The sequence below is a fragment of the Xenopus tropicalis genome, chromosome 7 (assembly GCF_000004195.4).
Source record: "Xenopus tropicalis strain Nigerian chromosome 7, UCB_Xtro_10.0, whole genome shotgun sequence".
NCBI classification, from domain to species: Eukaryota; Metazoa; Chordata; class Amphibia; order Anura; family Pipidae; genus Xenopus; species Xenopus tropicalis.
This window is the reverse complement of record NC_030683.2, coordinates 5,451,489-5,523,577: the sequence shown is the minus strand read 5'-3', so window position 1 is coordinate 5,523,577 and position 72,089 is coordinate 5,451,489. Positions and strand designations below refer to the sequence as shown.

The 72,089-nt window shown below is 46.9% G+C and overlaps 2 protein-coding genes across 2 annotated transcripts in view; one reads left to right on the top strand and one right to left on the bottom strand.

Moving 5' to 3' along the window:
- pdzd8 (PDZ domain containing 8) overlaps positions 1–30,043 on the top strand; it is a gene marked incomplete in the record, with an annotated part of 31,093 nt that extends 1,050 nt beyond the window's left edge. The window contains 5 exon segments of the mRNA NM_001078826.1: positions 11,111–11,237; positions 11,318–11,329; positions 21,412–21,429; positions 26,538–26,697; positions 27,825–30,043. Coding sequence (NP_001072294.1) covers positions 11,111–11,237; positions 11,318–11,329; positions 21,412–21,429; positions 26,538–26,697; positions 27,825–29,971 — 2,464 coding nt within the window.
- Positions 30,044–40,385: 10,342 nt separating this feature from the next.
- On the bottom strand, positions 40,386–71,622 carry LOC101732756 (solute carrier family 18 member A2). Its single transcript, XM_031906506.1, has 16 exons — positions 71,193–71,622; positions 67,024–67,175; positions 57,094–57,436; positions 53,900–53,958; positions 53,035–53,118; positions 52,608–52,700; positions 52,288–52,377; positions 48,668–48,711; positions 48,514–48,574; positions 48,172–48,267; positions 44,977–45,055; positions 44,655–44,706; positions 43,593–43,656; positions 42,200–42,319; positions 41,919–42,052; positions 40,386–41,620 (listed from the first exon to the last, which is right to left on the bottom strand). Exons 2-16 carry the CDS (start codon positions 67,142–67,144, stop codon positions 41,513–41,515), a joined length of 1,548 nt encoding a protein of 515 aa, XP_031762366.1. The 5' UTR covers positions 67,145–67,175; positions 71,193–71,622; the 3' UTR covers positions 40,386–41,512.
- Positions 71,623–72,089: the final 467 nt, after the last annotated feature.

The window sequence follows — 72,089 nt, the reverse complement described above, 5'->3', positions numbered from 1 at the left end:
TTCAGGTACTGCGGGGGCCCTGGGGTACACCCTGCCCAACTACAAGATCAGGTACTGGGGGGGATCCTTGGGTACACCCTGCCCAACTACAAGATCAGGTACATGGGGGCCCTGGGGGTACACCCTGCCCAACTACAAGATCAGGTACTGGGGGGCCCTGGGGTACACCCTGCCCAACTACAAGATCAGGTACTGGGGGGCCCTGGGTACACCCTGCCCAACTACAAGATCAGGTACTGGGGGGATCCTTGGGTACACCCTGCCCAACTACAAGATCAGGTACTGGGGGGCCCTGGGTACACCCTGCCCAATACAAGGCAGTCTGGGGGCCCTGGGTACACCCTGCCCAACTACAAGATCAGGTACTGGGGGGCCTGGGTACACCCTGCCCAACTACAAGATCAGGTACTGGGGGGCCCTGGGGTACACCCTGCCCCAACTACAAGATCAGGTACTGGGGGGCCCTTGCGGGTACACCCTGCCCAAACTACAAGATCACGGTACTGGGGGGCCCTGGGGTACACCCTGCCCAACTACAAATCAGGTACTGGGGGGCCCTGGGGTACACCCTGCCCAACTACAAGATCAGGTACTGGGGGCCCTGGGGCACCCTGCCAACTACAAGATCAGGTACTGGGGGCCCTGGGGTACACCTGCCCAACTACAAGATCAGGTACTGGGGGGCCCTGGGGTACACCCTGCCCAACTACAAGATCAGGTACTGGGGGGCCCTGGGGCACACCCTGCCCAACTACAAGATCAGGTACTGGGGGGGCCCTGGGGTACACCCTGCCCAACTACAAGATCAGGTACTGGGGGGCCCTGGGGTACACCCTGCCCAACTACAAGATCAGGTACTGGGGGGCCCTGGGGCACACCCTGCCCAACTACAAGATCAGGTACTGGGGGGGATCCTTGGGGTACACCCTGCCCAACTACAAGATCAGGTACTGGGGGGATCCTTGGGGTACACCCTGCCCAACTACAAGATCAGGTACTGGGGGGCCCTGGGGTACACCCTGCCCAACTACAAGATCAGGTACTGGGGGGATCCTTGGGGTACACCCTGCCCAACTACAAGATCAGGTACTGGGGGGCCCTGGGGTACACCCTGCCCAACTACAAGATCAGGTACTGGGGGGATCCTTGGGGTACACCCTGCCCAACTACAAGATCAGGTACTGGGGGGGATCCTTGGGGTACACCCTGCCCAACTACAAGATCAGGTACTGGGGGGGATCCTTGGGGTACACCCTGCCCTGGGAGGTACTTCAGACCCTGTCAGTGTCGGACTCACCTGTTTGTACATGTAGGTAAATGTGCGGCTGATTTTGCTGAACAAACTCCCTGACAGACAGCCTGGCACCCTGGCACATAGCTGGGGCACTAGGTGGATCCAGAATGTGCCAAATTGCACTCCTATCCGGGCCCTGCCAAGCTGAATGATCAGTAGGGTTCCCTGCCCAGTGCCGGCTCCAGTGTAAACAGAACTGGTTGCACCCAGTGACGGACTGAGCATCCCAAACTAGTCGTGTAGCATTGCTTAAATATTTCATTGTGACTTGTCTGCAACCTTCTGTGTGTACCTGTCACTCTGCCCTGCAGAGCAGTCCGAGTACTCCGGGCGTTCCAGAGGGCACTCCGGGCGTTCCAGAGGGCACTCCGGGCGTTCCAGAGGGCACTCCGGGCGTTCCAGAGGGCACTCCGGGCGTTCCAGAGGGCACTCCGGGCGTTCCAGAGGGCACTCCGGGCGTTCCAGAGGGCACTCCGGGCGTTCCAGAGGGCACTCCGGGCGTTCCAGAGGGCACTCCGGGCGTTCCAGAGGGCACTCCGGGCGTTCCAGAGGGCACTCCGGGCGTTCCAGAGAGCACTCCGGGCGTTCCAGAGAGCACTCCGGGCGTTCCAGAGAGCACTCCGGGCGTTCCAGAGAGCACTCCGGGCGTTCCAGAGAGCACTCCGGGCGTTCCAGAGAGCACTCCGGGCGTTCCAGAGAGCACTCCGGGCGTTCCAGAGAGCACTCCGGGCGTTCCAGAGAGCACTCCGGGCGTTCCAGAGAGCACTCCGGGCGTTCCAGAGAGCACTCCGGGCGTTCCAGAGAGCACTCCGGGCGCAGCAGTAAAGTGTGCCTGAGTCTGAGCTTTCAGAAGGAGCCAGCGCTACACATTAGAACTGCTTTCAGCTAACCTATTGTTTCTCCTACTCCCATGTAACTGGAGGAGTCCCAAGCCAGACTTGGATTTCTTACTATCAAAAGGTCTAGTGTGGTAAATACAATACCGTGTCCTCAGCGCTTTGTGATTAATGATATAGAGTCAGTGAAGAAAGTGACGAAAACTCTGTGTGTTCCTGCTGCTCCTCCTCAAGTCACCCCTTTGACTGGGTCCCAAACGCATACAAAGAATTATGGCAGGAGCGCATGCGCTCCTGCCATAATTCTTTGTATTGGATTTCTTACTATTGAGTGCTATTCTGATACCTACTGGGAGCTGCTATCTTGCTCCCTTCCCATTGTTCTGCTGATCGGCTGCTGGGGGTGAGGGGGGGGGTGATATCACTCCAACTTGCAGCGCAGCAGTAAAGTGTGACTGAAGATTATCAGAGCACAGGTCACGTTTGAGTTAACTTTTACTATGATTTACAGAGTAATATTTGAAACAATTAGCACTTGACCTTCATTTTTTATTACTTCTGGTTTTTAGTTATTTCACTGTTTGTTCAGCAGCTATCTGGTTGCTAGGGTCCAAATTCTTTTAGCAACCAGGAAGTGGTTTGAATGAGAGACTGGTATATGAATAGGAGAGGGGCTAAATAGAAAAACAAATGATAAAAGTAACAATAAAACTGGAGCCTCACAGAAAAATCATTTTTTTAGCTGCCGGGGTCAGTGACCCCCATTTCAAAGAGTTCAAAGATGAAGACAAATAGTTCAAAAACTATAAGAAATAAATAATGAAGACCAATTGAAACGTTGCTTATAATAGGCCATTCTATAACGTACTAAAAGGTGAACCACCACACATTTAATGTTTTATTTGCACCATTACTACCCTAACTACCCTTATTACCTGCCCTGTAATCGTGAGGGGTGTAGAGCTGTATAAGCAACTGCTGCCAGTGTTTCAGGCTTACAGATAGGGAGGAGTTCATTGCAGAGGGGGTGTAACAGTGACTAGAACCCTCCATAATAGACTTTTCCAACAAAAGTCCTTTTCATGTCATTGTTCTGCCCCATTTAGTGCAACAAATAAGCTGCCCATAGGCACAACAATAGACATAGTAGGGTCAGCAGTTGCCCCTTTATTCAGCCGCTACTGCCCCCAGGTTTATATTGCCCCTTTAAGATGAGGCAGAGAGGGAGGCCCACGATCTGCCCACAACCTGCCATCACTAATGATGTACAAAAAAGCTTCTTATTGCACCAAATCCAGGATTCATTTCGGCTGATCGGCCTGGACTTTTTGCAGAATCTGCTTCAAAACCCATTTAGTAGTTTGTGCCCGCAGAGTATCAGAACCAGAACCGCATTGGCCGCTGTGTAAAGCCCGGCCCTTTAAGCTTCCCTGTATTGTGCAAGGTCACCGGCAGCCGGGATTAATATTCATCCCCACGCTATAGATACGCATAGATACGGGCCTGGCGTTCTGTTTCATCCCCAGCATTCCCTGGCTCCTCAGTTTAAAGGGGAACTCCACCCAACGACTGTCCTTGGATAAAGAAAGCAAATACAGTTCTGGAAACTTTGTCCCTAATCCTGCTCACTGCTTGTATAACCGGAGCCACAGCAGATGGTTGGTAATAGCAGATAACAAACCGGGGCTATTTTCTGCCGGAGATTAGTGCTGGGACAGAGCTGCCAAATTAAAGGGGAACTACGGCTTCTGAACCAAAATGTGTTAAACACCGAACCCTGATATACTGTAATCTGTTTCTTCAAACAGTAGGAATAAATAACATTTTTATATGCTGAAATCCAGCTGCAAAATTTGCTTCATTTGAAATCCTGGCAGGGGAGGAGGGACTAAAACACTGGTGTTACATATTGTAACAACTTCCCCACAGCTTACAGACAGCATGCAGGAACTACATAACCCACAATGCACTGCACTGGGATGTTCCTTTCCTTATTGACTTCATGTGGGCAGCAGGGGATTGTGGGATTGGGAGGATGCAGGACAGTATTAGCAACCAGAAAATGTATGTTTTAGGCCACTTCCCTGATTTACCTTAGTATACCCCATTATGTCTTCATCTGCGCCCCCCAAACTCTGCCTTTTCTTGGATAAGTCACTTTCTCTTCTCTGCTGGTTCTGACTCCTGATACAACTCCCCAATATCCATTCATTCCTCATTCTCACTGGGTTTATAGTTATGTGTAACTGTCACTGTGTCTGTCCCTTTCCCTTCCCTGCACTGCTGGTTCTGACTCCTGATACAACTCCCCAATATCCATTCATTCCTCATTCTCACTGGGTTTATAGTTATGTGTAACTGTCACTGTGTCTGTCCCTTTCCCTTCCCTGCACTGCTGGTTCTGACTCCTGATACAACTCCCCAATATCCATTCATTCCTCATTCTCACTGGGTTTATAGTTATGTGTAACTGTCACTGTCCCTGTCCCTTTCCCTTCCCTGCACTGCTGGTTCTGACTCCTGATACAACTCCCCAATATCCATTCATTCCTCATTCTCACTGGGTTTATAGTTATGTGTAACTGTCACTGTGTCTGTCCCTTTCCCTTCCCTGCACTGCTGGTTCTGACTCCTGATACAACTCCCCAATATCCATTCATTCCTCATTCTCACTGGGTTTATAGTTATGTGTAACTGTCACTGTGTCTGTCCCTTTCCCTTCCCTGCACTGCTGGTTCTGACTCCTGATACAACTCCCCAATATCCATTCATTCCTCATTCTCACTGGGTTTATAGTTATGTGTAACTGTCACTGTGTCTGTCCCTTTCCCTTCCCTGCACTGCTGGTTCTGACTCCTGATACAACTCCCCAATATCCATTCATCCCTCATTCTCACTGGGTTTATAGTTATGTGTAACTGTCACTGTGTCTGTCCCTTTCCCTTCCCTGCACTGCTGGTTCTGACTCCTGATACAACTCCCCAATATCCATTCATTCCTCATTCTCACTGGGTTTATAGTTATATATATATATATATATGACGCCACTACATATAGATTTTGTTGCAGTCACTCAGGCCTGAGATGATACCAAGATACGAGGCAAGAAAACAAAGAAACGGCCAAATTGCTCAATTCCCAGAAAGCGAATCTGCAGAGGGGGAAGTCGGGTTTCAGTGTCGGATACTTGTGGGTTCAGTCCGGCAGCTCCGAGCGAGATTGAAAATGTGACTAAATTCTTGTATAATCCCAGGGAAGGAGATTGTAATGCAGCGACTTTACTTGCTTTGCTCATTGTTTTTCTAGGCCGGCGCGTAGGCCCAGGAGTTAATTATTAATTCCCTCATACTGGCTGTCTCCCAGGCCTGCACGTTGTTTTAGCAAATACGAAACGACTTATAAACTTTGTAGCCAGTCAGTCTTTTGTAGGATTTAGTGAGGTATTAGCACACACTGACATGGCCAGATCTGTATAACAGCAGTCCTGCCCTGCTTTATGGCTGAGATTCTAGCTATCTGTATAACAGAGCATTCTGTCACAGTGGCACAGATCCTATCTGATCCCCCCCATTGTAAGCAGCAGTCCTGCCCTGCTTTATGGCTAAGATTCTAGCTATCTGTATAACAGAGCATTCTGTCACAGTGGCACAGATCCTATCTGATCCCCCCCCCATTGTAAGCAGCAGTCCTGCCCTGCTTTATGGCTGAGATTCTAGCTATCTGTATAACAGAGCATTCTGTCACAGTGGCACAGATCCTATCTGATCCCCCCATTGTAAGCAGCAGTCCTGCCCTGCTTTATGGCTGAGATTATAGCTATCTGTATAACAGAGCATTCTGTCACAGTGGCACAGATCCTATCTGATCCCCCCCCCCATTGTAAGCAGCAGTCCTGCCCTGCTTTATGGCTGAGATTCTAGCTATCTGTATAACAGAGCATTCTGTCACAGTGGCACAGATCCTATCTGACCCCCCCATTGTAAGCAGCAGTCCTGCCCTGCTTTATGGCTGAGATTCTAGCTATCTGTATAACAGAGCATTCTGTCACAGTGGCACAGATCCTATCTGATCCCCCCATTGTAAGCAGCAGTCCTGCCCTGCTTTATGGCTGAGATTCTAGCTATCTGTATAACAGAGCATTCTGTCACAGTGGCACAGATCCTATCTGATCCCCCCATTGTAAGCAGCAGTTCTGCCCTGCTTTATGGCTGAGATTCTAGCTATCTGTATAACAGAGCATTCTGTCACAGTGGCACAGATCCTATCTGCCCCCCCATTGTAAGCAGCAGTCCTGCCCTGCTTTATGGCTGAGATTCTAGCTATCTGTATAACAGAGCATACTCATGTTTTACAATGAGACCCTCTATGCCCACTGTAGGGGACTCTGGGCAGCTGTTTGGATTAATATCAGTAACATTGCCTCGTCTTCTGATTACCGATTTGATTACTCTGTGACACCCTACTGGGCCGCCCATCTGTAACCCGCTGATCCAAACGCTGCGTTCGTGTATATAATAATCCGGCGTGAATAATTTAGGTGCGTTGCTCCGTTACTTGGCACTGGGGAGTAATAAAGTCTGACAGCTCTTGTTGATTCCCTCCTAATGCACAATCTGGCGCAAACATGGAGGTTTCTGCAAAACAGATGACTTGATTTGGATCATCAGAAGATGAAAGGAAAAGGCAGGGTGCCCAGTGCATGATGGGAGTTGTAGTTCTGAAGCATACCCGTGTATTCATATGGATATACTCCTGACAAAAATAATAAATCTTCCCCCAGCGATGGCAAAATCATGTGTTTAATCTAAGGTGCGCGTCCGGGTCCTGTTTGTGTTGGCACGGCGATAATTAGGAACATGTGACTCCTCCCAGTGACGGTTTTAAGTACCATGAGTCAATAGCAAAATATTTAATGGCTGCACCCGAGCCAAAAAGTATAAATCTGTGCCAAGGGTGCCGCCATAAGCCTCTCTAAAGGCAGGGAGAGATCCTTTGTCCGACAGCTTTTAGGGTAGTGTAGCTTTAAATTAACTTTTAGTATGCTGTAGAGAGCGATATTCTGAGACACTTTGCAGTTGGTCTTCATTTATGAATGATTTAGCTACTTATATGGCAGCTCTCCACTTCAGAATTTTCAAAATCCGGTTGCTAGGGTGCAAGTAACCTTAGCAACCAGGCACTTATTTGGAATTTGCAATACGACCCCCATTTAAAGGCAGAAAAGAGTCGGATATAGGACTGTTCTGCCCCCAATAAGGGGTAATTATATCTTAGTTGGGATCAAGTACAGGTACTGTTTTATTATTACAGAGAAAAGGGAATCATTTAACCATTAAATAAACCCAATAGGGCTGTTCTGCCCCCAATAAGGGGTAATTATATCTTAGTTGGGATCAAGTACAGGTACTGTTTTATTATTACAGAGAAAAGGGAATCATTTAACCATTAAATAAACCCAATAGGACTGTTCTGCCCCCAATAAGGGGTAATTATATCTTAGTTGGGATCAAGTACAGGTACTGTTTTATTATTACAGAGAAAAGGGAATCATTTAACCATTAAATAAACCCAATAGGGCTGTTCTGCCCCAATAAGGGGTAATTATATCTTAGTTGGGATCAATTACAGGTACTGTTTTATTATTACAGAGAAAAGGGAATCATTTAACCATTAAATAAACCCAATAGGGCTGTTCTGCCCCAATAAGGGGTAATTATATCTTAGTTGGGATCAAGTACAGGTACTGTTTTATTATTACAGAGAAAAGGGAATCATTTAACCATTAAATAAACCCAATAGGGCTGTTCTGCCCCAATAAGGGGTAATTATATCTTAGTTGGGATCAAGTACAGGTACTGTTTTATTATTACAGAGAAAAGGGAATCATTTAACCATTAAATAAACCCAATAGGGCTGTTCTGCCCCAATAAGGGGTAATTATATCTTAGTTGGGATCAATTACAGGTACTGTTTTATTATTACAGAGAAAAGGGAATCATTTAACCATTAAATAAACCCAATAGGGCTGTTCTGCCCCAATAAGGGGTAATTATATCTTAGTTGGGATCAAGTACAGGTACTGTTTTATTATTACAGAGAAAAGGGAATCATTTAACCATTAAATAAACCCAATAGGGCTGTTCTGCCCCCAATAAGGGGTAATTATATCTTAGTTGGGATCAAGTACAGGTACTGTTTTATTATTACAGAGAAAAGGGAATCATTTAACCATTAAATAAACCCAATAGGGCTGTTCTGCCCCAATAAGGGGTAATTATATCTTAGTTGGGATCAAGTACAGGTACTGTTTTATTATTACAGAGAAAAGGGAATCATTTAACCATTAAATAAACCCAATAGGACTGTTCTGCCCCCAATAAGGGGTAATTATATCTTAGTTGGGATCAAGTACAGGTACTGTTTTATTATTACCGAGCAAAAAGAAATTATTTTTAAAAATCTGAATTATTTGCGTATAATGGAGTCTATGGGAGATGGCATTTCCGTATTTCGGAACTTTCTGGATAACTAGTTTCCCATACCTGTATTAATAACATTTAATAATTTCAGTGGACCAAAGAAATCCATAGTGTTCCAGTTTGACACTGCTCAGACCTATTTCGGTGCCACCAATCCAAACAGTAGAAAGCTGGATATAGGCTCTGTGTGTGAGAGCTGTAGTTCTGCAGCGCTGCTGGGCCTGTCACAATGACGGATGGGTGCAGGACTCCTGGCAGCCATGGTTTTCTCCATCCAATTATTAATTTATATGGTCTGACTGTAAAGACAAATTGAATTTCTACTTTATTTTACGTATCATTTTTACATATTGGCGAGTTCACTGAGCCTGCAGGGCATTTGTTAGGTAAGTGCCCCCCCCCGGGGCCACACGTGGCTTAGAGACTGTGTGACAGTGACTCTTTGAGAAGATCACAAGCCATGTGCGTATGTAATACCCGGCTAATGCTTTGTACGGGGCTGCGGGGAGTTGCTCTGACCTCTGTGTGGATTATAGAGGCACCGGTCCCCCCCCACCCACCCACGGTGACATCCGACTCATTCACAAAGGGTTGCTATGGGCTGGAAGCTTCTACCAACGGGGGGGTGGTATTTGAGGTTGGTTGACTTTAAACTGATTTAGGGGGCAGTTTTCCTGTGTTATTAGAACCCCCCCCCCCCAGCCCCATTCCCAGTTTTGGGAATCACGGCCCCTGGGCCCCTGAGTCTGGAGGGGGGGCTGGAACCCTAAGGTTGGGGATGGGAGGCAATTAAAAAGATTGCCCAGTCAGCCCAGGTGTGGGGCAAATGTAAGGGTACCATTTGGGGTTAGTTGTATATGGGGGTTCATTACAAACACTTGTAAAGGGAATAAAATCTTAATTAAAGTAGTTTTCCCTTAATATAAATAACAGAAAATTGTGCATTTTTTATTGAAAAAAAATATCCAAATGTTCCTATTTACAGCGCGTATTCCTGCATTAGAACATAACGTTCCTGCCCGATTGTGCTTAGTGCAGGGTAAAACCCATATTGCCAGTAATTGCCAACAAAGTTTTGCTTATGGAGCCAAAAAAACTCCAACGTCAGTTATTCTCCAGATTTGTACGGAGAAATGTAGTATAAAGCGGCTGCATTTGTGACTATGATATTTGCAATTGGTCTTCATTATTTATTTGTATTTGTTTAATTTTTTAACAGCTCTCCGTTTTGGAATTATAGCATCTATCTGGTTGCTATGGCCCAAATTACCTTAGCAACCAGGGAGAGGTTTGAATGGGAGACTGGTATTTGAATAGAGGGGCTCAATAGAAAGATAAGGAATAAAAAGTAACAATAACAATAAAACTGGAGCCTCACAGAGCAATAGAGTTTGGCTGCCGGGGTCAGTGACCCCCATTTGAAAGGCAAATCATTTAAAAACTATACAAAATAATGAAGACCTACTAAAAAGTTGCTTACAATTGGCCATTCTATAACATACTAAATGTTAACCTAAAGGTGGACCTCCCCTTTATTATACTGTACTTACTGTACCAGCCCAGCTGTTCAGCAGCCCTATCACATTAATGACCCAGGCCTTTAAATTTGACCCCAGCAGCCCCCCATCTTGTTGTGTGTCGGTGGCACTGCACATGCTCAGTGGGCTCTGGTCTGCTGGGGAGAAGCTTAGGGGCCGTGGGAAATCATCAAAAATAAGCGGAAATCGAGGTTCATCTGATGCTACAGGGCTGATTGTTTAATCTGATACAGACTACACTGGTTTCGATGCCGCCATGCCGTGGGGTGGCAGATTCTGCACTGGAGATATATATACTCCCATTCCTCCCACAGATGAGATATTTCTCCCACTAAATCCATGCTCTTCCCCGCACAGCCCTTTATCCAATGTGAGTCCCAGGTGTGAGTGGCCCCCCCGGCGGCTGTAAGTACAACAAGGCATGCCTATGGCATTAGATCACCGTGCCAGTGACATCATTCATATGTGACACGGGGGGGTGAGATCAGAGTGTGCTGACATGGCTGGGGGGGGGGGGGGGTAATGTGTTTTCCATTTCATAGTGCAACATTAAAGGGGAAATAAGGGGCCCATTAATAAAGCTCTGCTGTGCGTAATACTGATGGGAACTGTGCCGCTCTCAAAATGGGTGGAGAAAGCAGCTTTTTGGGTACCTTGTGTTAAATATAAAAACAGGAAAAAACTGCACTGGTCCCATTGGGATGGAAAGGTCCTGAGCTGTGTAAAGTAATGAGAAATGCCAGCATAGGGATTCCCCCTGTACTAAACACAATTCAGCAGGAACAGCCCCCTAAGTTTGCTCATAGCCTGTACAGAGAGATACCATAAAACTATGGCACATAGGGATTCTCTGTACAGGCTATGATGGGGGGTGGGTTAGAATCCTTGGGCAGTGTTGTTACTAAGAACTTGACTGTATAGTAACGTATATTTGGGGCTGACCTGTTTGTTCCTTCTCTCTAGGTACAAACCATTCTTCCCAATACAAGTGCAGCCGCCCGAGACGGATTTGGAGGAGCGCTCCCTCTTCTTACAGGACATGGGATTAACCGAGGGGCGCTTGAAGGTCTCTGTGACAGAGTGCAGCAGGTAGGGGGGCTTCATCTTCTTTCTGAACTGGATCATTATAATAACCCAAATCCAGCTATTTCTCCAGGATACATTAGTCCTCTTCTGGTATTTGAATGTGACCAATCAAAGAGAGCTGGACCTCCCAGGGGAGGAGCTTAGCTTTGATGGGGTTGGTTTAAGGTTCCCTGGCAGTGATTGCCGGCCAGTACCGGTTGTGTTTCTCTGTGCTTTGTGATTTCCAAGCTTGGGATGTGGTGTGAGTTGGGTTGTGGGGTGTGTTGGGTTGGGGTCATGCGGCAGTGGTGGGTGGTGGTGGTGGGATTTCTTGGGCTGTGTGATGTTTGGGTGGGGTTGTTGTTGGGTTTGGTGTGGTGGGGGGGGGGGGGTGTGGGTTGGGTATTGAGGGTCGTCTGCGAGTCATCTGTTTCGTTGTTTTCGGCGTGACGGGTGTGCTTTTCTGGTTTCTTTTGGTTTTTGACGGCATATACATTATGTTTTTTTTGTTATTGGTTCAGTTGTTTTGTTTGTTTGAATGCTGGGCACGGGTATGTCCAGGATAGGGGTCTTTCCATTTTTGGCATCTTCGTTACTTCTCCACATCAATCTTTTACCGGTTTTGCCATCCGCCCGTAAGGATAATTTTTTAGTTGGGTCATACAGGTTATGTTCTTATTAAGCGACGGGCATCATTTCATTATACCCATGGTGGTCTGTCAAGGGGTAATTATATCTAGTTGGCACACGTCGGTCACTGTTTGGAGGCTTTCATGAATCTCCGGTCTGCCCATCGGGATTCACACCCCACCCCATTTTAGTTTAGATCAGCGCTGTTTTATCGGACAAGCCTTACTCCGGGTTGCTCGGGTATCTCTTGTTGGCTCCGTTGTTTGGCCCACCGTTTTCCATCTGGGCCTTATTGTTCATGGCGTGGGATGGCTTCCGCGTAATGGCTTTCTGAGGTTATCGGAAAGGATGCACTTCCTGTGGTTATGGTATAGGTGGGGAGTTTTGCACCAAATTTACTATTAACTAAGCTGTCCTCCTAATCCTCATAGCTTTGCCCCTATTGGGTCGGAGCAGCCTACTGCTACTATAAGACCGCTTACTGTTTTATGTTTAGAATGATCTAAAAAACGTTAAAGATTAACAAACGGTCCAACCGCTGGCGAAGTGACAGCGGGGAAATACATTAAGATTATTTTCTCCCCAGGCCCGGTATATTTATAAAGAGGTATGACCCCAACTGGGTATAACTCCCACATGATTCTAATTTCATTGTGCTCGCTCGTCGCTCCGGGGAATGACAAGAGAATTGGTGCTAATTACCCCGGCTCTCTTGCCAATGGATCCGATACACTTTAACTAAAAGCCCCGCTGCGTGCTTGATGGCACATCATTGCCAATGGAATCTGTTCTAGTATCTTTAGGGATTCATATTGATTAATCATTCCTTGTAGAAATTGCGTGACGGAGCTGTCTGTGTCATTTACAGCCATTGAATGCTTATTGGGTGGCAAAAATTCACTCCTATCATGGTATTTATACCCCACAATGATGGGTGTAGAGTGAAGGCGCTAGAACCATAGAGCCATACAGTAGCAGTTCCTTCTTAAGGAGCCCGACGAGAAAGGAATATCAGAAAGCTTATTGCAGACTGCCCAGTTTGGGTTGAGTGAGAGGGTATAAAGACAGAGCATGCTGAGGGATCAGAAGAGGCCTTATCGGTTTAAGGGCTGTGGAAGGTTGGTGGCGGTAGGGAAGACATGTAATTCACAACAAGAAATCCAACTGAGCCCATCCTTTTTGTCATCCACCAGTCGAATTAGGGTATTTATCTGTATGTATTGGGATTGGTGTGTATCGAGGTGGTAAGTGAAGAGGCTGTGGGGAAGAGCATAAAATGTTATTGCTCCATCACTAGCCGCTTGGAACTTGTATCACAATCGTAGGGGGATACTTTATAAAAGTGAGTACTAATTTAGGTTTTCGAAGTTATTGCCTGGGAGCGGTACTGGGACACAGTGGGAAGTATTGTTTAGGACGCCTAAAAGGATATATAGTCACGAGGTGTTGGAGAGATCATACAGGAAAATAAATGTATCATAGGGAAAGATTAAGTGCGGTGGTTTATTTGTGGAATGTCTGGGCGGCCACTGGCTATGGGAGGGCTATATGAATAAAATACTTTGGACCATTCATATTTGACAGGTCGATATGGTTCTAAGATACATGCACCGAGACTAGCAGATTGCATTCTCTTGTTCGGGTGTTATATTATTGTAATGTTAAGGGAAGATTTTGCGGAGAGAGTGGGTTCAGTCATCAAGTAAGGGACAGAGGGTTCTTGGTCTGACTTTCATAGAAATAGACATGGTGAATGTCGGTCTAGGTAATAATATGTTTGTGTTTGTTGCGTAAGTCAGCGATCAGAGGAGTTGGCTAAGAAATGAAGTGGTTATGGGTGAGGAGAGGGAGACTTCTTGATACAAGCAAATATCTGTTTAATGAAGGAATAATAATGTATAGTTTACTGGTAGTAGTAGTTCCATGATATTGATTTTTTGCATTTTGCATACATATGAAGGAACTGTACATACATGGCCATGGTTTGGGGATACTGCGTTACAAGATTATGAAATTCATTAGGATTAGAATGGGAAAGACGGCTAGAAGTATCTATGAAATAATGGCTTCATCAGCAAAATTGTTCGATCTAGGGACGGACATATTTTAGACTGAGATCGGGAGGTGTTAATTTGGAGCAAATTGAGTGGAAGCGAGTGGTTATGTTGATTTTGTAGTTGGGTACATTTCCAAATATACAGTGGGGGGTTACTAGTAGGGAATTTCTAATAAATGGGTGCGTTTAGTGCAATTTCTTGAGTTGTAAAAGATCAAACTAATATTCGTAGTTATGTATGGTAGATAGGAGCAGAGACAGACACCAATATGATTGTTTGATCATCTGTTTCATTCTTGTAGATTGTTGTATTTATAGAATTGATTTTTTGCAAGTTACGAGAACGAGATATGTCTTAACATTTTATTTCTTACTGGGTATGATAAGTGTTGGGTGATTGGGGCTGAAGTTGATCGGCTCTTTTGTGTACAGGAAATGGGAAACATGCATATCAGGTACCGGACAAACCACACTTCAGTGCAAAGGTTACAATATGATGGGTACTCATAGTTCAGGGTCAGAACAAAGCATCATCCTGGCTAGTCGAGAGGATGGTGCCGTAAGAGGTAAGAAATCAGATGTCTACAAGTTACAGATTAGATACGAGAGGTAATAAGTAATGTAGCTGCAAAGTTAGATATAAAAATTTGGGCGGGGAACCAGTCAGGGATCTCATCTCGTAGGCTTGCAAAGGTTAAGATAAGTGGTACGTAGTTAGTACGGAATATCAATGCTGCGGTACATAAAGGTATATGATTAATTCATATGATAAGGAGAGTTGGGCAGTAATTATTAATAAAATGTGAATTAGGGTTAAATCAAAGAAATCAGGAATTCATATACTTGGATGCAAGGTAGAAGAAGACGGAAGGATTTGGTACGAGTATTATGGTTAAGATACTGAAGAGTGGGGAGCAGACGGCTTGAAGGGGACGCTTATTGTAGGTTTATCTAAAGGGAGGGGTGTTATGATACTTAAGCGGTTCTTAGAGATTAAAGAAAAATGGTGAATTTTTGGGGTTGTATATATGGATAAGGAACAACCACAGAACAGGTGATATTATTGAATGCAGGTGTACATGGAGGTGCGGAGTCGCTGCGCATCATTGGGAGTGCAAGGAGATTGGACCTAGGGATGCATGGGATGGCGAATTATCGCATGGGCGTAGGTTGTGGATTAGGGATCTCGTATGTATGGTGGGGGGGAGCAGCGGGGATGATGCGGTTAGCGACGGCGGACTGGTTAAGGGAAATAATGTTTAGTGGAGAGAAATATGAGGTATTTATGGAACTTAATTAGGATATGGTTTTTCGTTAAATGTGGGCTGATGGTGCTGGAGGTATTGTCACTGGCTGTGGGGTGGAGTGTGGACAATGCGTCACTGCTCGTCTCACCAAATAGGGTTATAGATCTCCTGGTTCTATTGGATGAGGTGGTGTTGATGCGCGAATACAATGTTGCTAGTCTGGATTGTGGGTGGAGAGGATTTGTTGGTGAGTGCAAAGCTTCGTCGTGAAACATGTATAGTAGATTGATTTGTAGTCACGCAGGTAAGATTTTTTATTAATGATTTTGTGGTAACGAGAGATAGGGATATGGGGTTACACTATATATATACGTTATGTGTGTATAGGATATGGGTTACCTGTCCTATATTTATCAGTTACGTTGATAGATATGGGGGTACACGTCCTATATAAACAGTTATGTTGTATAGATATGGGGGTCCTGTACCATAATTACAGGTACGTTGAAGGATATGGGGTTACCTGTTGCTAAATTACGTACTGTGTGTAAGGATATGGGGTTACACTGTGGCCTAATATATTATACGTTCTGTGGTAAGGAATGGGGGTTAAACTGTGCTATATATAGACAGTTAATGTGTAAGGATATGGGGTTACACTGTGCCTATATATTATACAGTTACTGTGTGTATAGGATATGGGGTTACGCGTGCTATATATTATACAGTTACTGTGTGTATAGGATATGGGGGTTACACCGTGCCTATATATTATACAGTTACTGTGTGTATAGGATATGGGGGTTACACGTGCCTATATTTATACAGTACTGTGTGTATAGGATATCGGGGTTACACGGTGCCTATATTATAAGTTACTGGTGTAAGGGATATGGGGTTACACTGTCCTTATATTTATACAGTTACTGTGTGCTATAGGGATATGGGGGTTACACTGGCCTAATCGGGTGGGGGGGCCTATATGATTAATACAGTTACTGGTGGTATAGGATATGGGGGTTAACACTGTGCCTATATATGATACAGTTACTGTGGTAATAGGGATATGGTGGTTACCACTGGCCTATAATATATACAGTTACTGTGTGTATAGGATATGGGGGTACACTGTGCACTATATATTATACAGTTACATGTGTGTATAGGATATGGGGGTTACGCCGTGCCTATATATTGATACAGTTTACTGTGGTATAGGATTATGGGGGTTACGCCGTGCCTATATATTATACAGTTACTGTGGTATAGGATATGGGGGGTTACAACGTGCCTATATATTATACAGTTACGTGTGTGTATAGGATATGGGGTACGCCCGTGCCTATATATTATACAGTTACTGTGGTATAGGATATGGGGTTACACTGTGCCTATATATATTAACAGTTACTGTGTGTATGGATATCGGGGGTTACGCTGTTGGCTATATATTATACAGTTACTGTAGTGTATAGGATATGGGGGTTACACTGTGGGCCTATATATTATACAGTACTGTAGTGTGTATAGGATATGGGGGTACGACTGTGCCTATATATTATACAGTTACTGTGTGTATAGGATATGGGGGTTACGCTGTGCCTATATATTATACAGTTACTGTGTGTATAGGATATGGGGTTACGCTGTGCCTATATATTATACAGTTACTGTGTGTATAGGATATGGGGGTTACACTGTGCCTATATATTATACAGTTACTGTGTGTATAGGATATGGGGGTTACACTGTGCCTATATATTATACAGTTACTGTGTGTATAGGATATGGGGTTACACTGTGCCTATATATTATACAGTTACTGTGTGTATAGGATATGGGGGTTACACTGTGCCTATATATTATACAGTTACTGTGTGTATAGGATATGGGGGTTACACTGTGCCTATATATTATACAGTTACTGTGTGTATAGGATATGGGGGTTACACTGTGCCTATATATTATACAGTTACTGTGTGTATAGGATATGGGGGTTACACTGTGCCTATATATTATACAGTTACTGTGTGTATAGGATATGGGGGTTACACTGTGCCTATATATTATACAGTTACTGTGTGTATAGGGTATGGGGTTACGCCGTGCCTATATATTATACAGTTACTGTGTGTATAGGATATGGGGGTTACACTGTGCCTATATATTTATACAGTTACTGTGTGTATAGGATATGGGGGTTACACTGTGCCTATATATTATACAGTTACTGTGTGTATAGGATATGGGGGTTACACTGTGCCTATATATTATACAGTTACTGTGTGTATAGGATATGGGGGTTACACTGTGCCTATATAATATACAGTTGATACTATTTCATACTTTGCACCCTGTTACCCCTCCCTGTTGCCCAGATAATGTTTATAACTGATAATTATCTCAGTTGCCTATAACAATGCAGGCGCCGGGGGGCAAGTTCAGTTTTTGATGTTGGTATAATTGGGTGCCTTTCCTTCCTGTTATTATATTTTATATATCAAAAGGCAATCAATCTCTCTCTATATAATAAATATATATAATTATCGGCTTGGATCGTTAGGAGCGCCGCGTTCCTGCGATGGATTAGGGATTATTTCATACAGTAATACCCAGCCATAGGGAATTGACACAGGCAGCCTGAGGGTAGGGAGTTATGTTTTATCTCTGTTAATAATAATAATAATTTAGTGGGGAAATCATACAGAGAGGGTTTACTTCCCCTTGGAATCTCAGGCTAAATCTAATGGCTAAAATTAGACCTTTAAATGCCGACATCTTGAAGAAAAAAAAAAACCCCTAAACAAATGCTGCTTTGCAAATTATCTGGATAATTAAAGGCCTTTAAAGCACAGATCGTTACGCAGAGAGAGCAGCTGGCAAAGGGCACGGGCCACAGAGCTGACGTTTATTTGCTGTGTTTCTACTCGCTGGCACGGCACCATTGGAAATCAATAGCCTAACACAGTTATTCCGCAGTCTGACAATTCCTTATTCAATTCCGAGGCCCCTCTGTCCGCGGGGGGTTTCTCTCCCCTTTCCCCGGGGCTGAGGCTTTTGTAGGGGAGGATTAAAGGGGAACTTCACCTGAAAATACTTCTGAGAGAGAGAGAAATTCTTATCAACTCCCCAATATCCGTTCATTTTGTGTTTCTACCGGGTGCTTCACATTAAAGTTAACTGTTAGTCAGTTATAGAATACCCTATTCCTAGCAGCTTTGCAATTGGTCTTCATTATTCATTTTTTTATAGTTTTTGAATTATTTGCCGCCTTCTTCTGACTCTTTGCAGCTTTCAAATGGGGGTCACTGACCCCGGCAACCAAAAATCTAACAGTTTTATTGTTATTGTTACTTTTTATTACTTATCTTTCCATTCAGCCCCTTTCCCTATTCATATCCAAGCCACTCCCTGGTTACCAAGGTAACTTGGACCCTAGCAACCAAATAGCTGCTGAAACGCCAAAATAGAGAGCTGCTGAACTGAAACTGAAATAACTAAAAAACTACAAATAATAAAAAATGAAGACCAATTGCAAATTGTCTCAGAATATTACTCTCTACATCATCAAAGGTTAACTCAATGATGGCCATACACGGTAAGATCCAAACGAGGGAATCTTCTACGAATATGCCCCCTAAGGTGGCCGATATTGGGCTAGAGGGCCCAACGCTCGGATTACAATGGCGGGTATAGGTGCCGTTGGCCCGAGGAATGGTTGAACAAGCCGATGCCGCCCCCCCCGTCCGACGGGAAAATCAAACCTACCCAATCGAGATCTGCCCAATTGTAGGCCGGATGTTGGCCCATCGGATTGGGGGAGCCCATAGACGGGCAGATAAGCCGCCCAATCGGCCCGAAGGACACAAATCTGCCCATGTACCTTTAGCACCTATAGAAATAAATAGTCATTTCCTATTATTATTACCCAGCGTGCCTTTTCCCATTATCAGTAGCCGCTGTTATTGCCAGAAAGTCGCCGCTGGGAATAATTGGGTTATTTGAGAATACAATCTCCCTACTCTGGGACGTTGGCCGCTGCTCTGTGTATTTGCCCTGCGCCTGTTCTACTCAATAAACTCCCGGCTCTTATCTTTTTTATTACTAATAAAAGCGACTTCCGGCGTTGAGACGACGCGCCCTGGATAGCTGCCGGATCTCATTGCGCCGCAGATCAATGAGCCGGGTTATTACCCCACAACAAAGGGGATCGTCACAAATGGGAGTGAGATCAAAAAGGGGCAAAACGTCTCCATAACAACCTGCTGCGCGGCCCCCATTCCCAGAGCATAAACAGGCCGTGCGTTCACTTTATATTCCCCGCTTCCCACACCCAGCGCATTGGGGCTTGGGGGGCAGTTGTGTGGGAGGGGGGGGGGTCTCCTGAATGGAATGATAAAGAGAATATTTGTTTGTTTTAAAGGGAAACTCCACCCAAACACAACTTTGCAATATACACCAATGAAATATGCAGCCTTTTCATGATGTAATAATATGGTTTCGGACAGTTCCCCTAAGCCCCGCCCCCTGTTTCCCTACTTATCTGACTACTTTTTGACTCAAATAAAAACAGTAGTCACCTGCCTTCAGCCTACACCCTGCCAATCCCACAATCCCCTGCTGCACAATAAGGAAAGGAACATCCCAGTGCAATGCATTGTGGGTTATGTAGTTCCTGCATGCTGTCTGTAAGCTGTGGGGAAGTTGTTACAATTTGTAACATCAGTGTTTTAGTCCCTCCTCCCCTGCCAGGATTTCAAATGATGCAGAAAGAGAAGAACTGTTTGCAGTTGGATTTCAGCCTATAAATGGGATTTACTCCTACTGTTTGCAGGAACAGGTTACAGTGATAGGTTAAACCAGTAGTTACCCTGCCTGGTAGGTAGGTAGGTAGGTAGGTAGGTGCTGATTAATGTAGAAGCTTCTTTCAACAGACGAATTGGGTTAAATATTGTACATTTTAACTGATGCGAGACTGTAAAGCTCGGCCCCCGGGCGAATCCCATGGAAATAACATGTGAGTGGAAGTGACACGGCCCCACTGCTCCGCTCGCTGCCAGCGACACCTGCCCTATAACCATAAGCAAATTGATCTGACATATGGTATTCTGCCGGGGCCGCCGGGCCAGCACTTCCTTCTGGGCCTTCAGCCTCGTTTAACCCCTTATTCCCTGCCTGATATCTTGCCGGCCTGATGGTAGCGCAGCAAACACGCTCTAATGGGCTTCTCCATTGGGAAATTATACATATGGCAATGTCTCCGGAAATGCAAAGTGACGGATCGACCCTCTCAAGGAATTGTCTGTATTGGGGAATAAAGGGAATGTCCAGCTTAAAATGTTTTGTAATTGTGTATAATGTTTATGAAGTTTTGTAAATCAAATTTGCTATTGAAAGCAGCATCTCTCTGCCAGTTTCTCTCTGCCAGTTTCTCTTTCTCACTTTGGAAACCATGTAACAGAAGGCAGCTGAAGGCAACAGAGCGGGCGTATTCCCCTCTATTTATAGACCCGCCCACCGATGTCACAAAAGGGGCGAGGCGTACGCGCACTTATAAATCAAAGAGGCGGAAGCTGGCGGTGGTTGCAGGCGGAGGAGCTCAACCTGAACCCACCCGCGACCCGAAAAAGTTGTGCCAAGATGGGGCCGGCCCGCACATCCCTACGGAGAAGCTTTATCTGCCCGAGCCACTACAGAGAAGCTTTACCCGCCCGAGCCGTCCCTACGGAGACACTTTACCCACCCCAGACGTCCCTGCGGAGACGCTTTACCCGCCCGAGCCGTCCCTACAGAGAAGCTTTACCCGCCCGAGCCGTCCCTGCGAAGACACTTTACCCGCACAGGCCGTCCCTACGGAGAGGCTTGACCCGCCCAAGCCGTCCCTGCGGAGGCGCTTGACCCGCCCAGGCCGTTCCTGCGGAGAAGCTTGACCCGCCCGAGCCCAGGGCATCCCTATTAGTCTAACTTACCATTATCTGGCACAAAATCATTCTGATGGTGATTGGACAGGTTTAAAAATCTCATCAGAGCAATGACCGTATCGGCTCGTTGGTCCTGTCGGCCTGTATTCCAGCCGCTGGGATCCAATCGGATTAGTCGATATCACCTACCCCTTGGTGCCCAAATCGGGGATCTTTTTAGCCATCTTTACATTTATATTTGAAAGTTATTTTTCCTTTCGTTATACAACAAACTGTTTTTGCTTTGAGATCCCCTTTCACATGAATGGATTAAAAACAGGCCCTGGAAATACAGAAGGGTCCAAAGAGCTGAGCCCCACAAGCCCAATATAAAGCTCGGGTCGGTGGTGGCCCCCAGCAGCCCCTCTGGGGCAGGTAGAGCTGTAGTTTAGCCACTTGGGGAAACGGCAATGGAGTTCTGCCCTTGCTTTCCAACCTATATGTAGGCTACACTAGTATACAGTGGGGCTCATTTATAAACACTGGGCAGTAACCCATGGCATCCAATCAAATGTTTGCTTTCATTGTTCAACCTGCAGCTAGCTAGAAGAAAGCCAATCACTCATTGGTCAATATTGTGCTTTCGCCCAGTGCTTATAAATAAGCCCCAATCAGTAGCCGGCCCCCTTTCCCTGAGCAGCAATAAATACAGGATGATAATAACAATAAGGGTCTAGTCTCTCCTCTGGCCGTCGGGCTGCAGGATCAATACAGATCATTTTGTTTGGAGTGGGACTGTGGCAAAATGGCCCACTGAGCGCTAATAGGAGGCTGAAGGGGAGGGTGTATGTAGGAACACTTGTGCGAGAGCCAGCGCCGGCGCGGTGAACTAAATTGCTCTCTCGGAGCAGAAGGCACGTCGCCAGCCCTGCACATTATCCAGCCCCTCAAACACCGGCTGCGACGTCTCGCCTTTCCCTTTATTTAACCGCCGTAATTACATTTTTTTTTGTTTTTTATTATTCCAAATGTCTCCGTAATTCTTCATAATTGGGCAACGTTTTGTTTTCATCAACACGGGCGCAGCCTCGCGCGGAGGCAATTTGAGTCCTGCCATTTTGCTCAGAAGGGAAAATAGATTGGTTTTGTGCGTCCCTGGATGTGCGGCACGAGGCGCTGACATTTCCTAGAGCCGGGTAATTAGATTCACATCCGGCTCCCGCTGACACTTCAGCCTCCCTTCTCCTCCTCCTCCTCCTCAGACTCTCATTCGCTTTCTTGGAAACCTCATTATGTGCCTTCTGTCAGACAAACCCAAGTCTGGCTTCTGGGCCTGCTTCTTCTCAGCACAATGTAGTTTAAAGGGGAACTTTGACTTCCCAACCAAAATGTGTTAAAGAGCCCCCACACAGAAACCCCTAATATCCCTGTAATCTGTTCCTGCGGAGGCGCCTTACCTGCCCCGAGCCCCCCCCCGCGGAGGCGTGATGTCAATAAGGAAAGGAACATCCCAGTGCAATGCATTGTGGGTTATGTAGTTCCTGTGTGCGCTCTGGAAGCTGTGGAGAAGTTGTTACAATTTGTAACATCAGTGTTTTAGTCCCTCCTCCCCTGCCAGGATTTCAAATGATGCAGAAAGGGAAGAACTGTGTTTGCAGCTGGATTTCAGCATATAAATGGGATTTATTCCTACTGTTTGAAGGAACAGATTGCAGTGATGGGGATATTAGGGGTTTCTGTGTTGTCTGGGGCTCAGTTCAGAGTCCCCACGGAGACGCCTTACCCGCCCGAGTCCCCACGGAGACGCCTTACCCGCCCGAGTCCCCACGGAGACAAAATGTAACAGTAGTCGCCTGTCCTCAGCCGGCATCCTCCCAATCCCACAATCCCCTGCTGCACACGTGATGTCAATAAGGAAAGGAACATCCCAGTGCAATGCATTGTGGGTTATGTAGTTCCTGCATGCTGTCTGTAAGCTGGGGAGAAGTTGTTACAATATGTAACATCAGTGTTTTAGTCCCTGGATTTCAAATGATGCAGAAAGAGAAGAACTGTTTTGCAGCTGGATTTCAGCCTATAAATGGGATTTATTCCTACTGTTGGAAGGAACAGATTACAGGGATAGGGGAGCTCTTTAACACATTGTGGTTCAGAAGCCGGAATTCCCCTTTAAGACGGGACAGTATAGACCCCCAGCTCTTCACACTTGTGATGCAGAATAGAGCCGGCCTGGCAGTGAAGGGGTGGGTTTCTGGCAGGCAGGGGTGGGCTACCACTAGGTATCTCTGTGCCCCAGACCTGTGAGTGCTGAAGAGGCTGCTCTCGGGCCCCCGGCTCTTATTGAGGAATCATTTGGCCAAGGGCGCTCTGATTACATATCAATATAGGGCCTCTCTTCAGCCCCTGCTCATATTGCTCGGTGTAATTGCGCCCGGCGTTTGTCCCCCCGCGTCCGGCAGCAGCCCACAATCAAGCGCTAATTGCCTTCTCGTCTCCCCGGCTCATACAATGTTTTCCTCCTTTTGCTTCTCTTCTATTGATTTGCTCTTCAGTTTGTCTCCTTCTGTCACGAGCACCTTTTGTTCCATGGAATTTATGGCCTTTCCGCTCCCGGGGCCCCTTGGGTGCCAAAGGCTACTGAGGGCAACAGGGTAGTAGCTCACTGCCACTCCCCTTTCTTATATACACCCCCAAAAAGGAGTTGTACATCTTTGAGTTAAACCACATAGAGCATAATATTCTGAGACAATTTGCAATTGGTCTTCATTTTTTATTATTTGTGGTTTCTTAACTATTTCACTTTTTCTGCAGCAGCTCTCCAGTTTGGAATATCAGCAGTTATCTGGTTGCTAGGGTTCAAATTTCCTTGGTAACCAGGGAGTGGTTTCAATGAGAGGCTGGTATATGAATAGGGGAGGGGCTGAATAGAAAGATAAGGAATAAAAAGTAACAATAAACCTGGAGCCTCACAGAGCAATAGGGTTTGGCTGCCGGGGTCAGTGACCCCCATTTGAAAGCTGCAAAGAGTCAGAAGAAGGCAAATAATTAAACTATAATTAAGACCAATTAAAAAGTTGCTTAGAATTGGCCATTCTATAACCTACTAAAGGTTAATGTAAAGGGGAACTACATCTTTACAAAATACTGCCCCAGAATTAATACAGAGCAATGTATCGGACTTGTGTATCAAATCCAAGATGGCGGCCTGGCTTACTGAGCTTATATCTCACAATCATTAGGGAGGAAATGGGGGTGTCCCTGGCCATATTACCCCCTTAGTGATGCCTGTGGGTAGGGCACATCTGGTTGAGACCCCAATATGTAGCTTCTGTTGGATATTCTAGTTACTCCCTAGGAAGCTACTAAGGAGTAGTAATGTCTTTGTAGCCAATACACAACTGTGGGGCTAAGGGAAACTTCCTGCTGGGTCCAGGGGGAGTCTGGGGGGCAGATCTGGGTGTAGTCTGGGGGGCAGATCTGGGGGGGCAATGCCTCAGCAGGTAGATGATGCCACAATGGAGACTGCAGGTTAGACATCCCTGTTAACCAATAGGATTCCTGCTGCTGTCTGGTATCCAAGGGCAGTCACCCCTGGTTGCTGTCCCTTTAGAGACATCCCTGAGAGTCTCTTCAACACGAGGCAGCTGAATGCATTTCTAAATACTATTGTTCCTTCCGTACGGAGTCGGTACCAGCAGTGCAGTCTCTGGTGCTGGGAGGTGCTCGTTATGGCAGCTGCTGCTGTCTGGCTTCTTATTATTCTAATTACAGGAAACGCCTCGTGACTGGCAATTTATCCGCTTATGGCTTCCGGCCCAGTCGCTACTGTGTGTTTAGCCATCACTCACCGCGGCCATTGGCCGGCCAGTCTGTCAGGAGTCGCTTCACCTAAAGCCAATGAAGTAGAATGGAAGCAGCTGGCTGGAAAGCTCCTCTTTGTGTCTCTTAGTAAGAGATATAGTTGGGCTGATAAACGCCGGCAACTTGCTCCCTATTGGCCTGTGTATGGGGCCCGCTTGGCCAGTACTTTGCCAAAAGTCGGGCAGATATTAGGAAGGTTGATTGTTCCTCTCCGGGGCTGCATTGGGATCTAAACCCAGTAGGAATAAATCCCATGTTTATATGCTGAAATCCAGCTGCAAAACAGTTATTCTCTTTCTGCATCATTTGAAATTCTGGCAGGGGAGGAGGGACTAAAACACTGATGTTACAAAATGTAACAACTTCTCCCCACAGCTTCCAGACAGCATGCAAAGTTGCTTGAAATTATGTTTATTTTTCAAAAAACTTAGGTTGTGTTTGATCCAATTAGTTGTTGGTGCCTGTGTGTCGCTATAAATAGTGCTGCCCGGTGCCTGTGGGCACTGCCAGCTCCAATGTATGTGCTGCTGCTTCTCATATGCTTCCATTCTCCTCTGCCTCTGCCCTGTGTTACTCAACCCCTTCCTTCTGCCCCGTCAGCCAATCAGTAATCATTCAGCCGTCACATCTTCCAGCCGGCCTGTCATGGCTACTGTCAGTTCATTGTGTCTGCACAATCCATTGCCCCAAGGCTATTCCCCTGTATGTGTGCGCTGTCACTTTAACCGCTGCTCCGTCCCACTTGTCTTCATATCTTCTCCTACCCAGGCAGTAACAGTATCAGGGGAACTAACCAGCTTCACACAAGTGCAACAAGCAGCTAATGTACCCCCTACTGTAAATGGTAAGGATATTAGCAGTCACTGAGGGGTTCTGTGCCCCCCATATAAAGGCACAAGGCTGCAGGCTGAGTTATACAGGGAACTCTGAGTATCACTCATGTATTATAAGGGATAATGTACCCCCTACTGTAAATGATAAGGATATTAGCAGTCACTGAGGGGTTCTGTGCCCATATAAAGGCACAAGGCTGCAGGCTGAGTTATACAGGGAACTCTGAGTATCACTCATGTATTATAAGGGATAATGTACCCCCTACTGTAAATGATAAGGATATTAGCAGTCACTGAGGGGTTCTGTGCCCCCCATATAAAGGCACAAGGCTGCAGGCTGAGTTATACAGGGAACTCCGAGTATCACTCATGTATTATAAGGGATAATGTACCCCCTACTGTAAATGATAAGGATATTAGCAGTCACTGAGGGGTTCTGTGCCCCCCATATAAAGGCACAAGGCTGCAGGCTGAGTTATACAGGGAACTCTGAGTATCACTCATGTATTATAAGGGATAATGTACCCCCTACTGTAAATGATAAGGATATTAGCAGTCACTGAGGGGTTCTGTGCCCATATAATGTCTGTAGAACCTTTTGGGCTCAGAACCGGCAGTGTGCAGCATTGGTCAGTCACGGCAGGGGGCAATACTGAATGCGTTTCATTGGATTTATATTACAATCACTTAAGTTGTATTCAGCGGTTGTTCTAAAGTTTATTTTTATTGCTATAATATAAAATACTTTTTATATGTTACAATTTCTTATATTAAAAGTGATATATTTTTTTTTAATTGAAGGTGGAGCTGATTAAAGGGAATTCCCCGAGCTTCGGATTAATAATGGTTCAAGCAAGGGACGGAGACACGGGACACGTCTGTGTTGAATCGGTGACCCCAAATTCTCCGGCAGCCTCCGTGGATCTGAAGAAAGGAGATCGCCTTATTGCCATAGGAGGTAGGGAGACATTAGGGTGGCTCAGTAGGCCAATAGCGCGGAGTTTGGGCGGGGCTAGACTTCTTAGGGCAGTTAGTTGACGGCAAGGGGAAGTAGAACCCTACCAATCAGATTATGTTCACGCTAAAAAGAATCAATCAGATCACAGTATGGGATCCCTTATCCTGAAACCCATTATCCAGAAAGCTCCGAAGTACGTAAAGACCGTCTCCCATAGACTCCATTTTAATCAAATAATTCAGAATATTAAAACTGATTTCCTTTTTCTCTGTAATAATAAAACAATACCTGTACTTGATCCCAACTAAGATATAATTACCCCTTATTGGGGGCAGAACAGCCCTATTGGGTTTATTTAATGGTTAAATGATTCCCTTTTCTCTGTAATAATAAAACAGTACCTGTACTTGATCCCAACTAAGATATAATTACCCCTTATTGGGGGCAGAACAGCCCTATTGGGTTTATTTAATGGTTAAATGATTCCCTTTTCTCTGTAATAATAAAACAGTACCTGTACTTGATCCCAACTAAGATATAATTACCCCTTATTGGGGCAGAACAGCCCTATTGGGTTTATTTAATGGTTAAATGATTCCCTTTTCTCTGTAATAATAAAACAGTACCTCTACTTGATCCCAACTAAGATATAATTACCCCTTATTGGGGGCAGAACAGCCCTATTGGGTTTATTTAATGGTTAAATGATTCCCTTTTCTCTGTAATAATAAAACAGTACCTGTACTTGATCCCAACTAAGATATAATTACCCCTTATTGGGGCAGAACAGCCCTATTGGGTTTATTTCATGGTTAAATGATTCCCTTTTCTCTGTAATAATAAAACAGTACCTGTACTTGATCCCAACTAAGATATAATTACCCCTTATTGGGGCAGAACAGCCCTATTGGGTTTATTTAATGTTTCAATGATTTTTTAGTAGACTTAAGGTATGGCGATCCAAATTACGGAAAGACCCCTTATCCGGAATCCCCTTGGTCCCGAGCATTCTGGATAACGGGTCCTATACCTGTATTAAGAAACCTTAGCAATATTTTGTTTTTAATTATTGATAAAATAAAGTTATTAATGTTTATATCCCTCTTCTTTTTCTTGCCCATCTTTAGGCATAAAAGTGACCTCCTCAATTCAAGCTTCGAAGTTAATCAAGCAAGCCGGTGACAGAACCCTGGTGTTCTACGAGAGGCCCGCTGGTCAGAACCAGTCCGCTGGCAGCTTGCCGGAGAACCTTGGGCAGCTGGAAGACCCGGCATTCGCTGCCTCCGCCTTTCCCCAAACCTTTGAAGAGGACTCCGTCAGCTTCATTGTGGATCCAGAGAACAAAGAGTTGGATTCGGAGTTTGAGGACCTCGCCAATGAGGTCAAACCACCCGGAGAGTCCAAAGAGGACTCTGTTTCTGTGACCCAGAGCCCTAAACGCACGGTGGCAACACTTTATACCAAGCCCTTAGGGTCCGTATCCCCTATTCTCAACAGGAAGGCGAATTTGCCAAGTCACCAAACACCTTCGAAGACCCAACCCAAAGTGAATAAAACTGCCCCGCCAGAAACCCAAGACTCCACACCGCAAAACAGGGCTTCTCCTGCCAACAAGCCTCCAGTGCCGCCACGGCCTCAAGTAAAGCTGACTCTAACTTCATGTGAGAATCCGAGTGCTCCAGAGACGGGAGAAGCCACTGTAGAAAAGCCAGAAAGACCACCGCCGCCATCGTTAAATGGAGATAAACAGCCGGAAAAAAGTGCAAAAACCACCGAGACGGTCGATGAAGCACCGGTCCAGAAACCCAGTTCTGTTAAACAGGACGTCGCCAAGGATAAAATATCCGAAAGTTCCTGCAGCACAAAAGACAGCGTGGACGATCCGCACATCTGGGAGTCGAAGGAGATACTGTACAGGAACAAGCAAGGGCGTTGGACAAGGTCCTCCTGTCTATTCGATGTGGAAAATTATCACCGGTATCTGAACGTCGCCCTGTGGTGCAGAGACTCCTTCAAAACGGGGAGCCTCTGCTGCGTGGGGCACATCAGTATCCGACTGGAAGACATTGCCTTAGAGTGCCTGGCCACCGCCTCGCTGGAGTACCTGACCAGTTTTAAGCTCAACCCCACCGAACCTAGAGCCTCCGTCAGTAGAACTGCATTGAGAAACCTGAGCATGCATAAGGGGTTCAACGAAAAATATTGCTACGGGGATGTCACGTTAAACTTCAAATATCTGATGGAGGGCGAGTCCGAGACGTCTAGCATGTTGTCAGAAAGAGAGCGGGACGTCGGCTTCCAGGACGACGGTTCCTCGCTGCAGAAGGAGGAGCTTCCCGTCCCCCCGATGATATTTGCTGAGTCCAAACACAACTTCCAAGACACGCAGTTCCAGAACTCCACCTTGTGCGATTACTGTAAAAGGAAGGTGTGGACCAAGGCCGCTTCCCAGTGTATAAACTGCGGCTACGTGTGTCATAAGAAATGCCAGGAGAAGTGCTTGAACGAAAATCCTTACTGCGTTGCTTCTGATAAAAGGGTCGACCCCGAGTCGAAGTCTTTGGGGAACAGAACTACAGGCATTACCAGGCACATTATAAACACTAGTTCCCGCCTCTTGAACCTACGCCAGGCTCCCAAGCTGCGGCAGCCGGAGCAAGGTTGCGATTTGGTGGAGCCGTCGCCAAAGCACACGCCGAATACTTCAGACAATGAAAGTAGCGACACGGAGACATGTGGGTCAAGTAGTCCATCAAAAAGAGCGTCCGGCGGCAGCGGGAAATTGGCTCGCAGAGACGGCGGCCTGGACGATAGCGTCTTCATTGCGGTGAAGGAGATCGGCCGAGACCTTTACAGAGGCTTGCCGACTGAAGAACGGATACAGAAGCTGGAGTTCATGTTGGATAAACTGCAGAACGAGATCGACCAAGAGCTGGAGCACAATAACTCCCTGGTGAAGGAAGAGAAAGACGCCACCGAGGCGCGACGGAAAGCCCTCCTATCTGCCGCCTTGTCCAAATCCAGCGAGAGGCTTCAGGCCCTGACGTTGCTCATGATTCACTACAGAGCCGGCATCGAGGACATCGAATCCCTGGAAAACTCCTCCCTGGCCCAACCTCGGAAAAACGCTAAATGCGAAGAAGAGGCCGTCGTTGCGGCGGAGGCAGATAACCACGACGAGGATGAGGATGACGTAGGCCAAGCGGAAAGCGAGACTCTCAGCTGCGTATCTCCAGAGGACAAGCTTCCTGCTTCACTTGAACCCGAGCAGTAGGGGGCGCTACGTGTTCTCTGGGGCGTTCTAACCACTCATTATTTGCACTTAATAAAGGCATATCGTGTAGGCCCTCCGGTTGTTCGAAGGTCGAACCATATCGTTTAACCACTTAAAGCGAAATGAATGGGACCTGGACGAGTTTTATACATTTCTCTCGGAGGCAAACGAGACTCCAACCTACCCGCCAACTGGAAAAGAGACTGCTAAATGGGGATTAACGGTTAGCATGTAAATCCACACTGGATATCTACTACCTTCTCTCCTATCCCTTCACCTCCCATTGCCATGAACGTGTGTGTTTTTTAAAGATTTGATTTCATTCTATCACAAGGTTCAGCAACGGCGCCGCCTTAGTGGCCATAGGAGGGTACTTTGCTACATTGGTACTTTGGTACATTGCCCTCTACACCACTGTAACCACGGATAAAATATATTTTATTTATAGACTGCGTTTCAGGGAGGGTTTAATTTCCTTTTAATACTAATCTAAAGAGACCAAAGATTTGTTTCATGGTCATAATTATAAGGTGAATATGAACAATGGCAACAAGGGACGGTGGGTTGAACTCTAACTCCCAGGCCGTTTAAGCTCAGTAACAAGGGACAGATACACTCCATGGGGGAATCCGGTCCTGTTCTTTCCATGGTCGGACAGTTGAAAGGAAATTAGAAACAACGTTAGTTCCCCTTTATTCTATCTCCGACCGCCCCATCTTGCCCACAGAGCTTCCCATTGATATATTCACAGTTACTTTACATTTTAAAGGGGTTGTTCACCTTTACGTTCACTTTTAGAAAGACCTAGACATTGAAAAAACCACAAAAAAAAAAAACAACTGCAAATTTACTCAGTTATTTAGCTTTTTTTGTTCAGCCGCTGTCCAGTTCTCTTGTTGCTATGGCCTTGTTTACCGTAGCAACCGGGCAGTCGTTCGAACAAGAGACTGGAATATAAATAGAAAGGAAAAGGGAATAAAAAGTAACTGCCAGGGTCAGTGACCCCCGTTTGAAAGAGATTCAAAAAGTTGCTAGGAATAGGGTATTAACTTAAATGTGAACCGCCCCTTTAAGATGAATTTCCCCATAATGACCATGGAGTCCATGTTCTGATATGTGGATCTTTATTTGCACAAACCTAGTCCCCCCCCCCCCCCCCCCACGCTAGTGTAGCTACACTTGCCCTTTACTCCCAGTTGGCCACTATGGGACCACTAATGTCGGATGGATTTAACCCTATATCTGTGTGTGCTTCTGTCTTTTAACTGCCAAACTTTTACTGTAGGAAGCAAATGCTTTATTTTCTTTTTCTTTTGATACATTTAAGGATACGGTGATCTTTTGTAATTGCCAGTAACTGCAGGAAAGCCTGACTAAAGGGGAACTTATACCTGTGTATGGGAGCAGGGACCATTTCCCAGTTCTATTCATGGGACAGTATGGAGGAGTATATATAATATATTTACACATATGAGTGGGAGCCCCCATTTTGCCCATTTTGACCACTAGTACAAATGCTGAAGTGCACCGTTGCCGAATAAATGGATCTTTGCCAGGTTTGGCCCAATCAGATTGATCTATTGGATGGTCAGGACCCAATCAGGTTGATCTAATGGATGGTCAGGACCCAATTAGGTTGATCTAATGGATGGTCAGGACCCAATCAGGTTGATCTAATGGATGGTCAGGACCCAATCAGGTTGATCTAATGGATGGTCAGGACCCAATCAGGTTGATCTAATTGATGGTCAGGACCCAACACACCCAATACTGTTCTCTCCTAATACAATTTACAGACCTGCCCAATTTTCAGACTGATATTAGTCTAGCGGGCAGCCCTATAGGTGGCCATACACGGGCCAATTGTAGCTGCTGATATCGGTCCCTTAGACTGATGCGGCAGCTTATCAGCCCGTGTAGGGGCAGGAATGTGGTGCATGCCCGACCGATATCTGGCCTGAAATTGGCCAGATATCGATCGGGCAGGTTAAAAGATTCAGCCGCATCGGGGACCGCATGGGCTCGTTGAAGCGGCCCCTGAACCGACTGCCCCATTGCCGGCAATGTATTAGGAGAGAACCATATTGGGTGTGTTGGGTCCTGACCATCCATTAGATCAACCTGATTGGGTCCTGACCATCCATTAGATCAACCTGATTGGGTCCTGACCATCCATTAGATCAACCTGATTGGGTCCTGACCATCCATTAGATCAACCTGATTGGCGGTCTTCGCCAAGCGAGCGGATCTTCACGTGTATGGCCACCTTAAGTGCCCCATAAACAGGCAGATACATTGATGAATATTATTAGCCCCTGTATGGGGCAGCTTTACTCTAACAGGAATTTGTTATAGAGGAGTTTGAATTAGTCCTGTTTATTGGCCTTGTACTGAGTATGGGTGTATATTGGCTGCACCACCCGGGGTGGCTAAAGGTAGGGGTAGATAGCTGCCACGCCCTACTGCCCCCCAAGCAGGGGAACCAATGACGAGGGAAGCAACTTAACATCTACGCGTTCAACTGTTCATTTCTTCCCTTCTCAGTTGACCTTAAGATCCTTCTAATAAAGCTCGGCCATAGCTTCAGTCAAATGGTCAATATTGTGGCCATTAAACATTTAACCTCTACGCGCTGACCACTTGATTGGATATCGTCCAGCCCCATTGCATCCCGATTGGTCATTGGCAACAATTGTTTCCTTGATGTGGGAGGTCATTCCCCAGACAGGAAGTGACCACACCCCTCCTAAAGGGATCCGTGCTGCCATTTTTAGAACTGGCACCCATTCTCCTGCACCCCACCAGTCCTGTCGATGGCAGAGCCGACTGTTTAAGAAGGTTTAGACACGGATTTGGCCAATGTAAATGCTGATAAAGAATCCACTGCGGTTGAGTAGATGTAGGAATGGAATGTTATTGTCATGGTGCCAGGGCTACGTGGGCATTGTGGTTGCATGGATGATTAAGATCAATGGCCGTTCTCTTCCATCTTGTGCCATAGTAGCCGGCGGGGCTGTTATTTTGCTTGGCAGATCAGGTTATGGTTATGGCCAACACAAGAGTCCGCCATGTTGTATTTCAAGCCAATGACATTGAATATATTGATCACAATGTGGCTCATTGGTCGTTTATCAGTTGCTATAGTTCCTATCATTGCAAAAAGACACGCGTTTTGGGTAAATAAGTGGGAATCGTGGGCTAAATGGTGTTTAAATCCCCCTTGGGTTGGACTCCGTTGTGTGGAAGAGTCATCACTGTGATACTGAGGGGAGCACGTGTCTCGGTACCTTCTCTCCATCCAGCAGCAAAAAACCCCCAATGCCGGCGATGGTTTCGGTTTTATATCCAGAAAGATATGTCAGGGGGGGTCACAAGCAAAGACGCCAGCTGTCTCTATAACAAGCATTGTCTTCCAAGCTCTAAACCAGCCGGCTGTGCCCCCAACCTGCTAGCAACCAAAGGCGGAACAAGATGGCGCCTACTGTGGAGGCAAACTGGGCGGCGGCTGGCGATTGGGCAGGCTCCTCCCTTCCCTTCTATGTATTTATTTTCCTCCATGTTTGTTCCCACAGGCTGGCTCTGACTCTCATCCGCAGTTAATACGATGCTGCTAACGTATCACTTGTCTCTTTTTGTTTTGTACAGAATAAATGTAGTGCAATATTTTTTATATACTGTAGGGATAAATTAACGCTTTACGTGTGTTCATGGATTAACCTTTTGTGGGAAGCGGGCAGTTGGGTATCAGAGGGCTGCCAAACTGGAGCTGATTAATATCATTCCTAATGTAACCTTTCTTGTATATAGCTTTAATAAAGAGCATTGCAGGACGGACTGGGTGCTCCTTTGTGTACGGTGAGCTTTCTCCATGCACGGAACTGCCCAATATCTTAAAATATATATATATATATATATATTTATTTTCATTATGATATTTTCATTATAACCCACCTTTTCCCCCATTTTTTGATGGATCCGGCTTCGGCCGGATCCATTGAGCAGGAACGGCTTCGGCCGGATCCATTGAGCAGGAGCGGCTTCGGCCGGATCCATTGAGCAGGAACGGCTTCGGCCGGATCCATTGAGCAGGAACGGCTTCGGCCGGATCCATTGAGCAGGAACGGCTTCGGCCGGATCCATTGAGCAGGAACGGCTTCGGCCGGATCCATTGAGCAGGAACGGCTTCGGCCGGATCCATTGAGCAGGAACGGCTTCGGCCGGATCCATAGAGAAGTTCGGCCGGGCCCACTGAGAAGGAACGGCTTCGGCCGGGCCCACTGAGAAGGAACGGCTTCGGCCGGGCCCACTGAGAAGGAACGGCTTCGGCCGGGCCCACTGAGAAGGAACGGCTTCGGCCGGGCCCACTGAGAAGGAACGGCTTCGGCCGGGCCCACTGAGAAGGAACGGCTTCGGCCGGGCCCACTGAGAAGGAATGACTATGTATTTTACAGAGAAAGGCGAGAGAGTGTATTTTATAGACCTATTTCATTGGCCCATCAAGTAGAGGTGCACCAAATCCACCATTTTGAGATTCGGCCAAGGTCTTGGTCGCATCCCAAACTGAATCGTGCATTGTGTGCATCCCGACCATAGAGGCTGTGTATGTGAGATGAGATTGGAGATGAGCCCCCCCGGATGACTATGGCAGCAGAATGCATTGGGCAGTAATTGGGCATTATCTCCCTACGGCAAGTGGCAAAGGATTCCAAGATGGCAGGACCCGCGGGGAACCCTACAGCCAGGAGGAAAAGATTGGGGGCAACCGATGAGCTGTCACCCCTCTTCTACCGCTTTATAGAGAAGATAGTTTGCTGCCATCAGAAATCAAGGGCCCCTCCCATCAGTACAAAGGACCCACAGACATAAAAAGTATCCAGTACCCCCTAACATTATGCTGGCCAGGGCCCCCTATACTCTGTGCCCCCCTAATGCAATGCTGGCCAGGGTTCCTCATAGACAGTGCCCTCCTAACACTATGCTGGCCAGGGCCCCCATACTTAGTGCCCCCCTAACGCAAAGCTGGCCAAGGTTCCCCATAGACAGTGCCCAACTAACACTATGCTGGCCAGAGTTCCCCATAGACAGTGCCCCCCTAATGATATGCTGGCCAGGGCCCCCATACACAGTACCCCCCTAACGCTATGCTGGCCAGGGCCCCTATACACAGTGTCCCCAATTGCCCCTATACACAGTGCCCCCCTAACGCTATGCTGGCCAGGGCCCCCATACACAGTACCCCCCTAACACTATGCTGGCCAGGGCCCCCATACACAGTACCCCCTAATGCTATGCTGGCCAGGGCCCCCATACACAGTACCCCCCTAACGCTATGCTGGCCAGGGCCCCTATACACAGTGTCCCCAATTGCCCCTATACACAGTGCCCCCCTAACGCTATGCTGGCCAGGGCCCCCATACACAGTACCCCCCTAACGCTATGCTGGCCAGGGCCCCCATACACAGTACCCCCTAATGCTATGCTGGCCAGGGCCCCCATACACAGTACCCCCCTAACGCTATGCTGGCCAGGGCCCCCATACACAGTACCCCCTTAACGCTATGCTGGCCAGGGCCCCCATACACAGTGTCCCCAATTACCCCTATACACAGTGCCCCCATTCTCCAGGCCCAGGATGACTGTGCCCCCCCTGATGGTGGCCCTGATTCTCATCTCCGGGACTAGTGTAAGGGAACCGGCACATCTCTCTCGGGGGCCAGTGCCCAATGTAGGCAAATGGGACCGGCTCGGCTACTAAGGTAAGCAGTGTAGCAAGTGCAGTTTTGTTGCAGATGTATCGTTAGGGTATTGTTAATACTATTCCTTTACTAAACTGGAGGTTGCATAAATGTGAAAATGTAAAGGTAACGTTAAACTCCGGGATCAACAGCTTTGCTGGAGTTGCTATGGTGGCAACAAGCACCCGGGATTGGCTCCTAAAGGGATTGGACGCCAGGATCTGTAAGGTGAGTGCTGAGATGCACAAAGGATCCGGCCAGGAGTAACTCAAGGCTGTGGCTCATTCTCATGTCTGGTTAGGGGGGTGCAACATTTCTCTGGCGCCCCTGTAGGGCACGGAACTCTTAAAGGAACAGTAACTAAAAAAAAAAGAAAGTAATGTACTGTTGCCCTGCACCGGTACAGCTGGGGTGTTTGCTACAGAAACCCTACTATAGTTTATATAAATACCCCGCTGTGTAGCCCCGGGGGCAGCCATTCCTGCACCGGTACAGCTGGGGTGTTTGCTACAGAAACCCTACTATAGTTTATATAAATACCCCGCTGTGTAGCCCCGGGGGCAGCCATTCCTGCACCGGTACAGCTGGGGTGTTTGCTACAGAAACCCTACTATAGTTTATATAAATACCCCGCTGTGTAGCCCCGGGGGCAGCCATTCCTGCACTGGTACAGCTGGGGTGTTTGCTACAGAAACCCTACTATAGTTTATATAAATACCCTGCTGTGTAGCCCCGGGGGCAGCCATTCCTGCACTGGTACAGCTGGGGTGTTTGCTACAGAAACCCTACTATAGTTTATATAAATACCCCGCTGTGTAGCCCCGGGGGCAGCCATTCCTGCACTGGTACAGCTGGGGTGTTTGCTACAGAAACCCTACTATAGTTTATATAAATACCCCGCTGTGTAGCCCCGGGGGCAGCCGTTCCTGCACTGGTACAGCTGGGGTGTTTGCTACAGAAACCCTACTATAGTTTATATAAATACCCCGCTGTGTAGCCCCGGGGGCAGCCATTCCTGCACTGGTACAGCTGGGGTGTTTGCTACAGAAACCCTACTATAGTTTATATAATACCCTGCTGTGTAGCCCCGGGGGCAGCCGTTCCGCACCGGTACAGCTGGGGTGTTTGCTACAGAAACCCTACTATAGTTTATATAAATACCCTGCTGTGTAGCCCCGGGGGCAGCCATTCCTGCACTGGTACAGCTGGGGTGTTTGCTACAGAAACACTACTATAGTTTATATAAATACCCCCGCTGTGTAGCCCCGGGGGCAGCCATTCCTGCACTGGTACAGCTGGGGTGTTTTGCTACAGAAACCCTACTATAGTTTATATAAATACCCTGCTGTGTAGCCCCGGGGGCAGCCATTCCTGCACTGGTACAGCTGGGGTGTTTGCTACAGAAACCACTACTATAGTTTTATATAAATACCTCCGCTGTGTAGCCCCGGGGGCAGCCATTCCTGCACTGGTACAGCTGGGGTGTTTGCTACAGAAACCCTACTATAGTTTATATAAATACCCCGCTGTGTAGCCCCGGGGGCAGCCATTCCTGCACCGGTACAGCTGGGGTGTTTGCTACAGAAACACTTACTATAGTTTATATAAATACCCCGCTGTGTAGCCCCGGGGGCAGCCATTCCTGCACTGGTACAGCTGGGGTGTTTGCTACAGAAACCCTACTATAGTTTATATAATATCCCCGCTGTGTAGCCCCGGGGGCAGCCATTCTGCACTGGTACAGCTGGGGTGTTTGCTACAGAAACCCTACTATAGTTTATATAAATACCCCGCTGTGTAGCCCCGGGGCAGCCTTCCTGCACTGGTACAGCTGGGGTGTTTGCTACAGAACCCTACTATAGTTTATATAAATACCCCGCTGTGTAGCCCGGGGGCAGCCATTACCGTACAGCTCCGTTGTACGTTTGTTTATAATACAGGTTATTTTGTGGGCGTGTTTCGTGCTACAGAGCACCTACTAAGCTTATTATACATCCCCGCTGATGTAGACCCCGGTGGGCGCAGCCATTCCCGTGCACTGGTACAGCTGGGGTGTTTGCTTGCTCCCATATGGGAGTAAGATTAATTCCCTGCTTTTGTGGTTGGGCTGCACGCCGTTCCCCCGGCCCAATCTATTTGCTCAGCTGGATTTGTTTGGCGACACAACCCCCGCCGTTCCTGCTGAATCCAGACAAGCACCTGCCAGCAGCAAAACCAACATCTCTCAAATAAAATCACTTATTTATAGGATCCGATTGGTTCCGCGGTGATGTCACGGCGCCAGGTTTAGCCTTTTCCTATTTCCCACGGACTCACAAACTGTCTCTGTACAGAACTCACTCAGCGCCTTTTTTGAATGAATCTACTGAGTCGTCTCTCTACCCGCTCCGTCTCTCTACTCGCCCCGTCTCTCTTCCCGCTCCGTCTCTCTACCCGCTCCATCTCTCTACCCGCTCCATCTCTCTACCCGCTCCACCTCTCTACCCGCTCCATCATCTCTCTACCGCCCGCTCTCCCCCATCATCTCTCTACCCGCTCCGCCTCTCTACCCGCTCCATCATCTCTCTACCCACTCCATCTCTCTACCCGCTCCGTCTCTCTACCCGCTCCGTCTCTCTACCCGCTCCGTCTCTCTACCCGCTCCATCTCTCTACCCGCTCCATCATCTCTCTACCCGCTCCGTCTCTCTACCCGCTCCGTCTCTCTACCCGCTCCATCATCTCTGTACCCGCTCCGTCTCTCTACCCGCTCCGTCTCTCTACCCGCTCCGTCATCTCTCTACCCTCTCCATCATCTCTCTGCCCGCTCCGTCTCTCTACCTGCTCCATCATCTCTCTGCCCGCTCCGTCTCTCTACCCACTCTGTCCCTCTACCTGCTCCATCATCTCTCTACCCGCTCCACCTCTCTTCCTGCTCCGTCTCTTTACCTGCTCCACCTCTCTACCCGCTGCATCATCTCTCTACCCGCTCCATCTCTCTTCCTACATGTTCCACCTCTCTTCCTGCTCCACCTCTCTACCCGCTGCATCATCTCTCTACCCGCTCCATCTCTCTTCCTACATGTTCCACCTCTCTTCCTGCTCCACCTCTCTACCCGCTGCATCATCTCTCTACCCGCTCCATCTCTCTTCCTACATGTTCCACCTCTCTTCCTGCTCCACCTCTCTACCCGCTACACCTCTCTACCTCCTCCACCTCTCTACCTACCTGTTCCACCTCTCTTCCTGTTCCGTCTCTCTACCCGCTCCACCTCTCTAACCGCTCCATCATCTCTCTACCCACACCGTGTCTCTACCCGCTCCATCACCTCTCTACCCGCTCCACCTCTCTATAACCGATCCACCTCTCTTCCTGCTCCGTCTCTCTTCCTGCTCCGTCTCTCTACCTGCTCCACCTCTCTTCCTGCTCTGTCTCTCTACCCGCTCCATCATCTCTCTACCCGCTCCATCATCTCTCTACCCGCTCCATCATGTCTCTACCCGCTCCACCTCCCTACCCGCTCCGTCTCTCTTCCTGCTCCGTCTCTCTACCCGCTCCGTCTCTCTACCCGCTCCTCCTCTCTACCCGCTCCTCCTCTCTACCTGCTTCTCCTCTCTACCCGCTCCGCCTCTCTACCCGCTCCATCATCTCTCTATCCGCTCCGCCTCTCTACCCGCTCCATCATCTCTCTACCCACTCCATCTCTCTACCCGCTCCGTCTCTCTACCCGCTCCATCATCTCTCTACCCGCTCCATCATCTCTCTACCCGCTCCGTCTCTCTACCCACTCCGTCTCTCTACCCGCTCCATCATCTCTGTACCCGCTCCGTCTCTCTACCCGCTCCGTCTCTCTACCCGCTCCGTCATCTCTCTACCCTCTCCATCATCTCTCTGCCCGCTCCGTCTCTCTACCTGCTCCATCATCTCTCTCCCCGCTCCACCTCTCTTCCTGCTCCGTCTCTTTACCTGCTCCACCTCTCTACCCGCTGCATCATCTCTCTACCCGCTCCATCTCTCTTCCTACCTGTTCCACCTCTCTTCCTGCTCCACCTCTCTACCCGCTACACCTCTCTACCTCCTCCACCTCTCTACCTACCTGTTCCACCTCTCTTCCTGCTCCGTCTCTCTACCCGCTCCACCTCTCTAACCGCTCCATCATCTCTCTACCCACACCGTGTCTCTACCCGCTCCATCACCTCTCTACCCGCTCCACCTCTCTATAACCGATCCACCTCTCTTCCTGCTCCGTCTCTCTTCCTGCTCCGTCTCTCTTCCTGCTCCGTCTCTCTACCTGCTCCACCTCTCTTCCTGCTCTGTCTCTCTACCCGCTCCATCATCTCTCTACCCGCTCCATCATCTCTCTACCCGCTCCATCATCTCTCTACCCGCTCCATCATGTCTCTACCCGCTCCATCATGTCTCTACCCGCTCCATCATGTCTCTACCCGCTCCTCCTCTCTACCTGCTTCTCCTCTCTACCTGCTCCTCCTCTCTACCTGCTTCTCCTCTCTACCCGCTCCACCTCTCTACCCGCTCCACCCCGCTACCCGCTCCACCTCTCTGAGAACCTGGAAGATCAAGGGAAAGGCAACGTCGGCAGTTGAACCTCTCTAGACACCTTAGGAGAACCATGAAGGACAGAAGAGCCCACCAATAACGTTGAAACGGAAAAATAAAAAGATTGAGTTTTTATGCATTTATACACATTTACAGTACAGATACAGTAGTTAAAAATATATTATGTAATAAAATTAAATACATAAAATAAAGTTTTTCAACAATATTTATAGCTATGTAAATAACAGCTATATAAAAGCTCCTTGATAAGGCGGTTGGCAATGTGGGTTTGATTATATGTGGGGATCCAATCCTCTCTATTGATACAGGCTGCCTAGGAACCAATGGGCCACCATTTTACTTTTGGTTTGAAAGCAGCAGTTGATATTTGCGGTTCTGCGCTCTCCTATTCGGGGATAGGCAAAGCTCCGCCATTTTGTGTGTAATGGACCCATTTCATTAAATGAACAAAAAAAATGTAAATTATAGTCTTCCCAATGCACAAAGCTCACCGATTGGTCTACAGGTTAGTGACCTGGCCCAAATGCTAATATCCCCTTTACTTTCCCCAGATGGACAATGTACAATGTATTTACCATGGTTTCATAGAGTTATGGTATATAGAGGCTTAGGGGGCTGTTCCTGCTGAATTGGGCTTAGGACAGGTGGTAGCTATGGGGGTTGCTAAGGAAGGTGTAGTCTACACTTGCTGCTTAATATCTCCATTAGACAATATCAAAAGGAAAATAAAGGTGTATATCAAGCCAGTTACCATAGGATAGTGGTGACCATCATGGCCAAAATACATGTTCCTTATGAAATTGTTAATATACTATAGGGACCAGTAAGAAAACAGTATTATTAATTTTATATGTAGGTAAAGACTATATAAGCTGTGGCCCTGGGATTATTGTTGGGCTATAACCCCCTTGGGGTGGGGCAATCAGCTTGAAGGCCTTTGGACCTTCCCAATGTAGAGCTTCTCTAGTGTGTAATTCTGCTAAGTTGGGTTTTAGGGCCATTTTGAGTGAGTTCTCTGCCCTTGGCAGCCATAAATGCTCTACTCAAGTCATCATTGTGTATTTTAGTCTGCCCGCTGGGCATGCAAACATGAAAAGCTGCAATAAAGTGGGGAGCAACGGAATCCTTTGGCTTATTTACTGTCATTGTAAGATGGGCGAGATCAGTAAAGTAAAGATCTGTCTTTGCATGGTGGGAAAAAACGATGTGCATTGTACAACCGGCAATGTAGGGCACAACTTGGGGTGCTCTATTCGTCGCTTTCCGACTCCTCCTCCTCTCCTGTGTAGTAGGGCTGCCCGCTGTTCTGAGTGTACATTTTGGTTTTTATGGGGCAATTGTGATCCATGAGGATTGCCTGAAGAAAGAAAAAGGATCATTCGATATAATGTATTGAAGCACCTTCCATAGAATGCAATTGTCTTTCTATATATCTGATTTTATATAACCGACTCCGACACTGAGCATGTAGCAAGACAGACTGCTGAGAGATACGGGAGGCAAAGAACTTTTCCATATGAATAGGAGCAAACACATCAGCCCAGTAGGCCCTGCTTATCTTGCCCATCATATATTCTGCCCCACTATATAACTATTTCTATATAAAAATGGCAGCGTCCATTTTCTAGAAATCTGCATTTAGTTCCATTTCTTACCATTTTTTCTTCCCTCGCTGGCGGGCTCCGTAGGAACAGACACAAAGGAGCAAATAAAACATCCACTACTCCAATAATGGTCATTAACCAGGGGAAGCCAATGGATTTAGCTATGGCGCCTCCAGCCGACGGACCTACATTTAGAAAGAAAGAAGAATTCAGGAAAAGGGACCGTTATCCTGTTATATATTCTGTCAATATCTCTTGGGCATTGGTCAAATGCCCAATATATTCCACTAAAGCCCCCAGTGAGGTGATTGATTCTAGTCTGAAGTCCTTACCAAAGGCAAAGCCCATACAGAAGGCCACGTCGGCGATAGCATAGACACTTCCATACACCGAAACATGCCGGAGATCCACTAAATAACCCATAATCGGCATCATGGAAGAGTCCACCATACCTGCACGGAAATCAGAATAGGTCACATTGTATGTTTCACCTTATTGTAAACTGGTAGCTGAAGCCGTAACCCAATGGTCTTTAGGCTTCTTGAATTCAAGCTCCCCTAGCCTTTGGGGTACGCATTTCAGGTTGCCCTTTGCTCACCCCAGATCTCATAACAACCAGCCTTCAGATTGGAAACCGCCATCTATATACAGTAGGCCTCTACTGTGGCCAGCTAGCCCTAGCTAGGTGATTGGCCGGCCCATTGGGGTGACACAGAAGGGGTTAACTTTGGAGGCAATGATTACTGTCTGGTACTTCCCTTTAGGTATAATGTACAGTTGAATTAAATGCTTTGCCTCTATCTATTAATTACCCTTTTATCTATAGTCTTAACTGGGCAAATCCAATAGTCTGTGTACCAGGGGCATTTACTGCTTCTACATTTTGTTTTACTGTAGCCCCCCAATGCTATACACACAGAATATGTAGCCCCCAATGCTATACACACAGAATATGTAGCCCCCAATGCTATACACACAGAATATGTAGCCCCCAATGCTATACACACAGAATATGTAGCCCCTAATGCTATACACACAGAATATGTAGCCCCCAATGCTATACACACAGAATATGTAGCCCCCAATGCTATACACACAGAATATGTAGCCCCCAATGCTATACACACAGAATATGTAGCCCCCAATGCTATACACACAGAATATGTAGCCCCCAATGCTATACACACAGATATGTAGCCCCTAATGCTATACACACAGAATATGTAGCCCCCAATGCTATACACACAGAATATGTAGCCCCTAATGCTATACACACAGAATATGTAGCCCCCAATGCTATACACACAGAATATGTAGCCCCTAATGCTATACACACAGAATATGTAGCCCCCAATGCTATACACACAGAATATGTAGCCCCAATGCTATACACACAGATATGTAGCCCCTAATGCTATACACACAGAATATGTAGCCCCCAATGCTATACACCACAGAATATGTAGCCCCCAATGCTATACACACAGAATATGTAGCCCCCCAATGCTATACACACAGAATATGTAGCCCCCAATGCTATACACACAGAATATGTAGCCCCCAATGCTATACACACAGAATATGTAGCCCCCAATGCTATACACACAGAATATGTAGCCCCCAATGCTATACACACAGAATATGTAGACCCCCCCATATACATGTCATCTTTCCTAAGGGCAAGTCAATGTGGGGGGCTTCTATCTAAGGGCAAGTAAAACTTACCAATGGCAAATCCAACGCCAAAGGTTGGTGCTATTAAGCCGTAGATATTTCTGGCAAAAGGAACCTGAGCAACGGAGAAAAGAATTTTAATGGCGAGGAAACAACAAAGCAGAAAGGGATCCGGGTTGGATCAGACAAACTTGGACTTATATATGGCATGAAATATTGAAAATATCATTAATTTGTGTCCTGTTTTCCCGTTTCCATATTCTCCTACTGTTTCCCCTTAACCTGACTACATGGTTACAACTGAGAAGCAGCAGGAGTTTCCCATTCAAGTCAATGGCAGATTGATGGGCAGCTATAAAGTGCGGGCAAATACGTGCCGTAACCTTCAGCTGCCGCTGCATTTCTGTGTATCGTAGCCAATCAGAATTCCCAAAGGATTAATATAGATTGCCTTCAGTATTGAACACATCAAGGTAAATCCCCATAGCTTTACAATACATTTTTCCATAGTACAGGTATGGGATCCCTTATCCGGAAACCCAGAAGGTTCCGAATTACAGCCCTATTGGGTTTATTTAATGGTTAAATGATTCCCTTTTCTCTGTAATAATAAAACAGTACCTGTACTTGATCCCAACTAAGATATAATTACCCCTTATTGGGGCAGAACAGCCCTATTGGGTTTATTTAATGGTTAAATGATTCCCTTTTCTCTGTAATAATAAAACAGTACCTGTACTTGATCCCAACTAAGATATAATTACCCCTTATTGGGGCAGAACAGCCCTATTGGGTTTATTTAATGGTTAAATGATTCCCTTTTCTCTGTAATAATAAAACAGTACCTGTACTTGATCCCAACTAAGATATAATTACCCCTTATTGGGGCAGAACAGCCCTATTGGGTTTATTTAATGGTTAAATGATTTTTAGCAGACTTAAGTTATGGAGATCCAAATTATGGAAAGATCCCTTATCCGGAAAACCCCAGGTCCCGAGCATTCTGGATAACAGGTCCCATACCTGTATTCTCAAACATTTTCCTCCCCCCCGCAGGACATAATGGGCTCTGCTGAAGGATCATACCATGTTTGCCCGACTGTATATACTTACACATATGATGCTTATTCCCACCACAATCATCCCAATGAATGCACACAGCCACCTGGGAAAGAGAATATACAGATATATATGGGGGGCACTGACGCAAAGCATTAGGGCAAATACAGCTTCATAGATCCCCAAGTTTCTGGGCATAAGGGCAATTAATCGCCACGTCTGTCTTTGGTGCAAATATTCAGGTTTAAAAGGAACTGGAGAGGGCTGAAATGGATTTAATTGCACCATGAATAAGTGACAGCCGATGGCTCTGTCCCCCCCCCCCCCCCCCAGCCTCGGATATTGATCAGATTACAAAAGCAATATACAGCCCTACCTTCCCATCTTGTGAGCGAGGGGCCCAAAGACATTGGTTCCGATGAGATAGGAGATACTGGCCGGGAGAAAGGCAACACCTGTGTAATGAAGGAGCATTGGGCTTATCAGTACAGGGACAATACCAGCCATAATGCAAGGAGATATGAGGCTTAATATCCGCCGGTGGGTTATCTGCCACTCCATCCAGCAGCCACCGAGCCCTAATGAAGGGGGATATTAGAGAAAACTCTAGCCGTGCCTATTGCTGATTCTTATCTGGGCTTTACTTGCCCTTTAATCACTTTATTTGTCTGTTCTTTGTGGGCAGTAAAAGGAAATTGTTACCCGTTCCCTGAACAGAAGGACAGAAGTTATTAGAGGTTTCCTTGGAATTTCTGTTCCCACTGACCCTCCCCATTCTCCTTTGCTCCCCCCTCGGGCTCTGCCCCCCACCCCAGGCTCCCCTCATACCCCTTTTCTTATTTTCACCTTATTATCCACCCCCCCATTCTACTTATTCCTCCTCCTATAGTGTCAGCCATTGCCTTTTCCCTTATTGCCCCCCTTATTGCACTACCGACGGGCCTGCCCGATATGTGGCCTAAATTGGGCAGATCTCGATCGGGCAGGTTAGAAAATCTAGTCGGATCAGGGGCCGCATCGGCTCGTTGATGCGGTCCCCGAACCGCCTTTGCCTAAACCTGTTGTTATAATTCGATTGTTTGGCCCCAGGGCCAAATGACTGAATTAGCCTGGATTCTCCCAATATCGCCCACCCATAGGTGGGGGATATCGGGAGAAGATCCATTCGAGTGGATCTGAAGGTGTATGGGGACCTTAACACTGGCCTTTGGATTGATGCCACGTGGGGTGTGGCTATGGCATAAGGGGTGGGGAAAGGAGGATGGGGCCAGTGAGTGGTCGGAGTAATGGGCGCACTGGGCGGGGTTATATGAGGGGCAGCCGTGGGCCCATAGTTACAATGAGGGATCAGCAGGGAAGAGGGCAGGAGGGTAATTACAGAGGGAGTAGAACCTGCGGTTGCAGGGGGGGCCCAGGAATGTAGGGGCCCCAGTAAAGCCCTAATTATAGGGCAATTTCAATATATCTTGGTAGAATTGTTCAGCCAATATTTTGGGGCCCTACACTGAATTTGCTGTGGGGCTCAGTAAAATTAAGTGACGCCACTGGGAGAGGGTCAGGGAAGGGATATTATATTTATATTATCTATATTATCTATAGGGATATTTTATTTATAGGCCATTACAAATTTACTGGCAATGTACCAGTACAAGTTTGCACTACCAGTGCCGGGCCCAGCTGGGGATTTACCGACTAGTAGTGATTAGCGAACCTGGGCCGGAGCGCAACTTTTTTGACGCGCAAAACATTTTGTTGACATAACGCGCCTGTTGAAAGGACCCGAGCAAGTAAATTCCCAATCAGACCACAAGCACTAAATCTGGGCCCATGAATGGCATCCGGGGATTCAGCTCATAGTTTGGCTACGGGTACTTTTGGCTACGGGTACGTTTGGCTATGGGTACTTTTGGCTACGGGTACGTTTGGCTATGGGTACTTTTGGCTACGGGTACATTTGGCTACGGGTACGTTTGGCTACGGGTACTTTTGGCTACGGGTACGTTTGGCTATGGGTACTTTTGGCTACGGGTACGTTTGGCTATGGGTACTTTTGGCTACGGGTACGTTTGGCTACGGGTACGTTTGGCTACCGGTACTTTTGGCTACGGGTATGTTTGGCTATGGGTATGTTTGGCTACGGGTACGTTTGGCTATGGGTACTTTTGGCTACGGGTACGTTTGGCTATGGGTACTTTTGGCTACGGGTACGTTTGGCTACCGGTACTTTTGGCTACGGGTATGTTTGGCTATGGGTATGTTTGGCTACGGGTACGTTTGGCTACGGGTATGTAACACCAAAGCGAGGGGGAGCAGCGTGGCCCCAATAGCTTCTCATGAACCATACGGCACATTAGCTGCTGTTACTATTGGGCACTGCCGCTTTCCCTTGCTCTGGATCAGGGTAGCCGGCTGGCCAGTAAGTGACTGGGGTAGCCATTAAATCCCCAGCTAAGCCCGGCACCAGTATATTTACCTTCAATGCACTTGGGTGCAAGTTTCACTATCATGGCTAGGGTTGCCATTAAATTGCTAATAGACTATTACTTCCTCCCTTCCCTGACCCTCTCCGCTGCTGATCAACATTTATAACTATGGGCCGAAATTTGCTCCGCCTATAACCCCACCCAGTCTGCCCCATTTTCTAGCCCCGCATCCCAAAAAGGTGGGAACCCGACTTTGGATTCATGTTCCTTAGACAAAGTTTAAATGACAGGCATTATATATATATGTATAAATGAATAGTCCCATGTGTGGAGAAATTGGTACTTGCCATAATATAGCAGGTAACAGATGCACTCCAGGACTTCATGATACAGTGAAGACAAAATTAAATTAAATAAGGACCAAAGTCCTGGAGTGCGTCTGTTACCTGTGATATATATATATCTCATAGGCTCCTCAGTGCGTTGCTGCTCTCTAATACCCAAGGCAGAATAAATACCGTATGACAGACGATATAGCCCAGTCCCCCCTGTCACTTTGTGTCACCCCTGCATGTCACACTATTAATAATAGTTGATTCTGTGAAGCATCAGGACAGTTTAATTGGCACTTTGGTTAATGCCCTGAGGCCGCGAGCTCATCTCTCCGTGACGCCGCTAAGGGTTGGGCTCTAGGGGAGAACATGGAACAAAGGAGCAGAACAGAAATCCACGCTCTAATTTAGTGAAAATGTCCCAGTTTCAGGAATAAGAAGCCTTAGACCAAATGGTCAGTCAACGAGGGGAAAGGAATTAATGGCTGAAATCCTTCCCATTGTGTCCCTGTTAATATCCTTATTGTCCAACAGTGGATATAAAGGGGCTCGGGGGCTTCTGAAATATTTATTTTGGTCTCCAAAGGCTGCTTTATCAAGATCAAGAGAAAAGCACCGGTTTCCTCAGCATTATAACAGATCAGTAGCCATGGCAACCATCCCATGATAGTCATTAGTTATGGTAATTAGTCTTCCATAAGGAGTTTAAACGGTGGTATCTATAGAAGCCTGGTTGCCATGACTAAGACTAGGGACCTACGGTTACTAAGCACCTTACATTGGGGGGGTATTAATATCCAAGACGCCATTTCTTACCAAGCTGCCATTTTCGGGAGCACATTGTCTCCATCATCCAGATGGGCAGAGCCGGCTCTAGCATGGCGATGGCCATATTGGCGAAACAGATGGACCCTAAAATGAAGAATAAACAGTAACAGAACATATAGATCTTGATTGAAATAGGTTCCCTAGGGCAGATGTGCCGGGGGGCCCTATTGGCCCTTACTAAGCCTGTGAGTATAGAATGTCCCACTATGGAATTTCCCTGATTATTGCCCAGCAGGGGGCGCACCCCAGAACATCTTACTTTGCCTTATTCAGTTTGTACTATGGTTTCCTCATCCACCATGTTGTTCTATAGGGTGGGTATCACCTTACCTGCTGCAATGAGGATGTAGGGGTCCCTAATTAGGGTTAGGAGAGGGGTTCCCGTCTGACTCTGCAAAAGTAAAGAGTTGGGGGTTTATTTTAGCCAAAGATAGAAGCAGTTTTGTTTGGCCCAAACCCAATAACGGGGAGAGCGGGTACTTACCTCAGGCTGAACCCGAGACGGCTGCAGGACAAACAGTTGCAGGGCTAGAGGAGGAGGAGGAAGAAGAAGAAGAAGATGATGATATGAGGTCTCGTGCATGTAGAAATATCCAGTTATGTGTTAGGATTCACCTGATTAGTAGGCCATGAAAAGGGTCCTTGTGGTGTCCCTAATGGGACAAATGTGCAGGTTCTGTATTTATACACTCCCCCCATGGCAGATTGGGTTACAAACTGATCCCTACAGCTGCCTCTCCTGCCTCTGCACAGAGCACTGGGTGAACCAAGCGTCTCAACTACAGCCAGCAATGTCAGCAGTGCCTGTGTGTCCTAATAACCCTAACCCGAACCCTAACCTTAACCCTTACCTTTACCCTTACCCTAACCCTAACCCTTACCTTTACCCTAACCCTTACCTTTACCCTAACCCTTACCCTTACCTTAACCCTAACCCTTACTTTTACCCTTACCCTTACCTTAACCCTAACCCTTACTTTTACCCTTACCCTTACCTTAACCCTAACCCTTACTTTTACCCTTACCTTTACCCTAACCCTAACCCTTACCCTAACCCTTACCTTTACCCTAACCCTTACCCTTACCTTAACCCTAACCCTTACTTTTACCCTTACCCTTACCTTAACCCTAACCCTTACTTTTACCCTTACCTTTACCCTAACCCTAACCCTTACCCTAACCCTTACCCTAACCCTTACCTTAACCCTAACCCTTACTTTTACCCTTACCTTTACCCTAACCCTTACCTTTACCCTAACCCTTACCTTTACCCTAACCCTAACCCTTACCCTAACCCTTACCTTTACCCTTACCCTAACTCTAACCCTAACCTTTACCCTAACCCTTACCTTTACCCTAACCCTAACCCTTACCCTAACCCTTACCTTAACCCTAACCCTTACCTTTACCCTAACCCTAACCCTTACCCTAACCCTTACCTTAACCCTAACCCTTACCTTTACCCTAACCCTTACCTTAACCCTAACCCTTACCTTTACCCTAACCCTAACCCTTACCCTATCCCTTACCTTAACCCTAACCCTTACCTTTACCCTAACCCCTACCCTTTACCTAACCCTAACCCTTACCCTAACCCTTACCTTTACCCCTAACCCTTACCTTTACCCTAACCCTAACCCTTACCCTAACCTTACCTTAACCCCTAACCCTTACCTTTACCCTAACCCTTACCTTTACCCCTAACCCTACCCTTACCCTAACCTTACCTTAACCCTTACCCTTACCTTTACCCTAACCTTACCTTTACCCTAACCTACCCTTACCCTAACCCTTACCTTAACCCTAACCTTACTTTTACCCTTACCCTAACTCTAACCCTAACCTAACCCTTACCTTTACCCTAACCCTAAACCCTTACCCTACCCTACCCTTACCCCTAACCCTTACCTACCTTTACCCTAACCCTAACCCTTACCCTAACCCTTACCCTTAACCCTAACCCTTACCTTACCCTAACCCTTACCTTTACCCTAACTCTAACCTTTACCCTAACCCTAACCTTACCAACCCTTACCTACCTTACCCTAACCCTTACCCTAACCCTAACCCTTACCCTTACCCTTAACCCTTACCTTAACCCCCCTAACCCTTACCTTTACCTAACCCTTTACCCTAACCCTTACCTTACCTAACCCTTACCTTTACCCTAACCCTTACCTTTACCCTAACCCTAACTTACCTTACCTTACCCTAACCCTTACCTTTACCCTAACCCTTACCTTTACCCTAACCCTAACCCTTACCCTAACCCTTACCTTACCCTAACCCTTACCTTTACCCTAACCCTACTTATTAACCTAACCCTTACCTTTACACTAACCCTAACCCTTACCCTAACCTTTACCCTAACCCTTACCTTTACCCTAACCCTTACCCTTTACCTTACCCTAACCCTTTACCTTTACCCTAACCCTTACCTTTACCCTTACCCTTACCCTAACCCTAACCCTAACCCTACCCTAACCCTTACCCTAACCCTTACCTTACCCTAACCCTTAGAACCCTTACCCTAAACCCTAACCCTTACCTTTTACCCTTACCCTAACCCTTACCCTAACCCTAACCCTAACCCTTACCCTAACTTACCCTCCTTACCCTAACCTTACCCTAACCCTTACCCTAACCTTACCCTAACCCTTACCCTAATTCTTACCCTAACCCTAACCCTTACCCTAAGCCTTACCCTAACCCTTACCCTAACCCTTACCTAACCCTTACCCTAACCCTAACCCTAATTCTTACCCTTACCCTAACCCTTACCCTAACCCTTACCCTAACCTTACCCTAATTCTTACCCTTACCCTAAACCCTTACCCTAACCCTTACCCTAATTCTTACCCTTTACCCTAACCCTTACCTAACCCTTACCCTAACCCTTACCCTAACCCTAATTCTTACCCTTACCCTAACCCTTACCCTAACCCTTACCCTAACCCTTACCCTAACCCTAATTCTTACCTACCCTAACCCTAACCCTAATTCTTACCCTTACCCTAACCCCTTACCCTAACCCTTACCCTTACCCTAACCCTTACCCCCTTACCCTAATTCTTACCCTTAACCCTTACCCTAAGCCTTACCCTAACCCTTACCCTAACCCTAAACCTTACCCTAACCCTTACCCTAACCCTAAACCTTACCCTAACCCTAACCCTTACCCTAACCCTTACCCTAATTCTTACCCTAACCCTTACCCTAACCTTACCCTAAGCCTTACCCTAACCCTTACCCTAACCCTAACCTTACCCTTACCCTAACCCTTACCCTAACCCTTACCCTAACCCTTACCCTAAACCCTAAACCTTACCCTAACCCTTACCCTAACCCTAACCCTAACCCTAACCCCTACTACCCTACCCTAACCCTTACCCTAACCCTAACCCTAACCTTACCCTAACCCTTACCCTAACCCTAACCCTACCCTTACCCTAAGCCTTACCCTAACCCTTACCCTAACCCTATACCCTTACCCTAACCCTTACCCTAAGCCTTACCCTAACCCTTACCCTCAACCCTAACCCTACCCTTACCCTAACCCTTACCCTAATTCTTACCCTAACCCTTACCCTAACCCTTACCCTAAGCCTTACCCTAACCCTACCCTAACCCTAACCCTAACCCTTACCCTAACCCTTACCCTAATTTCTTACCCTAAACCTTACCCTAACCCTTACCCTAACCCTTACCCTAACCCTTACCCTAACCCTTACCCTAATTCTTACCCTAACCCTTACCCTAACCCTTACCCTAAGCCTTACCCTAACCCTTACCCTAACCCTAACCCTAACCCTTACCCTAACCCTTACCCTAAACCTTACCCTAAACCTTACCCTAACCCTTACCCTAACCCTAAACCTTACCCTAACCCTTACCCTAAACCTTACCCTAAACCTTACCCTAACCCTAAACCTTACCCTAAACCTTACCCTAAACCTTACCCTAACCCTTACCCTTACCCTAACCCTTACCCTAACCCTAATCTTAATCCACTGACCCACTCTATCACTAAGCAGCAGAACTAAACAGGGAGTAGAGGCATTTAGCCTTCATTTCATGATCAGTATGAGAGGTTCCGACACTGACCTCCATCGAACAGAACCAGCACAGCCAGTACCAGGAAAGGAGCCGTCTTCCCCACAAACTCATATAGGATACTGCCGAACGGGGGTCCGACTGAGGGGCAAAGGTACCAGTTATTAGTTTGTATGGGAGAAATACATTGTTACTTACTGACTGGGCAATTTAAATGGATTCTAATCACTATCACTTTTGGGAATACCGGTAAAATCACTGATAATGTACCCCCTACTGTAAATGATAAGGATATTAGAAGTATTTACAGATTACAGATTGCTCCTGGAAGGAAATACAAACATATAGTAACATTTGAGTAACATACTAACCTAACACCCCCATAGCCAGTCCTCCCAATGCGATGCCCATGGCGTTACCCCGCTCTTCGTCGTCCGTATACACGCTGGCCAACATGCCCATACCTACAGGGGGGGCAGAGAGAGAGAGAGAGATGGGGGCTCTGTAAACTTTGGGCTTAGAAAGCAAATCTCAGCTCCTTCTGTATCCGACTGCCCCTAATCCCTGTACTACTGGCTGAGCCGCGCCGGCCTGACCTTTATAAATACACCGGCAAATATTGTACAAACAACTGATATAAAACTGCAGTTTATTAAAATATGAACCTGGATTTTAATACAAACAGTCAGGGCTGGGGGTCATTCGCCACCGCGCTCAGTGACATTATACAGTGCAACCAGCCGTGGGTATTTATTATTTATTATAACGGGTCAGTATTGGCCGAGCCCGGGGGCCTACCTGCTACGGATGAACAGGACGAGCCAATTCCTTGGAGGGATCTCGCTATGAAGAGCAAAGCGTAACTCCCAGAGAAGGCAAACACTGAAAGAGACAGATACACAATCCCATTACTCTTGTGTCAAATGTATAAACAGCTTTTTGTATGTTAAAGAATGACCAATTCTAAGCAACTTTTCAATTGGTCTTTATTATTTATTTCTTTTAGTTTTTTTTATCTATTTGCTTTCTTATTCTGACTCTTTGCAGCTTTCCAATGGGGGTCACTGACCCCGGCAGCCAAACCCTATTGCTCTGTGAGGCTCCAGTTTTATTGTTACTTTTTATTCCTTATCTTTCTATTCAGCCCCTCCCCTATTCATATATCAGTCTCTCATCCAAACCACTCCCTGGTTGCTAAAGTAACTTGGACCCTAGCAACCAAATAGCTGCTGATACTGTAAACTGGAGAGCTGCTAACAAAAAGTGAAATAACTAAAGAAATACAAATAATAAAAACTGAAGACCAATTGCAACTTGGTTTTAATTTTTTATTTGCAGTTTTTCAGTGATTTAGCTTTTGGTTCAGCAGCTCTTCCCTTTGCTATTAAAGCAGCTATCTGGTTGCTAGGCTCTGGTTTACCTTAGCAACCAGGCAGTGTCTTGACTGAGAGACTGGAATATGAATAGGGGAGGGGCTGAATAGAGAGATAAGGAATAAAAAGTAACAATAACAATAAAACTGGAGCCTCACAGAGCAATAGGGTTTGGCTGCCGGGGTCAGTGACCCCCATTTGAAAGCTGCAAAGAGTCGGAAGAAGAAGGCAAATAATTCAAAAACTACTTTGGGCTTTTAAAACAAAATGTCAGAGCTTGGGATACTTACTGATTGTAGAGACAAACATAATGCAGAATCCGGCAAACATTGGGATCTGGTATCCGATCCTGCACAGAAATATACGGAACGTTAGTATGGATTCTGGGTAACCTGTGGGTCTAACACTCAGAGGGGCGGTCCAGGGGCGGGGCTTGCAGAAGGGTGGGGAGGCTATGGCACCGGCTGCACTAGTCAAGGTCAACCTAACCCAATGGGGTGTCCAACCTGTTGCTGTAAGTACTGTCATTGGGGTGCGTGGGTTCCACTTAGTGTAAGTTATATAGTGAATAAAGTACCCCCTATTGTAACATATAGGGATATTATAAGTCCCCGAGGAGTTCCTTATAATATATAGTGAATAAAGTACCCCCTATTGTAACATATAGGGATATTATAAGCCCCCGAGGAGTTCCTTATAATATATAGTGAATAAAGTGCCCCCTATTGTAACATATAGGGATATTATAAGCCCCCGAGGAGTTCCTTATAATATATAGTGAATAAAGTACCCCCTATTGTAACATATAGGGATATTATAAGCCCCCGAGGAGTTCCTTATAATATATAGTGAATAAAGTGCCCCCTATTGTAACATATAGGGATATTATAAGCCCCCGAGGAGTTCCTTATAATATATAGTGAATAAAGTGCCCCCTATTGTAACATATAGGGATATTATAAGCCCCCGAGGAGTTCCTTATAATATATAGTGAATAAAGTGCCCCCTATTGTAACATATAGGGATATTATAACCCCCCGAGGGGTTCCTTATAATATATAGTGAATAAAGTACCCCCTATTGTAAAATAGTGGGGTATTAGAAGTCACAGAGTGCTTTATTTATTATAATATACACGTTTGAGTGAGTCATGTGACAGAAAAGACATCACTAAGCTCCGATTATAACTGATGACATCACTAAGCCCCGTTTATAGTTTTAATATACAGTTTGGTCCCATAGTGAAATGACCCAACTGTATATTATAGGTGGGTTACTGATAGTATTCACCCCCGTACGTCTACTTGGCCCATTAAGTGGGGGGAGGTGGAACCAATTGCTGGGACATAATGTTTCCCTGAGGAAGTGAGAGATCTTTAAGTTGGCTGCCGGGGTCAGTGACCCCCATTTTGAAAGCTGGAAAGAGACAGAGGAAAATAATTAAAAATGAAGACCAATTGCAAAGTTGCTTACAACTAGCTCTTTATCCGCAGGCCCAGGCTTGGGGGGGGGGGCTACACTCTAGGGGCAACATGGCGTCTGTGCTGTATTGGGGGGATCACTCTCACCCACCAGTTCCATTCACAATCAGTACTGGGGACAGTTGGGGGTGGGGGGCAGTGTGAGCAGGAAAATGCTAGCAGGAGGGTGGGCAGCAAGTGGGGGAGTCGATTTGTAAGTTTGGGGGGGTTAATGGACACAAGTAGTGATAAGTGAATTTTTTCACTAGGCATGGGGGGCACCCCTAAATCTGCACAGACCTAGACCTATGAGCAGCCTTCTCTGCTACCTGCTCTTGTGCCCCCCAACTCACAACGCCCCCCCCCCATTAACTTGCAACCCACCCACCCACAATTCCCTGCTCACACCATCAGTCCCCTGTCCTACCTGGGCACAGCCAGAGGGGGCGACGGCTTGGGGGGAGTGAGGGCAGGGTTTCTGTGTGCCTCTTGAATATTTTTGGGGGGCAGGTACCAAGCCACTGCCAATACTAATTTTAGTTTGTGGGGTACAACAATCCTTATAGTATAGCAACAGCAGCTGGAGGGCCGCAGGTAAAGGGTGCTTTCCTAATATTTAATAGGTGATGTCACCTATATATTATATATATATTTAACCTTTATACAGGTATGGGATCCATTATCTGGAAACCTGTTATCCAGAAAGCTCCGAATTATGGAACCCCTGTCTCCCATAGACTCCATTTTAATCAAATAATTCAGAATTTTAAAAATGATTCCCTTTTCTCTGTAATAATAAAACGGTACCTGTACTTGATCCCAACTAAGATATAATTACCCCTTATTGGGGCAGAACAGCCCTATTGGGTTTATTTAATGGTTAAATGATTCCCTTTTCTCTGTAATAATAAAACAGTACCTGTACTTGATCCCAACTAAGATATAATTACCCCTTATTGGGGGCAGAACAGCCCTATTGGGTTTATTTAATGGTTAAATGATTCCCTTTTCTCTGTAATAATAAAACAGTACCTGTACTTGATCCCAACTAAGATATAATTACCCCTTATTGGGGCAGAACAGCCCTATTGGGTTTATTTAATGGTTAAATGATTCCCTTTTCTCTGTAATAATAAAACAGTACCTGTACTTGATCCCAACTAAGATATAATTACCCCTTATTGGGGGCAGAACAGCCCTATTGGGTTTATTTAATGGTTAAATGATTCCCTTTTCTCTGTAATAATAAAACAGTACCTGTACTTGATCCCAACTAAGATATAATTACCCCTTATTGGGGCAGAACAGCCCTATTGGGTTTATTTAATGGTTAAATGATTCCCTTTTCTCTGTAATAATAAAACAGTACCTGTACTTGATCCCAACTAAGATATAATTACCCCTTATTGGGGCAGAACAGCCCTATTGGGTTTATTTCATGGTTAAATGATTCCCTTTTCTCTGTAATAATAAAACAGTACCTGTACTTGATCCCAACTAAGATATAATTACCCCTTATTGGGGGCAGAACAGCCCTATTGGGTTTATTTCATGGTTAAATGATTCCCTTTTCTCTGTAATAATAAAACAGTACCTGTACTTGATCCCAACTAAGATATAATTACCCCTTATTGGGGCAGAACAGCCCTATTGGGTTTATTTAATGGTTAAATGATTCCCTTTTCTCTGTAATAATAAAACAGTACCTGTACTTGATCCCAACTAAGATATAATTACCCCTTATTGGGGGCAGAACAACCCTATTGGGTTTATTTAATGGTTAAATGATTCCCTTTTCTCTGTAATAATAAAACAGTACCTGTACTTGATCCCAACTAAGATATAATTACCCCTTATTTCATAAACGATGTCACTGCTGTAGGATTGTACTGATGTAACGAGCCCCCTATTATATAAATACAGGGATACTGGGAGTGATTATGGGGCTTATTACACAATGAACCCAATGAGAGACAATGGGACCCAGTAATGAGAGGCTGATGACACCCATAGAGGTGACGCACCTGTTAGTCATGGGCCCAATGAATGGGTTGGTCAGCAGCTGCACCGTCGCCTTTGACGCAAACAATAAACCAACTTTGACATTTTCATTCAGTAAACTGGAATCTGCCCTGGGGCAGTCGGCGGGGGGCGCAGTGGGGGGAGAGGGGCTGGGAGACGATGTTGGGGTCACGGCCGACCGCGGCTGATGGGTGCTCCTCGTGGAGTTGGTGATGGTCACCGTAGTGTTGTCGTAGTAAGAGAAGATGCTGTGGGACCCACCGGGGGCCGTGGAGGGGTGGGCCTCATCCTGGCTGCTGTTTCCTTCGTGCGTCATTGTGTACAAATAACTGGGGATTATGGGAACTGCGGACATAAAAGCAAAGCAAATATTAAAGGGGTTCCGGGGACTGATGGGAATGATGAATATTCTCTGTAACCTGTCGGGGATAATGTACCCCCTACTGTAAACGATAAGGATATGAGCAGTCACTGAGGGGTTCTGTGCCCATATAAAGGCACAAGGCTGCAGGCTGAGTTATACAGGGAACTCTGAGTATCACTCATGTATTATAAGGGATAATGTACCCCCTACTGTAAATGATAAGGATATTAGCAGTCACTGAGGGGCTCTGTGCCCATATAAAGGCACAAGGCTGCAGGCTGAGTTATACAGGGAACTCTGAGTATCACTCATGTATTATAAGGGATAATGTACCCCCTACTGTAAATGATAAGGATATTAGCAGTCACTGAGGGGTTCTGTGCCCCCCATATAAAGGCACAAGGCTGCAGGCTGAGTTATACAGGGAACTCTGAGTATCACTCATGTATTATAAGGGATAATGTACCCCCTACTGTAAATGATAAGGATATTAGCAGTCACTGAGGGGTTCTGTGCCCCCCATATAAAGGCACAAGGCTGCAGGCTGAGTTATACAGGGAACTCTGAGTATCACTCATGTATTATAAGGGATAATGTACCCCCTACTGTAAATGATAAGGATATTAGCAGTCACTGAGGGGTTCTGTGCCCATATAAAGGCACAAGGCTGCAGGCTGAGTTATACAGGGAACTCTGAGTATCACTCATGTATTATAGGGATAATGTACCCCCTACTGTAAATGATAAGGATATTAGCAGTCACTGAGGGGTTCTGTGCCCCCCATATAAAGGCACAAGGCTGCAGGCTGAGTTATACAGGGAACTCTGAGTATCACTCATGTATTATAAGGGATAATGTACCCCCTACTGTAAATGATAAGGATATTAACAGCCGGGAGCAAGACAACCTTACTAAATGTTTCTATATTCAGTAGCTGCCATGTAACTAATAAGCCCAGCTGCTCAGACAGTAGAAAGAGAATATAGGACTAGTTATTACCAGTAAGAAGTAGTTTATACGGGGAGTCCCTTATATGAAGGTATGTTTGCCTTGACTAATTCATCTTTGCTTTATACCCTGTAAGAATTCCAATTTTTCACTTTCTGAGAATTTTGACACCTAAATTGGAAGCATTCTGGGCTGCAGAACTACAATTCCCAGCAGCCCACATTAGCCAGCAACTCTAAAGGGGATACAAGAGAGGCCCAGATCTGAGGGGTCTGATTTAGGGCAAATTTAGGGCAGAAAGGGGACAAACGAGGGGGAAAAATAGAGAGAAAAGAACTTATATAGACATGCAAAGGGTATACGGGTATGAGACATTTCAGTATATATATATACACCAGTATATATATATATCAGGGGCAACCAACCCACGGTCCTCCTGCAACTCCTTTTTTCATTCAAAAACAGCCAGAGGGCTGCAAGTCTAACGCTCCTCATTTACTGAGTGGAACTCCCGCCCTGTACCTACTACTCCCTCGGCATGGCTGCGACACCCTTGTCCTGATGAAGTGAATGAATGGAAATAGACAGGCAGAAAGCGCCATATATGGTTCCAGTCAAAACTTTTTCCATATTGTTTCACCTAATCCCCCTTCCCAGTTATTTCAGAGAATCTCAGATAATACATTTAAGGGAGATGAGATGTAATAAAAGGCACTAAGTTTGCCCAGGAGCAGTAACCCATAGCAACCAATCAGCAGGTAGCATTAACTGGTCACCTGTATAAAAGCAATCATCTTATTGGTTGCTATGGGTTCCTGGGCAAACTTAGTGCCTTTCATTACATATGGGGGTTAGTGTCAGAATGGGTCGCTAAGGGCCCCCCCAGAAAACGTTAGGCAGGGCCACTCTCCTTCTCCAGCCTCAATGGTGGCCCCTCAGTCATTGGCAGGTACCCCCCATTCTCATTTGTGAATTTTTGTTTGCAGTTCCCATTTAACTGCGACGGGCACAGCAGGGTCAAATTTAACCATTTAGGGGGAAACATGCAAAAAATTTATAGATGACCCCCAGTGTGTTTGTAGCAAACGCAGCAATTGGTTGGGAAGGGGTTGGGGGGGCCCTGGGCCAATGCATAGTTTCAAGCATCAGCCAGGCTGTAGTTACCCCCATTATTGTTATTGCCCCTGCAGGGTGCACAGTAGGGGGTAAGTAACCACAATAGTAGCTGTGTTGGTAGATGGGTAGTGTCCCCTATAGAGAGGTATTTGCCCAACTACTCCCAGCCCAACTGGTGTGTATCCGTTGTGTAAGTGGGGGGGTACCTACAGTATATAGTAAAAGCAATATTTTTACCCAATCACGACACAGTGAACATGAACATACACACTAACCCCTGCCCATAGTAACGACCCATCATGCCTTTAATCCACAAGTCTGCCCAAATGTAGGTGACTGGGTACGGGCAGTGCCAATGAGGCTGGGCACCCTAGGCAACCCGGCCAGCAGCCTCCTTGCCCAGCCCCCCAGTGAGTTAAAGCATCAGCAATGGCACCACGGGAGTTGCCCATCTCTATCTTAGAAGGATGCAGGGAGTTGTAACATAGTAACATAGTAAGTTAGGTTGAAAAAAGACACGTTCAACCATAATGCCTATTTATAACCTGCCTAACTGCCAGTTGATCCAGAGGAAGGCAAACAACCCCAGAATCTCAGGATCAGCAGCTGTCGGCTAATGCCCGAGCCAGAGAATAGGGAGGCCCAGACCCCGATCTAGTGACCCCGTTACCTACTGAGGCGAATGGGCGCTGCCAGGAGAATGCAATTTATATTCTAAAATTAATTGCATTTGATCTGATTGGTTTAGAGCACAGACAGAGAGTAATGCATTGTGTCACTAATGCGATGTGCGTGGCATCTCCCACGTAGCCGCTGCGGCTAATCCACCAGATGTAACAGCCCCGGGGCACAAAGGGATGGAGCAAAGGCTTAATATCTTCCCCTTCACCCCGGCACCATCTTCCTGCAATTAGCCGTCAAGTGGCCAATTCTCAGAGCCGAGTCCTTATGGGGATAATAATAATCAGTATTTCTGCAGCTGGATAATCCTATTGGCTAAATAACAATTTATTGCAGCTGTAATGGTCTCGGCGCCTCGCTCTGGCTCTCACAAGTAAATGGTTCATTTTATATTAATATCACAGGGTCTGTGCGGAATGTGGGAATGGGCAGAGGAGCTGACACTCTATAGACACCCTTGGGCCATTGTCTATGGCGATGCACAATGAGGAAGAGTGGGACCCCCAAATCAGCATTGCACCCCCTTTTTGATGGCTGCCTGGGAGCTGAAATTAGAGCCAAACTAGGTCTAGGGAGATAATGTATGTGCCCCTCTCTGTTGCTCCATGTGCAAGTGCCTCTTCTACCTACCCCTAGTTCCAGCCCTTGTTCTAGACCCACCCACTGCTTGAGTTACAGCCCCTCTGCCCCTCCCTGTAAGTTGCCATAAGTGTTCTAGCCCCACCTACTGCTTGAGTTACAGACTCCCTGCCCCTCCCCCTGTAAGCTTCCATTAGAATGTTCTAGCCCCACCTACTGCTTGAGTTACAGACTCCCTGCCCCTCCCCCTGTAAGCTTCCATTAGAATGTTCTAGCCCCACCTACTGCTTGAGTTAAAGACTTCCTGCCCCTCCTTCGTAAGCTTCCATCATAGTGTTCTAGCCCCACCCACTGCTTGAGTTACAGACTCCCTGCCCCTCCCCTATAAGCTTTTATAAGAGTGTTGTAGCCCCACCCACTGCTTGAGTTACAGACTCCCTGCCCCTCCCCCTATAAGCTTCTATAAGAGTGTTCTAGCCCCACCCACTGCTTGAGTTACAGACTCCCTGCTCCTCCCCCTATAAGCTTCTATAAGAGTGTTGTAGCCCCACCCACTGCTTGAGTTACAGACTCCCTGCTCCTCCCCCTGTGAGTTCTCATTAGAGTGTTCTAGTCCCACCTGCAACTTGACTCAATGCTCCTCCCCTTTAAAGCTGCCATCTGAGTGTTCTAGCCCCACCCACTGCTTGAGTTACAGACTTCCTGGCCCTCCCCCTATAAGCTTCTATAAGAGTGTTCTAGCCCCACCCACTGCTTGAGTCACAGACTTGCTGTAGTGCCACCCATGGTTCTCACCCACTTGCTACAAACAGAAACAGAAAATTCATTTTGTGGGGTTGGGGGAAACCTGCTCTATGTCTCTATGCAACCGGTCCAACCAACTACTTTGGGTACAGACTCCCTGCCCCCACTACCACCATCAATCATGGGGAAAGTATCTCCTCCTTTTCTACCTGTTCCATTCATCTCTATATTTGGGTCACAGCAAGCCCTAAACTCCCCCAGGTACCCCCCTCCCCTGCCCTCGGCAAACAAACCCCCCTCATTCACATGACAGGATCCTTTCATAATCCATGTGGCATCTCCCATGTGAATACCGGGTGCTGAGAGAAGGGCGACACAGAATGGGGCCCACACGTCACAGGGAACAAATAGGAAAAAACAGAATATTAATGGTGTCACTGTTAGGTAACATATTCCTTTATGTATTACAGTTCTGTATCACTGCCCCGGCACAGTAACCCCAGTCACTGACTGCATCACACACAATATATCTCTATAGGTGAACTTATCCTTTACCTTATGGCCCTCAGTTGTAACAACTCATATATCAGCTGTCCTCAAAAAGTTATACATGAAATTGGCACTGTATTTATCCTGCTGTGGGTTCTGGGGTATTATACATGGAATTGGCACTGTATTTATCCTGCTGTGGGTTCTGGGGTATTATACATGGAATTGGCACTGTATTTATCCTGCTGTGGGTTCTGGGGTATTGTACATGGAATTGGCACTGTATTTATCTACTGTGGGTTCTGGGGTATTATACATGGAATTGGCACTGTATTTATCCTGCTGTGGGTTCTGGGGTATTATACATGGAATTGGCACTGTATTTATCCTGCTGTGGGTTCTGGGGTATTATACATGGAATTGGCAACTGGTATTTAATCCTGCTGTGGGTTCTGGGGTAATTATACATGGAATTTGGCCACTGTATTTATCCCGCTGTGGGTTCTGGGGTAATTGTACATGGAATTGGCACTGTATTTATCTACTGTGGGTTCTGGGGTTATTATACATGGAATTGGGCACTGTATTTATCCTGCTGTGGGTTTCTGGGGTATTATACATGGAATTGGCACTGTATTTATCCTGCTGTGGGTTCTGGGGTATTATACATGGAATTGGCGCTGTATTTATCCTGCTGTGGGTTCTGGGTATTATACTGGAATTGGCACTGTATTTATCTGCTGTGGGTTTCTGGGGTATTATACATGGAATTGGCACTGTATTTATCTGCTGTGGGTTCTGGGGTATTATACATGGAATTGGCGCTGTATTTATCCTGCTGTGGGTTCTGGGGTATTATACATTGGAATTGGGCACTGTATTTATCTGCTGTGGGTTCTGGGGTATTATACATGGAATTGGCACTGTATTTATCCCGCTGTGGGTTCTGGGTATTGTACATGGAATTGGCACTGTATTTATCTACTGTGGGTTTCTGGGGTATTATACATGGAATTGGCACTGTATTTATCCTGCTGTGGGTTCTGGGGTATTATACATGGAATTGGCACTGTATTTATCCTGCTGTGGGTTCTGGGGTATTATACATGGAATTGGCACTGTATTTATCCTGCTGTGGGTTCTGGGGTATTATACATGGAATTGGCACTGTATTTATCCCGCTGTGGGTTCTGGGGTATTGTACATGGAATTGGCACTGTATTTATCTACTGTGGGTTCTGGGGTATTATACATGGAATTGGCACTGTATTTATCCTGCTGTGGGTTCTGGGGTATTATACATGGAATTGGCACTGTATTTATCCTGCTGTGGGTTCTGGGGTATTATACATGGAATTGGCGCTGTATTTATCCTGCTGTGGGTTCTGGGGTATTATACATGGAATTGGCACTGTATTTATCTGCTGTGGGTTCTGGGGTATTATACATGGAATTGGCACTGTATTTATCCTGCTGTGGGTTCTGGGGGTATTATACATGGAATTGGCACTGTATTTATCTGCTGTGGGTTCTGGGGTATTATACATGGAATTGGCACTGTATTTATCTGCTGTGGGTTCTGGGGTATTATACATGGAATTGGCACTGTATTTATCCCGCTGTGGGTTCTGGGGTATTATACATGGAATTGGCACTGTATTTATCTGCTGTGGGTTCTGGGGTATTATACATGGAATTGGCACTGTATTTATCTGCTGTGGGTTCTGGGGTATTATACATGGAATTGGATCTGTATTTATCTGCTGTGTGTTCTGGGGTATTATACATGGAATTGGCACTGTATTTATCCTGCTGTGGGTTCTGGGGTATTATACATGGAATTGGCACTGTATTTATCTGCTGTGGGTTCTGGGGTATTATACATGGAATTGGCACTGTATTTATCTGCTGTGGGTTCTGGGGTATTATACATGGAATTGGCACTGTATTTATCCTGCTGTGGGTTCTGGGGTATTATACATGGAATTGGCACTGTATTTATCCCGCTGTGGGTTCTGGGGTATTATACATGGAATTGGCACTGTATTTATCCCGCTGTGGGTTCTGGGGTATTATACATGGAATTGGCACTGTATTTATCCTGCTGTGGGTTCTGGGGTATTATACATGGAATTGGCACTGTACTTATCCCGCTGTGGGTTCTGGGGTATTATACATGGAATTGGCACTGTACTTATCCCGCTGTGGGTTCTGGGGTATTATACATGGAATTGGCTCTGTATTTATCCAGCTGTGGGTTCTGGGGTATTATACATGGAATTGGCACTGTATTTATCCCGCTGTGGGTTCTGGGGTATTATACATGGAATTGGCCCTGTATTTATCCTGCTGTGGGTTCTGGGGTATTATACATGGAATTGGCTCTGTATTTATCCTGCTGTGGGTTCTGGGGTATTATACATGGAATTGGCACTATATTTATCCTGCTGAGAGTTCTGGGGTATTATACATGGAATTGGCTCTTTATTTATCCAGCTGTGGGTTCTGGGGTATTATACATGGAATTGGCCCTGTATTTATCCTGCTGTGGGTTCTGGGGTATTATACATGGAATTGGCACTGTATTTATCCTGCTGTGGGTTCTGGGGTATTATACATGGAATTGGCACTGTATTTATCCTGCTGAGAGTTCTGGGGTATTATACATGGAATTGGCTCTGTATTTATCCAGCTGTGGGTTCTGGGGTATTATACATGGAATTGGCACTGTATTTATCCAGCTGTGGGTTCTGGGGTATTATACATGGAATTGTCTCTGTATTTATCCTGCTGAGAGTTCTGGGGTATTATACATGGAATTGGCTCTGTATTTATCCTGCTGTGGGTTCTGGGGTATTATACATGGAATTGGCACTGTATTTATCCTGCTGTGGGTTCTGGGGTATTATACATGGAATTGGCACTGTATTTTTCCTGCTGTGGGTTCTGGGGTATTATACATGGAATTGGCCCTGTATTTATCCGCTGTGGGTTCTGGGGTATTATACATGGAATTGGCACTGTATTTATCCTGCTGTGGGTTCTGGGGTATTATACATGGAATTGGCACTGTATTTATCCTGCTGTGGGTTCTGGGGTATTATACATGGAATTGGCACTGTATTTATCCTGCTGTGGGTTCTGGGGTATTATACATGGAATTGGCACTGTATTTATCCCGCTGTGGGTTCTGGGGTATTATACATGGAATTGGCACTGTATTTATCCTGCTGTGGGTTCTGGGGTATTATACATGGAATTGGCACTGTATTTATCCTGCTGTGGGTTCTGGGGTATTATACATGGAATTGGTACTGTATGTATCCTGCTGTGGGTTCTGGGGTATTATACATGGAATTGGCACTGTATTTATCCTGCTGTGGGTTCTGGGGTATTATACATGGAATTGGCACTGTATTTATCCTGCTGTGGGTTCTGGGGTATTATACATGGAATTGGTACTATATTTATCCTGCTGAATATATTGCTAAATAAGGCCTGTAATTGGCTTTTTGGAAGCCCTGTATGGATTGGGGCCCTGCAGGAGTCTCTGCTTGGGGTAAAACTGTGTCTCTGAGCTTCCAAAACTTGTCTCCAAGCCAGAGATTCAGACATGGGCACCTACTACTACTGCACCCATTGGGGTGTTGAGCAACATGTTACCCCCGAGCCACTGGTATCTGTTTGTTGCCCGGCAGTGGGACTGTTCGTTAGCACAGGAACCATGAAAACCCAGGAGATAGCAGATAAAAGTCCATAGAAATATTCAAATACTCGGCTTTCATGAAAGCTCCATGACGCGACTGAAATATACACATCACTATCATGTGTTAAATAAAGTGCAAACAGGGACAGTTATTTCATTGGTAGTAAACCTTCACCCTTCCTCATCTCTGCCACGTTCCTTATAGTATTTAATATAAATATCCCGTGTCAGGAAACTCCTCACTCACTGGGCAATAAAATTGTAATAAAAAATGTAAATACACTTTGTCCCTTCCCGGTGGCTTAATCCGGCAGCTCGAACCCTCACAGAACGTAATGAGCCGGAAAAAAAGCAAAAAGCGCGTGAATCCTAATTGTGAATCAGGGCGATGGCGGGTATTTATGGAAGTGTGGAATTACGTCCCGGATGTAATTTGCCTCTATTTGAATTGAAAGTATAGTCTTCCTCACTCCCCCGGCCCCTTAATCCATTGAGCAAAGCCCCCTGCTCGGGTCTATAGAGTGGGATGCTGTTTGTTTAGAGCTGGGATGGAAACCCGGGGAGACCTTTGTTGTATTATTGCTCCGGTGTATAATAAATTTGCGTCTCCCATTCAATTATTCATGACCAACTGCAACACTTGCCCCCCCCCACCCACCTTTTGCCGTTATATCTTCCCGACATCTCTCTTTTCTAATAACCCAGGAGCAAAGGCAGTGATTAAAGGCAGGTCGTTCCCTTCCCAACGAGAAAGAGATAAATACGAAGAAAAGGCAAAGCGTCGACTATTTTCCCATCAATTTCTCCCATTGATTTCATACGCGGCAAACAAAATAATTGTCTGCAAAACAAACACGGAGAGGAAACTACTCTCCCCCCCAACGGCTCAACTCTTTCCCCGCGGGGGCCATCAATTTATTTCAAGAATCTGTAATTAAATGTCCTATTAAAGGACAAGTCAACCCAAAAAAAAACAAAAAAAATTGCCCAATAAAAGAAAACATAATTCTAAGCAACATTCATGGTTTATGAGTTATTTGTATTGATGTTTTCTTTTATAAGGCAAAAAATTATTTTTGGGGTTAACTTGTCCTTTACTAAGATGAATTTAACCCCAGACAGAAGGAAAAACACAGTAACAAGGGTTTCCTATCCCCATAGTCCTTATTTCCAATACTGAGTCGATACATATTGAATATATATATATATATACAGGGACATCGATTACAAAGAATACAAAGATTGAATTCGGTTGGATGCAAAACAGACCCGGCCAATCGAAATGATCCCATAGCTACACTTACCTACTACAGTGAGAAGCATGTTGTCCAATAGCAGAGCTATAAATACGATCAGAAGTATTAATTTACGGGATTGTCTGCCCTCTCTGAGCCACCGCAGCAGGGTAAATTCTGTCATAGACATTGTGATGATCCGGAGTCACTTCTGTAACGATCTGAGGGGAAATAATATCCATTAGAATTCACTTAAATATGTACCAACGGCTTAGTCTGTACTGTATCCCACAGCCCCAGTCCCTTCCCAGAGGCTATTATCCCCCCACTGCTACTATAGGCACCATCTCTCCCTACTATACCTGTTATCCCACAGCCCCAGTCCCTTCCCAGAGGCTATTATCCCCCCACTGCTACTATAGGCACCATTCCTCCCTACTATACCTGCTATCCCACAGCCCCAGTCCCTTCCCAGAGGCTATTATCCCCCCACTGCTACTATAGGCACCATCTCTCCCTACTATAACCTGCTATCCCACAGCCCCAGTCCCTTCCCAGAGGCTATTATCCCCCCACTGCTACTATAGGCAGCCATCTCTCCCTACTATACCTGCTATCCCACAGCCCCAGTCCCTTCCAGAGGCTATTATCCCCCCACTGCTACTATAGGCACCATCTCTCCCTACTATACCTGCTATCCCACAGCCCCAGTCCCTTCCCAGAGGCTATTATCCCCCACTGCTACTATAGGCACCATCTCTCCCTACTATACCTGCTATCCCACAGCCCCAGTCCCTTCCCAGAGGCTATTATCCCCCCACTGCTACTATAGGCAACCATCTCTCCTACTATACCTGCTATCCCAAGCCCAGTCCCTTCCCAGAGGCTATTATCCCCCCACTGCTACTATAGGCACCATCTCTCCCTACTATACCTGCTATCCCACAGCCCCAGTCCCTTCCCAGAGCTATTATCCCCCACTGCTACTATAGGCACCATCTCTCCCTACTATACCTGCTATCCCACAGCCCCAGTCCCTTCCCAGAGGCTATTATCCCCCCACTGCTACTATAGGCACCATCTCTCCCTACTATACCTGCTATCCCACAGCCCCAGTCCCTTCCCAGAGGCTATTATCCCCCCACTGCTACTATAGGCACCATCTCTCCCTACTATACCTGCTATCCCACAGCCCCAGTCCCTTCCCAGAGGCTATTATCCCCCACTGCTACTATAGGCACCATCTCTCCCTACTATACCTGCTATCCCACAGCCCCAGTCCCTTCCCAGAGGCTATTATCCCCCACTGCTACTATAGGCACCATCTCTCCTACTATACCTGCTATCCCACAGCCCCAGTCCCTTCCCAGAGGCTATTATCCCCCCACTGCTACTATAGGCACCATCTCTTCCTACTATACCTGCTATCCCCACAGCCCCAGTCCCTTCCCAGAGGCTATTATTCCCCCCACTGCTACTATAGGCACCATCTCTCCCTACTATACCTGCTATCCCACAGCCCCAGTCCCTTCCCAGAGGCTATTATCCCCCACTGCTACTATAGGCACCATCTCTCCCTACTATACCTGCTATCCCCACAGCCCCAGTCCCTTCCCAGAGGCTATTATCCCCCCACTGCTACTATAGGCACCATCTCTCCCTACTATACCTGCTATCCCACAGCCCCAGTCCCTTCCCAGAGGCTATTATCCCCCCACTGCTACTATAGGCACCATCTCTCCCTACTATACCTGCTATCCCCACAGCCCCAGTCCCTTCCCAGAGGCTATTATCCCACTGCTACTATAGGCACCATCTCTCCCTACTATACCTGCTATCCCACAGCCCCAGTCCCTTCCCAGAGGCTATTATCCCCACTGCTACTATAGGCACCATCTCTCCCTACTATACCTGCTATCCCACAGCCCCAGTCCCTTCCCAGAGGCTATTATCCCCCCACTGCTACTATAGGCACCATCTCTCCCTACTATACCTGCTATCCCACAGCCCCAGTCCCTTCCCAGAGGCTATATCCCCCCCAACTGCTACTATAGGCACCATCTCTCCCTACTATACCTGCTATCCCACAGCCCCAGTCCCTTCCCAGAGGCTATTATCCCACTGCTACTATAGGCACCATCTCTCCCTACTATACCTGCTATCCCACAGCCCCAGTCCCTTCCCAGAGGCTATTATCCCCCCCACTGCTACTATAGGCACCATCTCTCCCTACTATACCTGCTATCCCACAGCCCCAGTCCCTTCCCAGAGGCTATTATCCCACTGCTACTATAGGCACCATCTCTCCCTACTATACCTGCTATCCCACAGCCCCAGTCCCTTCCCAGAGGGAGTATGGGATACAGGGCAGTTACCTCCCTTAAATACAGCTGTAGGTTTATGGGAGCGCAGTGTAGTAATGAGACTGACACTATGGATACACTGAGTAGCAGCCCATAGAACGTACATATAATGTTTAATAACCAGAGGTAAGTGCTGCTGGGAATGGGGGTTCGGGGTCTGTTCCGCTCACGTGCCGAGTTCTATACAGATAATCCCTATAGAGATGAGCGTTGGAGGTGCCGTTATTATAGATATTGTGCAGTTTAAGGCAAATTAGGTTATTCGCTGCCCGGGGGGGGGGGGTTTGCGCGTCGGAGAGATTTTACATTTTATCTTGATTTATCTGATTTTGGAGAGGAATATGAATATATAAGATTATTTTAGATAACATGGAAATTATGAAAATATGACAAAATCTGATTATAACAAAGTGCAGATTTGCTTCTGTTGAACCAATTAAATGATTCGTATCATGGGGTTTGGGAGAAGGTTTTTTTTCCATTAAAGAAACCAAATTAAAGCAAAGTAATGAACTAAATGCTACTAATCTCTCCTTATGTCTATAAAGGAATTAAAAGTAACATTTTAATTAGTAGCAGATTAGGATCAGCAGCAATAGAGTGGGTTGATAGGAAGTCTATAGTAATGGTCAGACTGAGGGGGTGCACCAGGTGGGTGGGGGGGGCATGGGGTGCACCAGGTGTGTGGGGGGGGGCATGGGGTGTACCTGGTGTGGGGGGGCATGGGGTGCGCCTGGTGTGTGGGGGCATGGGGTGCGCCTGGTGTGTGGGGGGGGCATGGGGTGTAACCTGGTGTGGGGGGGGCATGGGTGCGCCTGGTGTGGTGGGGGCATGGGGTGCACCTGGTGTGTGTGGGGGGCATGGGGTGTACCTGGTGTGTGTGGGGGGCATGGGGTGTACCTGGTGTGTGTGGGGGGCATGGGGTGCACCTGGTGTGCTGGGGGGGGCATGGGGTTACCTGGTGTGGGGGGGGCATGGGGTGCGCCTGTGTGTGGGGGCATGGGGTGCACCTGGTGTGTGTGGGGGGCATGGGGTGCGCCTGGTGTGTGGGGGGGGCATGGGGTGTACCTGGTGTGGGGGGCATGGGGTGCGCCTGTGTGTGGGGGCATGGGGGTGCACCTGGTGTGTGTGGGGGGCATGGGGTGTACCTGGTGTGTGTGGGGGGCATGGGGTGTACCTGGTGTGTGGGGGGCATGGGGTGCACCTGGTGTGTTGTGGGGGGCATGGGGTGTTACCTGGTGTGTGGGGGGGCATGGGGTGCACCTGGGTGTGTGGGGGGGCATGGGGTGCACCTGGTGTGTGTGGGGGGCATGGGGTGCACCTGGTGTGGGGGGGGGCATGGGGTGCGCCTGGTGTGGGGGGCATGGGTTGCACCTGGTGTGTGTGGGGGGCATGGGTATACCTGGTGTGGGGGGGCATGGGGTGCGCCTGGTGTAGGGGGGGCATGGGGGTGGGGCTGGTGTGGGGGGGGCATGGGGTGCACCTGGTGTTGGGGGGGCATGGGGTGCACCTGGTGTAGGGGGGGCATGGGGTGCACCTGGTGTGGGGGGCATGGGGTGCACCTGGTGTGGGGGGGTATGGGGTGTACCTGGTGTAGGGGGGGTATGAAGTGTACCAGGTGTAGGGGGGGTATGGAGTGTACCAGGTGGGTGGGGGGCATGGGGTGCACCAGGTGTAGGGGGGGCATGGAGTGTACCAGGTGTGGGGGGGGCATGGGGTGCACCTGATGTGGGGGGGGGGGGTATGGGGTGCACCTGGTGTGTGGGGGGGGCATGGGGTGTACCTGGTGTGTGGGGGGACATGGGATGCACTAAGTGTAGGGGGGGCATGGGGTGTACCTGGTGTGGGGGGGTTATAGTGAATGGGCAAACTCACCTGGTATCCTGGAGCTCCAGCTGTGGCAGGGTTGGGTGCAGCTGGGTGCAGTTGGGTGCAGCTGGGTGAAGCTGGTGCAGTTGGGTGCAGCTGGGTGCAGTTGGGTACAGTTGGGTGCAGTTGGGTGATATGGGTGCAGCTGTTGCAGGGTTGGGTGCAGCTGGGTACAGTTCGGTACAGTTGGGTGCAGCTGTTGCAGGGTTGGGTGCAGTTGAGTGCAGTTAGGTACAGTTGGGTGCAGCTGTTGCAGGGTTGGGTGCAGTTGGGTGCAGTTAGGTACAGTTGGGTGCAGCTGTTGCAGGGTTGGGTGCAGTTGGGTGCAGCTGGGTGCAGCTGTTGCAGGGTTGGGTGCAGTTGGGTGCAGCTGGGTGCTGCGGATGGGAGAGCTGGATCCTCTCGGTGCTGCTCACAGACTGACAGGGGGAGAGACAGAGGGACAGGCAGAGAGGAGAGTCAGGAGGGGAGGGTTGCACTGAGCCCCCTCTTACCCTGCTCCTGCCTGACGTCACTCCACATCCTTATCAGTTAACCCCCTGGCTGGAGGCACATCTCTGTCTGCTGATTCCCAGGCTGCTAATGAGCAGTTAGGGGAGGGGAAAGGGTGCGAAGGATGTAACTCTGGGGCAGGTACCTGAGGGTGGGGGGCACACAGAGGGTAGGTATTTACAGAGAGATGATAGGGGGTATGATTGTATCAGGTGGGTGCTGATATAGGTGGGGGCACATAGTTATAAGGGGTGGGTGCTGATATAGATGGGGCACATAATAAAAGGGGTGGGTGCTGATATGGATAAGCAGGATGCCTTCTGAAGAAATAACAGATTGCTAGCTCTAAAGGCGCCCCCCTCACTGCAGTTTGATAGGACAAGTTGAAGTTTGTTCTTCCACCACAGAGAA

What these genes read in the sequence shown, in the direction of transcription:
- LOC101732756 (XM_031906506.1), bottom strand. Translation starts at nt 67,144, where the DNA reads ATGTCTATGACAGAATTTACCCTGCTGCGGTGGCTCAGAGAGGGCAGA. An exon ending in CTACATCCTCATTGCAGCAG is followed by an intron (nt 48,268 to 48,513) that starts GTAAGGTGATAC and finishes TCTTCATTTTAG; the next exon opens with GGTCCATCTGTTTCGCCAAT. An exon ending in TGGGAATAAGCATCATATGT is followed by an intron (nt 43,657 to 44,654) that starts GTAAGTATATAC and finishes TCCGTTGCTCAG; the next exon opens with GTTCCTTTTGCCAGAAATAT.